The following is a 72089-nucleotide window of genomic DNA, read 5'->3' on the forward strand; positions in this document are numbered from 1 at the left end:
CGAAAGTGAACAAAATTCGTATTTTAACCATTTATATGTGTAAGACACTTGAACTTGAGCGTTTCCTTACAGATTCGTCGAAAAACATCGAAAGAAACAAAGGTTTTTCACATAGTCATTCGGGTGCCTCCACGATGGTCTTTTCGTAAGGGTTGAGGTTGTGAAGTCTTTTCGACACGAGTAAATGTTTTTTTTCTTCCATATTTTAAGCTTAGGACAATCTGTAGTGGATATGGTATGATACTAAGACGAGAAAACAACTTTTCAGATCGAGTTAACGACCCTGTCTCAATGGGCAAAAAAGTTCCTATGTTAACACCTATGGATTTTGAGTGCAAAATGGCCCCGAAGCGAAAGTGAACAAAATTCGTATTTTAACCATTTATATGTGTAAGACACTTGAGCTTGAGCGTTTCCTTACAGATTCGTCGAAAAACATCGAAAGAAACAAAGGTTTTTCACATAGTCATTCGGGTGCCTCCACGAGGGTCTTTTCGTAAGGGTTGAGGTTGTGAAGTCTTTTCGACACGAGTAAATGTTTTTTTTCTTCCATATTTTAAGCTTAGGACAATCTTTAGTGGATATGGTATGATACTAAGACTAGAAAAAAACTTTTCAGTTCGAGTTAACGACCCTGTCTCAATGGGCAAAAAAGTTCCTATGTTAACACCTATGGATTTTGAGTGCAAAATTGCCCCGAAGCGAAAGTGAACAAAATTCGTATTTTAACCATTTATATGTGTAAGACACTTGAACTTGAGCGTTTCCTTACAGATTCGTCGAAAAACATCGAAAGAAACAAAGGTTTTTCACATAGTCATTCGGGTGCCTCCACGAGGGTCTTTTCGTAAGGGTTGAGGTTGTGAAGTCTTTTCGACACGAGTAAATGTTTTTTTTCTTCCATATTTTAAGCTTAGGACAATCTTTAGTGGATATGGTATGATACTAAGACTAGAAAAAAACTTTTCAGTTCGAGTTAACGACCCTGTCTCAATGGGCAAAAAAGTTCCTATGTTAACACCTATGGATTTTGAGTGCAAAATTGCCCCGAAGCGAAAGTGAACAAAATTCGTATTTTAACCATTTATATGTGTAAGACACTTGAGCTTGAGCGTTTCCTTACAGATTCGTCGAAAAACATCGAAAGAAACAAAGGTTTTTCACATAGTCATTCGGGTGCCTCCACGAGGGTCTTTTCGTAAGGGTTGAGGTTGTGAAGTCTTTTCGACACGAGTAAATGTTTTTTTTCTTCCATATTTTAAGCTTAGGACAATCTTTAGTGGATATGGTATGATACTAAGACGAGAAAACAAGTTTTCAGATCGAGTTAACGACCCTGTCTCAATGGGCAAAAAAGTTCCTATGTTAACACCTATGGATTTTGAGTGCAAAATTGCCCCGAAGCGAAAGTGAAGAAAATTCGTATTTTAACCATTTATATATGTAAGACACTTGAGCTTGAGCGTTTCCTTACAGATTCGTCGAAAAACATCGAAAGAAACAAAGGTTTTTCACATAGTCATTCGGGTGCCTCCACGAGGGTCTTTTCGTAAGGGTTGAGGTTGTGAAGTCTTTTCGACACGAGTAAATGTTTTTTTTCTTCCATATTTTAAGCTTAGGACAATCTTTAGTGGATATGGTATGATACTAAGACGAGAAAACAAGTTTTCAGATCGAGTTAACGACCCTGTCTCAATGGGCAAAAAAGTTCCTATGTTAACACCTATGGATTTTGAGTGCAAAATGGCCCCGAAGCGAAAGTGAACAAAATTCGTATTTTAACCATTTATATGTGTAAGACACTTGAACTTGAGCGTTTCCTTACAGATTCGTCGAAAAAAATCGAAAGAAACAAAGGTTTTTCACATAGTCATTCGGGTGCCTCCACGATGGTCTTTTCGTAAGGGTTGAGGTTGTGAAGTCTTTTCGACACGAGTAAATGTTTTTTTTCTTCCATATTTTAAGCTTAGGACAATCTGTAGTGGATATGGTATGATACTAAGACGAGAAAACAACTTTTCAGATCGAGTTAACGACCCTGTCCCAATGGGCAAAAAAGTTCCTATGTTAACACCTATGGATTTTGAGTGCAAAATTGCCCCGAAGCGAAAGTGAACAAAATTCGTATTTTAACCATTTATATGTGTAAGACACTTGAGCTTGAGCGTTTCCTTACAGATTCGTCGAAAAACATCGAAAGAAACAAAGGTTTTTCACATAGTCATTCGGGTGCCTCCACGAGGGTCTTTTCGTAAGGGTTGAGGTTGTGAAGTCTTTTCGACACGAGTAAATGTTTTTTTTCTTCCATATTTTAAGCTTAGGACAATCTTTAGTGGATATGGTATGATACTAAGACGAGAAAACAACTTTTCAGATCGAGTTAACGACCCTGTCTCAATGGGCAAAAAAGTTCCTATGTTAACACCTATGGATTTTGAGTGCAAAATAGCCCCGAAGCGAAAGTGAACAAAATTCGTATTTTAACCATTTATATATGTAAGACACTAGAGCTTGAGCGTTTCCTTACAGATTCGTCGAAAAACATCGAAAGAAACAAAGGTTTTTCACATAGTCATTCGGGTGCCTCCACGAGGGTCTTTTCGTAAGGGTTGAGGTTGTGAAGTCTTTTCGACACGAGTAAATGTTTTTTTTCTTCCATATTTTAAGCTTAGGACAATCTTTAGTGGATATGGTATGATACTAAGACGAGAAAACAACTTTTCAGATCGAGTTAACGACCCTGTCTCAATGGGCAAAAAAGTTCCTATGTTAACACCTATGGATTTTGAGTGCAAAATGGCCCCGAAGCGAAAGTGAACAAAATTCGTATTTTAACCATTTATATGTGTAAGACACTTGAGCTTGAGCGTTTCCTTACAGATTCGTCGAAAAACATCGAAAGAAACAAAGGTTTTTCACATAGTCATTCGGGTGCCTCCACGAGGGTCTTTTCGTAAGGGTTGAGGTTGTGAAGTCTTTTCGACACGAGTAAATGTTTTTTTTCTTCCATATTTTAAGCTTAGGACAATCTTTAGTGGATATGGTATGATACTAAGACGAGAAAACAAGTTTTCAGATCGAGTTAACGACCCTGTCTCAATGGGCAAAAAAGTTCCTATGTTAACACCTATGGATTTTGAGTGCAAAATGGCCCCGAAGCGAAAGTGAACAAAATTCGTATTTTAACCATTTATATATGTAAGACACTTGAGCTTGAGCGTTTCCTTACAGATTCGTCGAAAAACATCGAAAGAAACAAAGGTTTTTCACATAGTCATTCGGGTGCCTCCACGAGGGTCTTTTCGTAAGGGTTGAGGTTGTGAAGTCTTTTCGACACGAGTAAATGTTTTTTTTCTTCCATATTTTAAGCTTAGGACAATCTTTAGTGGATATGGTATGATACTAAGACGAGAAAACAACTTTTCAGATCGAGTTAACGACCCTGTCTCAATGGGCAAAAAAGTTCCTATGTTAACACCTATGGATTTTGAGTGCAAAATGGCCCCGAAGCGAAAGTGAACAAAATTCGTATTTTAACCATTTATATATGTAAGACACTTGAGCTTGAGCGTTTCCTTACAGATTCGTCGAAAAACATCGAAAGAAACAAAGGTTTTTCACATAGTCATTCGGGTGCCTCCACGAGGGTCTTTTCGTAAGGGTTGAGGTTGTGAAGTCTTTTCGACACGAGTAAATGTTTTTTTTCTTCCATATTTTAAGCTTAGGACAATCTTTAGTGGATATGGTATGATACTAAGACGAGAAAACAAGTTTTCAGATCGAGTTAACGACCCTGTGTCAATGGGCAAAAAAGTTCATATGTTAACACCTATGGATTTTGAGTGCAAAATGGCCCCGAAGCGAAAGTGAACAAAATTCGTATTTTAACCATTTATATGTGTAAGACACTTGAACTTGAGCGTTTCCTTACAGATTCGTCGAAAAACATCGAAAGAAACAAAGGTTTTTCACATAGTCATTCGGGTGCCTCCACGAGGGTCTTTTCGTAAGGGTTGAGGTTGTGAAGTCTTTTCGACACGAGTAAATGTTTTTTTTCTTCCATATTTTAAGCTTAGGACAATCTGTAGTGGATATGGTATGATACTAAGACGAGAAAACAACTTTTCAGATCGAGTTAACGACCCTGTCTCAATGGGCAAAAAAGTTCCTATGTTAACACCTATGGAATTTGAGTGCAAAATGGCCCCGAAGCGAAAGTGAACAAAATTCGTATTTTAACCATTTATATATGTAAGACACTTGAGCTTGAGCGTTTCCTTACAGATTCGTCGAAAAACATCGAAAGAAACAAAGGTTTTTCACATAGTCATTCGGGTGCCTCCACGAGGGTCTTTTCGTAAGGGTTGAGGTTGTGAAGTCTTTTCGACACGAGTAAATGTTTTTTTTCTTCCATATTTTAAGCTTAGGACAATCTTTAGTGGATATGGTATGATACTAAGACGAGAAAACAAGTTTTCAGATCGAGTTAACGACCCTGTCTCAATGGGCAAAAAAGTTCCTATGTTAACACCTATGGATTTTGAGTGCAAAATGGCCCCGAAGCGAAAGTGAACAAAATTCGTATTTTAACCATTTATATGTGTAAGACACTTGAACTTGAGCGTTTCCTTACAGATTCATCGAAAAACATCGAAAGAAACAAAGGTTTTTCACATAGTCATTCGGGTGCCTCCACGATGGTCTTTTCGTAAGGGTTGAGGTTGTGAAGTCTTTTCGACACGAGTAAATGTTTTTTTTCTTCCATATTTTAAGCTTAGGACAATCTGTAGTGGATATGGTATGATACTAAGACGAGAAAACAACTTTTCAGATCGAGTTAACGACCCTGTCTCAATGGGCAAAAAAGTTCCTATGTTAACACCTATGGATTTTGAGTGCAAAATTGCCCCGAAGCGAAAGTGAACAAAATTCGTATTTTAACCATTTATATGTGTAAGACACTTGAGCTTGAGCGTTTCCTTACAGATTCGTCGAAAAACATCGAAAGAAACAAAGGTTTTTCACATAGTCATTCGGGTGCCTCCACGAGGGTCTTTTCGTAAGGGTTGAGGTTGTGAAGTCTTTTCGACACGAGTAAATGTTTTTTTTCTTCCATATTTTAAGCTTAGGACAATCTTTAGTGGATATGGTATGATACTAAGACGAGAAAACAACTTTTCAGATCGAGTTAACGACCCTGTCTCAATGGGCAAAAAAGTTCCTATGTTAACACCTATGGATTTTGAGTGCAAAATGGCCCCGATGCGAAAGTGAACAAAATTCGTATTTTAACCATTAATATATGTAAGACACTTGAGCTTGAGCGTTTTCTTACAGATTCGTCGAAAAACATCGAAAGAAACAAAGGTTTTTCACATAGTCATTCGGGTGCCTCCACGAGGGTCTTTTCGTAAGGGTTGAGGTTGTGAAGTCTTTTCGACACGAGTAAATGTTTTTTTTCTTCCATATTTTAAGCTTAGGACAATCTTTAGTGGATATGGTATGATACTAAGACGAGAAAACAACTTTTCAGATCGAGTTAACGACCCTGTCTCAATGGGCAAAAAAGTTCCTATGTTAACACCTATGGATTTTGAGTGCAAAATGGCCCCGAAGCGAAAGTGAAAAAAATTCGTATTTTAACCATTTATATGTGTAAGACACTTGAACTTGAGCGTTTCCTTACAGATTCGTCGAAAAACATCGAAAGAAACAAAGGTTTTTCACATAGTCATTCGGGTGCCTCCACGAGGGTCTTTTCGTAAGGGTTGAGGTTGTGAAGTCTTTTCGACACGAGTAAATGTTTTTTTTCTTCCATATTTTAAGCTTAGGACAATCTTTAGTGGATATGGTATGATACTAAGACGAGAAAACAAGTTTTCAGATCGAGTTAACGACCCTGTCTCAATGGGCAAAAAAGTTCCTATGTTAACACCTATGGATTTTGAGTGCAAAATGGCCCCGAAGCGAAAGTGAAAAAAATTCGTATTTTAACCATTTATATGTGTAAGACACTTGAACTTGAGCGTTTCCTTACAGATTCATCGAAAAACATCGAAAGAAACAAAGGTTTTTCACATAGTCATTCGGGTGCCTCCACGATGGTCTTTTCGTAAGGGTTGAGGTTGTGAAGTCTTTTCGACACGAGTAAATGTTTTTTTTCTTCCATATTTTAAGCTTAGGACAATCTGTAGTGGATATGGTATGATACTAAGACGAGAAAACAACTTTTCAGATCGAGTTAACGACCCTGTCTCAATGGGCAAAAAAGTTCCTATGTTAACACCTATGGATTTTGAGTGCAAAATGGCCCCGAAGCGAAAGTGAACAAAATTCGTATTTTAACCATTTATATGTGTAAGACACTTGAGCTTGAGCGTTTCCTTACAGATTCGTCGAAAAACATCGAAAGAAACAAAGGTTTTTCACATAGTCATTCGGGTGCCTCCACGAGGGTCTTTTCGTAAGGGTTGAGGTTGTGAAGTCTTTTCGACACGAGTAAATGTTTTTTTTCTTCCATATTTTAAGCTTAGGACAATCTGTAGTGGATATGGTATGATACTAAGACGAGAAAACAACTTTTCAGATCGAGTTAACGACCCTGTCTCAATGGGCAAAAAAGTTCCTATGTTAACACCTATGAATTTTGAGTGCAAAATGGCCCCGAAGCGAAAGTGAAAAAAATTCGTATTTTAACCATTTATATGTGTAAGACACTTGAACTTGAGCGTTTCCTTACAGATTCGTCGAAAAACATCGAAAGAAACAAAGGTTTTTCACATAGTCATTCGGGTGCCTCCACGAGGGTCTTTTCGTAAGGGTTGAGGTTGTGAAGTCTTTTCGACACGAGTAAATGTTTTTTTTCTTCCATATTTTAAGCTTAGGACAATCTTTAGTGGATATGGTATGATACTAAGACGAGAAAACAACTTTTCAGATCGAGTTAACGACCCTGTCTCAATGGGCAAAAAAGTTCCTATGTTAACACCTATGGATTTTGAGTGCAAAATGGCCCCGAAGCGAAAGTGAACAAAATTCGTATTTTAACCATTTATATGTGTAAGACACTTGAACTTGAGCGTTTCCTTACAGATTCATCGAAAAACATCGAAAGAAACAAAGGTTTTTCACATAGTCATTCGGGTGCCTCCACGATGGTCTTTTCGTAAGGGTTGAGGTTGTGAAGTCTTTTCGACACGAGTAAATGTTTTTTTTCTTCCATATTTTAAGCTTAGGACAATCTGTAGTGGATATGGTATGATACTAAGACGAGAAAACAACTTTTCAGATCGAGTTAACGACCCTGTCTCAATGGGCAAAAAAGTTCCTATGTTAACACCTATGGATTTTGAGTGCAAAATTGCCCCGAAGCGAAAGTGAACAAAATTCGTATTTTAACCATTTATATGTGTAAGACACTTGAGCTTGAGCGTTTCCTTACAGATTCGTCCAAAAACATCGAAAGAAACAAAGGTTTTTCACATAGTCATTCGGGTGCCTCCACGAGGGTCTTTTCGTAAGGGTTGAGGTTGTGAAGTCTTTTCGACACGAGTAAATGTTTTTTTTCTTCCATATTTTAAGCTTAGGACAATCTTTAGTGGATATGGTATGATACTAAGACGAGAAAACAACTTTTCAGATCGAGTTAACGACCCTGTCTCAATGGGCAAAAAAGTTCCTATGTTAACACCTATGGATTTTGAGTGCAAAATGGCCCCGATGCGAAAGTGAAAAAAATTCGTATTTTAACCATTTATATATGTAAGACACTTGAGCTTGAGCGTTTTCTTACAGATTCGTCGAAAAACATCGAAAGAAACAAAGGTTTTTCACATAGTCATTCGGGTGCCTCCACGAGGGTCTTTTCGTAAGGGTTGAGGTTGTGAAGTCTTTTCGACACGAGTAAATGTTTTTTTTCTTCCATATTTTAAGCTTAGGACAATCTTTAGTGGATATGGTATGATACTAAGACGAGAAAACAACTTTTCAGATCGAGTTAACGACCCTGTCTCAATGGGCAAAAAAGTTCCTATGTTAACACCTATGGATTTTGAGTGCAAAATTGCCCCGAAGCGAAAGTGAACAAAATTCGTATTTTAACCATTTATATGTGTAAGACACTTGAGCTTGAGCGTTTCCTTACAGATTCGTCGAAAAACATCGAAAGAAACAAAGGTTTTTCACATAGTCATTCGGGTGCCTCCACGAGGGTCTTTTCGTAAGGGTTGAGGTTGTGAAGTCTTTTCGACACGAGTAAATGTTTTTTTTCTTCCATATTTTAAGCTTAGGACAATCTTTAGTGGATATGGTATGATACTAAGACGAGAAAACAACTTTTCAGATCGAGTTAACGACCCTGTCTCAATGGGCAAAAAAGTTCCTATGTTAACACCTATGGATTTTGAGTGCAAAATGGCCCCGATGCGAAAGTGAAAAAAATTCGTATTTTAACCATTTATATATGTAAGACACTTGAGCTTGAGCGTTTTCTTACAGATTCGTCGAAAAACATCGAAAGAAACAAAGGTTTTTCACATAGTCATTCGGGTGCCTCCACGAGGGTCTTTTCGTAAGGGTTGAGGTTGTGAAGTCTTTTCGACACGAGTAAATGTTTTTTTTCTTCCATATTTTAAGCTTAGGACAATCTTTAGTGGATATGGTATGATACTAAGACGAGAAAACAACTTTTCAGATCGAGTTAACGACCCTGTCTCAATGGGCAAAAAAGTTCCTATGTTAACACCTATGGATTTTGAGTGCAAAATGGCCCCGAAGCGAAAGTGAAAAAAATTCGTATTTTAACCATTTATATGTGTAAGACACTTGAACTTGAGCGTTTCCTTACAGATTCGTCGAAAAACATCGAAAGAAACAAAGGTTTTTCACATAGTCATTCGGGTGCCTCCACGAGGGTCTTTTCGTAAGGGTTGAGGTTGTGAAGTCTTTTCGACACGAGTAAATGTTTTTTTTCTTCCATATTTTAAGCTTAGGACAATCTTTAGTGGATATGGTATGATACTAAGACGAGAAAACAAGTTTTCAGATCGAGTTAACGACCCTGTCTCAATGGGCAAAAAAGTTCCTATGTTAACACCTATGGATTTTGAGTGCAAAATGGCCCCGAAGCGAAAGTAACAAAATTCGTATTTTAACCATTTATATGTGTAAGACACTTGAACTTGAGCGTTTCCTTACAGATTCATCGAAAAACATCGAAAGAAACAAAGGTTTTTCACATAGTCATTCGGGTGCCTCCACGATGGTCTTTTCGTAAGGGTTGAGGTTGTGAAGTCTTTTCGACACGAGTAAATGTGTTTTTTCTTCCATATTTTAATCTTAGGACAATCTTTAGTGGATATGGTATGATACTAAGACGAGAAAACAACTTTTCAGATCGAGTTAACGACCCTGTCTCAATGGGCAAAAAAGTTCCTATGTTAACACCTATGGATTTTGAGTGCAAAATGGCCCCGAAGCGAAAGTGAACAAAATTCGTATTTTAACCATTTATATGTGTAAGACCCTTGAACTTGAGCGTTTCCTTACAGATTCATCGAAAAACATCGAAAGAAACAAAGGTTTTTCACATAGTCATTCGGGTGCCTCCACGATGGTCTTTTCGTAAGGGTTGAGGTTGTGAAGTCTTTTCGACACGAGTAAATGTTTTTTTTCTTCCATATTTTAAGCTTAGGACAATCTGTAGTGGATATGGTATGATACTAAGACGAGAAAACAACTTTTCAGATCGAGTTAACGACCCTGTCTCAATGGGCAAAAAAGTTCCTATGTTAACACCTATGGATTTTGAGTGCAAAATGGCCCCGAAGCGAAAGTGAAAAAAATTCGTATTTTAACCATTTATATGTGTAAGACACTTGAACTTGAGCGTTTCCTTACAGATTCGTCGAAAAACATCGAAAGAAACAAAGGTTTTTCACATAGTCATTCGGGTGCCTCCACGAGGGTCTTTTCGTAAGGGTTGAGGTTGTGAAGTCTTTTCGACACGAGTAAATGTTTTTTTTCTTCCATATTTTAAGCTTAGGACAATCTTTAGTGGATATGGTATGATACTAAGACGAGAAAACAAGTTTTCAGATCGAGTTAACGACCCTGTCTCAATGGGCAAAAAAGTTCCTATGTTAACACCTATGGATTTTGAGTGCAAAATGGCCCCGAAGCGAAAGTAACAAAATTCGTATTTTAACCATTTATATGTGTAAGACACTTGAACTTGAGCGTTTCCTTACAGATTCATCGAAAAACATCGAAAGAAACAAAGGTTTTTCACATAGTCATTCGGGTGCCTCCACGATGGTCTTTTCGTAAGGGTTGAGGTTGTGAAGTCTTTTCGACACGAGTAAATGTGTTTTTTCTTCCATATTTTAATCTTAGGACAATCTTTAGTGGATATGGTATGATACTAAGACGAGAAAACAACTTTTCAGATCGAGTTAACGACCCTGTCTCAATGGGCAAAAAAGTTCCTATGTTAACACCTATGGATTTTGAGTGCAAAATGGCCCCGAAGCGAAAGTGAACAAAATTCGTATTTTAACCATTTATATGTGTAAGACCCTTGAACTTGAGCGTTTCCTTACAGATTCATCGAAAAACATCGAAAGAAACAAAGGTTTTTCACATAGTCATTCGGGTGCCTCCACGATGGTCTTTTCGTAAGGGTTGAGGTTGTGAAGTCTTTTCGACACGAGTAAATGTTTTTTTTCTTCCATATTTTAAGCTTAGGACAATCTGTAGTGGATATGGTATGATACTAAGACGAGAAAACAACTTTTCAGATCGAGTTAACGACCCTGTCTCAATGGGCAAAAAAGTTCCTATGTTAACACCTATGGATTTTGAGTGCAAAATGGCCCCGAAGCGAAAGTGAAAAAAATTCGTATTTTAACCATTTATATGTGTAAGACACTTGAACTTGAGCGTTTCCTTACAGATTCGTCGAAAAACATCGAAAGAAACAAAGGTTTTTCACATAGTCATTCGGGTGCCTCCACGAGGGTCTTTTCGTAAGGGTTGAGGTTGTGAAGTCTTTTCGACACGAGTAAATGTTTTTTTTCTTCCATATTTTAAGCTTAGGACAATCTTTAGTGGATATGGTATGATACTAAGACGAGAAAACAAGTTTTCAGATCGAGTTAACGACCCTGTCTCAATGGGCAAAAAAGTTCCTATGTTAACACCTATGGATTTTGAGTGCAAAATGGCCCCGAAGCGAAAGTGAACAAAATTCGTATTTTAACCATTTATATGTGTAAGACACTTGAACTTGAGCGTTTCCTTACAGATTCATCGAAAAACATCGAAAGAAACAAAGGTTTTTCACATAGTCATTCGGGTGCCTCCACGATGGTCTTTTCGTAAGGGTTGAGGTTGTGAAGTCTTTTCGACACGAGTAAATGTTTTTTTTCTTCCATATTTTAAGCTTAGGACAATCTGTAGTGGATATGGTATGATACTAAGACGAGAAAACAACTTTTCAGATCGAGTTAACGACCCTGTCTCAATGGGCAAAAAAGTTCCTATGTTAACACCTATGGATTTTGAGTGCAAAATGGCCCCGAAGCGAAAGTGAACAAAATTCGTATTTTAACCATTTATATGTGTAAGACCCTTGAACTTGAGCGTTTCCTTACAGATTCATCGAAAAACATCGAAAGAAACAAAGGTTTTTCACATAGTCATTCGGGTGCCTCCACGATGGTCTTTTCGTAAGGGTTGAGGTTGTGAAGTCTTTTCGACACGAGTAAATGTTTTTTTTCTTCCATATTTTAAGCTTAGGACAATCTGTAGTGGATATGGTATGATACTAAGACGAGAAAACAACTTTTCAGATCGAGTTAACGACCCTGTCTCAATGGGCAAAAAAGTTCCTATGTTAACACCTATGGATTTTGAGTGCAAAATGGCCCCGAAGCGAAAGTGAAAAAAATTCGTATTTTAACCATTTATATGTGTAAGACACTTGAACTTGAGCGTTTCCTTACAGATTCGTCGAAAAACATCGAAAGAAACAAAGGTTTTTCACATAGTCATTCGGGTGCCTCCACGAGGGTCTTTTCGTAAGGGTTGAGGTTGTGAAGTCTTTTCGACACGAGTAAATGTTTTTTTTCTTCCATATTTTAAGCTTAGGACAATCTTTAGTGGATATGGTATGATACTAAGACGAGAAAACAAGTTTTCAGATCGAGTTAACGACCCTGTCTCAATGGGCAAAAAAGTTCCTATGTTAACACCTATGGATTTTGAGTGCAAAATGGCCCCGAAGCGAAAGTGAACAAAATTCGTATTTTAACCATTTATATGTGTAAGACACTTGAACTTGAGCGTTTCCTTACAGATTCATCGAAAAACATCGAAAGAAACAAAGGTTTTTCACATAGTCATTCGGGTGCCTCCACGATGGTCTTTTCGTAAGGGTTGAGGTTGTGAAGTCTTTTCGACACGAGTAAATGTTTTTTTTCTTCCATATTTTAAGCTTAGGACAATCTGTAGTGGATATGGTATGATACTAAGACGAGAAAACAACTTTTCAGATCGAGTTAACGACCCTGTCTCAATGGGCAAAAAAGTTCCTATGTTAACACCTATGGATTTTGAGTGCAAAATTGCCCCGAAGCGAAAGTGAACAAAATTCGTATTTTAACCATTTATATGTGTAAGACACTTGAGCTTGAGCGTTTCCTTACAGATTCGTCGAAAAACATCGAAAGAAACAAAGGTTTTTCACATAGTCATTCGGGTGCCTCCACGAGGGTCTTTTCGTAAGGGTTGAGGTTGTGAAGTCTTTTCGACACGAGTAAATGTTTTTTTTCTTCCATATTTTAAGCTTAGGACAATCTTTAGTGGATATGGTATGATACTAAGACGAGAAAACAACTTTTCAGATCGAGTTAACGACCCTGTCTCAATGGGCAAAAAAGTTCCTATGTTAACACCTATGGATTTTGAGTGCAAAATGGCCCCGAAGCGAAAGTGAACAAAATTCGTATTTTAACCATTTATATGTGTAAGACACTTGAACTTGAGCGTTTCCTTACAGATTCATCGAAAAACATCGAAAGAAACAAAGGTTTTTCACATAGTCATTCGGGTGCCTCCACGATGGTCTTTTCGTAAGGGTTGAGGTTGTGAAGTCTTTTCGACACGAGTAAATGTTTTTTTTCTTCCATATTTTAAGCTTAGGACAATCTGTAGTGGATATGGTATGATACTAAGACGAGAAAACAACTTTTCAGATCGAGTTAACGACCCTGTCTCAATGGGCAAAAAAGTTCCTATGTTAACACCTATGGATTTTGAGTGCAAAATGGCCCCGAAGCGAAAGTGAAAAAAATTCGTATTTTAACCATTTATATGTGTAAGACACTTGAACTTGAGCGTTTCCTTACAGATTCGTCGAAAAACATCGAAAGAAACAAAGGTTTTTCACATAGTCATTCGGGTGCCTCCACGAGGGTCTTTTCGTAAGGGTTGAGGTTGTGAAGTCTTTTCGACACGAGTAAATGTTTTTTTTCTTCCATATTTTAAGCTTAGGACAATCTTTAGTGGATATGGTATGATACTAAGACGAGAAAACAAGTTTTCAGATCGAGTTAACGACCCTGTCTCAATGGGCAAAAAAGTTCCTATGTTAACACCTATGGATTTTGAGTGCAAAATGGCCCCGAAGCGAAAGTGAACAAAATTCGTATTTTAACCATTTATATGTGTAAGACACTTGAACTTGAGCGTTTCCTTACAGATTCATCGAAAAACATCGAAAGAAACAAAGGTTTTTCACATAGTCATTCGGGTGCCTCCACGATGGTCTTTTCGTAAGGGTTGAGGTTGTGAAGTCTTTTCGACACGAGTAAATGTTTTTTTTCTTCCATATTTTAAGCTTAGGACAATCTGTAGTGGATATGGTATGATACTAAGACGAGAAAACAACTTTTCAGATCGAGTTAACGACCCTGTCTCAATGGGCAAAAAAGTTCCTATGTTAACACCTATGGATTTTGAGTGCAAAATTGCCCCGAAGCGAAAGTGAACAAAATTCGTATTTTAACCATTTATATGTGTAAGACACTTGAGCTTGAGCGTTTCCTTACAGATTCGTCGAAAAACATCGAAAGAAACAAAGGTTTTTCACATAGTCATTCGGGTGCCTCCACGAGGGTCTTTTCGTAAGGGTTGAGGTTGTGAAGTCTTTTCGACACGAGTAAATGTTTTTTTTCTTCCATATTTTAAGCTTAGGACAATCTTTAGTAGATATGGTATGATACTAAGACGAGAAAACAACTTTTCAGATCGAGTTAACGACCCTGTCTCAATGGGCAAAAAAGTTCCTATGTTAACACCTATGGATTTTGAGTGCAAAATTGCCCCGAAGCGAAAGTGAACAAAATTCGTATTTTAACCATTTATATGTGTAAGACACTTGAGCTTGAGCGTTTCCTTACAGATTCGTCGAAAAACATCGAAAGAAACAAAGGTTTTTCACATAGTCATTCGGGTGCCTCCACGAGGGTCTTTTCGTAAGGGTTGAGGTTGTGAAGTCTTTTCGACACGAGTAAATGTTTTTTTCTTCCATATTTTAAGCTTAGGACAATCTTTAGTGGATATGGTATGATACTAAGACGAGAAAACAACTTTTCAGATCGAGTTAACGACCCTGTCTCAATGGGCAAAAGAGTTCCTATGTTAACACCTATGGATTTTGAGTGCAAAATGGCCCCGAAGCGAAAGTGAACAAAATTCGTATTTTAACCATTTATATATGTAAGACACTTGAGCTTGAGCGTTTCCTTACAGATTCGTCAAAAAACATCGAAAGAAACAAAGGTTTTTCACATAGTCATTCGGGTGCCTCCACGAGGGTCTTTTCGTAAGGGTTGAGGTTGTGAAGTCTTTTCGACACGAGTAAATGTTTTTTTTCTTCCATATTTTAAGCTTAGGACAATCTTTAGTGGATATGGTATGATACTAAGACGAGAAAACAACTTTTCAGATCGAGTTAACGACCCTGTCTCAATGGGCAAAAAAGTTCCTATGTTAACACCTATGGATTTTGAGTGCAAAATGGCCCCGATGCGAAAGTGAACAAAATTCGTATTTTAACCATTTATATATGTAAGACACTTGAGCTTGAGCGTTTTCTTACAGATTCGTCGAAAAACATCGAAAGAAACAAAGGTTTTTCACATAGTCATTCGGGTGCCTCCACGAGGGTCTTTTCGTAAGGGTTGAGGTTGTGAAGTCTTTTCGACACGAGTAAATGTTTTTTTTCTTCCATATTTTAAGCTTAGGACAATCTTTAGTGGATATGGTATGATACTAAGATGAGAAAACAACTTTTCAGATCGAGTTAACGACCCTGTCTCAATGGGCAAAAAAGTTCCTATGTTAACACCTATGGATTTTGAGTGCAAAATGGCCCCGAAGCGAAAGTGAAAAAAATTCGTATTTTAACCATTTATATGTGTAAGACACTTGAACTTGAGCGTTTCCTTACAGATTCGTCGAAAAACATCGAAAGAAACAAAGGTTTTTCACATAGTCATTCGGGTGCCTCCACGAGGGTCTTTTCGTAAGGGTTGAGGTTGTGAAGTCTTTTCGACACGAGTAAATGTTTTTTTTCTTCCATATTTTAAGCTTAGGACAATCTTTAGTGGATATGGTATGATACTAAGACGAGAAAACAAGTTTTCAGATCGAGTTAACGACCCTGTCTCAATGGGCAAAAAAGTTCCTATGTTAACACCTATGGATTTTGAGTGCAAAATTGCCCCGAAGCGAAAGTGAACAAAATTCGTATTTTAACCATTTATATGTGTAAGACACTTGAACTTGAGCGTTTCCTTACAGATTCGTCGAAAAACATCGAAAGAAACAAAGGTTTTTCACATAGTCATTCGGGTGCCTCCACGATGGTCTTTTCGTAAGGGTTGAGGTTGTGAAGTCTTTTCGACACGAGTAAATGTTTTTTTTCTTCCATATTTTAAGCTTAGGACAATCTGTAGTGGATATGGTATGATACTAAGACGAGAAAACAACTTTTCAGATCGAGTTAACGACCCTGTCTCAATGGGCAAAAAAGTTCCTATGTTAACACCTATGGATTTTGAGTGCAAAATTGCCCCGAAGCGAAAGTGAACAAAATTCGTATTTTAACCATTTATATGTGTAAGACACTTGAGCTTGAGCGTTTCCTTACAGATTCGTCGAAAAACATCGAAAGAAACAAAGGTTTTTCACATAGTCATTCGGGTGCCTCCACGAGGGTCTTTTCGTAAGGGTTGAGGTTGTGAAGTCTTTTCGACACGAGTAAATGTTTTTTTTCTTCCATATTTTAAGCTTAGGACAATCTTTATTGGATATGGTATGATACTAAGACGAGAAAACAACTTTTCAGATCGAGTTAACGACCCTGTCTCAATGGGCAAAAGAGTTCCTATGTTAACACCTATGGATTTTGAGTGCAAAATGGCCCCGAAGCGAAAGTGAACAAAATTCGTATTTTAACCATTTATATGTGTAAGACACTTGAGCTTGAGCGTTTCCTTACAGATTCGTCGAAAAACATCGAAAGAAACAAAGGTTTTTCACATAGTCATTCGGGTGCCTCCACGAGGGTCTTTTCGTAAGGGTTGAGGTTGTGAAGTCTTTTCGACACGAGTAAATGTTTTTTTTCTTCCATATTTTAAGCTTAGGACAATCTTTAGTGGATATGGTATGATACTAAGACGAGAAAACAAGTTTTCAGATCGAGTTAACGACCCTGTCTCAATGGGCAAAAAAGTTCCTATGTTAACACCTATGGATTTTGAGTACAAAATGGCCCCGAAGCGAAAGTGAACAAAATTCGTATTTTAACCATTTATATGTGTAAGACACTTGAACTTGAGCGTTTCCTTACAGATTCATCGAAAAACATCGAAAGAAACAAAGGTTTTTCACATAGTCATTCGGGTGCCTCCACGAGGGTCTTTTCGTAAGGGTTGAGGTTGTGAAGTCTTTTCGACACGAGTAAATGTTTTTTTTCTTCCATATTTTAAGCTTAGGACAATCTTTAGTGGATATGGTATGATACTAAGACGAGAAAAAAACTTTTCAGATCGAGTTAACGACCCTGTCTCAATGGGCAAAAAAGTTCCTATGTTAACACCTATGGATTTTGAGTGCAAAATGGCCCCGAAGCGAAAGTGAAAAAAATTCGTATTTTAACAATTTATATGTGTAAGACACTTGAACTTGAGCGTTTCCTTACAGATTCGTCGAAAAACATCGAAAGAAACAAAGGTTTTTCACATAGTCATTCGGGTGCCTCCACGAGGGTCTTTTCGTAAGGGTTGAGGTTGTGAAGTCTTTTCGACACGAGTAAATGTTTTTTTTCTTCCATATTTTAAGCTTAGGACAATCTTTAGTGGATATGGTATGATACTAAGACGAGAAAACAAGTTTTCAGATCGAGTTAACGACCCTGTCTCAATGGGCAAAAAAGTTCCTATGTTAACACCTATGGATTTTGAGTGCAAAATTGCCCCGAAGCGAAAGTGAACAAAATTCGTATTTTAACCATTTATATATGTAAGACACTTGAGCTTGAGCGTTTCCTTACAGATTCGTCGAAAAACATCGAAAGAAACAAAGGTTTTTCACATAGTCATTCGGGTGCCTCCACGAGGGTCTTTTCGTAAGGGTTGAGGTTGTGAAGTCTTTTCGACACGAGTAAATGTTTTTTTTCTTCCATATTTTAAGCTTAGGACAATCTTTAGTGGATATGGTATGATACTAAGACGAGAAAACAAGTTTTCAGATCGAGTTAACGACCCTGTCTCAATGGGCAAAAAAGTTCCTATGTTAACACCTATGGATTTTGAGTGCAAAATGGCCCCGAAGCGAAAGTGAACAAAATTCGTATTTTAACCATTTATATGTGTAAGACACTTGAACTTGAGCGTTTCCTTACAGATTCGTCGAAAAACATCGAAAGAAACAAAGGTTTTTCACATAGTCATTCGGGTGCCTCCACGATGGTCTTTTCGTAAGGGTTGAGGTTGTGAAGTCTTTTCGACACGAGTAAATGTTTTTTTTCTTCCATATTTTAAGCTTAGGACAATCTTTAGTGGATATGGTATGATACTAAGACGAGAAAACAAGTTTTCAGATCGAGTTAACGACCCTGTCTCAATGGGCAAAAAAGTTCCTATGTTAACACCTATGGATTTTGAGTGCAAAATGGCCCCGAAGCGAAAGTGAACAAAATTCGTATTTTAACCATTTATATGTGTAAGACACTTGAGCTTGAGCGTTTCCTTACAGATTCATCGAAAAACATCGAAAGAAACAAAGGTTTTTCACATAGTCATTCGGGTGCCTCCACGAGGGTCTTTTCGTAAGGGTTGAGGTTGTGAAGTCTTTTCGACACGAGTAAATGTTTTTTTTCTTCCATATTTTAAGCTTAGGACAATCTTTAGTGGATATGGTATGATACTAAGACGAGAAAACAACTTTTCAGATCGAGTTAACGACCCTGTCTCAATGGGCAAAAAAGTTCCTATGTTAACACCTATGGATTTTGAGTGCAAAATGGCCCCGAAGCGAAAGTGAACAAAATTCGTATTTTAACCATTTATATGTGTAAGACACTTGAACTTGAGCGTTTCCTTACAGATTCGTCGAAAAACATCGAAAGAAACAAAGGTTTTTCACATAGTCATTCGGGTGCCTCCACGAGGGTCTTTTCGTAAGGGTTGAGGTTGTGAAGTCTTTTCGACACGAGTAAATGTTTTTTTTCTTCCATATTTTAAGCTTAGGACAATCTTTAGTGGATATGGTATGATACTAAGACGAGAAAAAAACTTTTCAGATCGAGTTAACGACCCTGTCTCAATGGGCAAAAAAGTTCCTATGTTAACACCTATGGATTTTGAGTGCAAAATTGCCCCGAAGCGAAAGTGAACAAAATTCGTATTTTAACCATTTATATGTGTAAGACACTTGAGCTTGAGCGTTTCCTTACAGATTCGTCGAAAAACATCGAAAGAAACAAAGGTTTTTCACATAGTCATTCGGGTGCCTCCACGAGGGTCTTTTCGTAAGGGTTGAGGTTGTGAAGTCTTTTCGACACGAGTAAATGTTTTTTTTCTTCCATATTTTAAGCTTAGGACAATCTTTAGTGGATATGGTATGATACTAAGACGAGAAAACAAGTTTTCAGATCGAGTTAACGACCCTGTCTCAATGGGCAAAAAAGTTCCTATGTTAACACCTATGGATTTTGAGTGAAAAATGGCCCCGAAGCGAAAGTGAACAAAATTCGTATTTTAACCATTTATATGTGTAAGACACTTGAACTTGAGCGTTTCCTTACAGATTCGTCGAAAAACATCGAAAGAAACAAAGGTTTTTCACATAGTCATTCGGGTGCCTCCACGATGGTCTTTTCGTAAGGGTTGAGGTTGTGAAGTCTTTTCGACACGAGTAAATGTTTTTTTTCTTCCATATTTTAAGCTTAGGACAATCTGTAGTGGATATGGTATGATACTAAGACGAGAAAACAACTTTTCAGATCGAGTTAACGACCCTGTCTCAATGGGCAAAAAAGTTCCTATGTTAACACCTATGGATTTTGAGTGCAAAATGGCCCCGAAGCGAAAGTGAACAAAATTCGTATTTTAACCATTTATATGTGTAAGACACTTGAGCTTGAGCGTTTCCTTACAGATTCGTCGAAAAACATCGAAAGAAACAAAGGTTTTTCACATAGTCATTCGGGTGCCTCCACGAGGGTCTTTTCGTAAGGGTTGAGGTTGTGAAGTCTTTTCGACACGAGTAAATGTTTTTTTTCTTCCATATTTTAAGCTTAGGACAATCTTTAGTGGATATGGTATGATACTAAGACTAGAAAAAAACTTTTCAGTTCGAGTTAACGACCCTGTCTCAATGGGCAAAAAAGTTCCTATGTTAACACCTATGGATTTTGAGTGCAAAATTGCCCCGAAGCGAAAGTGAACAAAATTCGTATTTTAACCATTTATATGTGTAAGACACTTGAACTTGAGCGTTTCCTTACAGATTCGTCGAAAAACATCGAAAGAAACAAAGGTTTTTCACATAGTCATTCGGGTGCCTCCACGAGGGTCTTTTCGTAAGGGTTGAGGTTGTGAAGTCTTTTCGACACGAGTAAATGTTTTTTTTCTTCCATATTTTAAGCTTAGGACAATCTTTAGTGGATATGGTATGATACTAAGACTAGAAAAAAACTTTTCAGTTCGAGTTAACGACCCTGTCTCAATGGGCAAAAAAGTTCCTATGTTAACACCTATGGATTTTGAGTGCAAAATTGCCCCGAAGCGAAAGTGAACAAAATTCGTATTTTAACCATTTATATGTGTAAGACACTTGAGCTTGAGCGTTTCCTTACAGATTCGTCGAAAAACATCGAAAGAAACAAAGGTTTTTCACATAGTCATTCGGGTGCCTCCACGAGGGTCTTTTCGTAAGGGTTGAGGTTGTGAAGTCTTTTCGACACGAGTAAATGTTTTTTTTCTTCCATATTTTAAGCTTAGGACAATCTTTAGTGGATATGGTATGATACTAAGACGAGAAAACAAGTTTTCAGATCGAGTTAACGACCCTGTCTCAATGGGCAAAAAAGTTCCTATGTTAACACCTATGGATTTTGAGTGCAAAATTGCCCCGAAGCGAAAGTGAAGAAAATTCGTATTTTAACCATTTATATATGTAAGACACTTGAGCTTGAGCGTTTCCTTACAGATTCGTCGAAAAACATCGAAAGAAACAAAGGTTTTTCACATAGTCATTCGGGTGCCTCCACGAGGGTCTTTTCGTAAGGGTTGAGGTTGTGAAGTCTTTTCGACACGAGTAAATGTTTTTTTTCTTCCATATTTTAAGCTTAGGACAATCTTTAGTGGATATGGTATGATACTAAGACGAGAAAACAAGTTTTCAGATCGAGTTAACGACCCTGTCTCAATGGGCAAAAAAGTTCCTATGTTAACACCTATGGATTTTGAGTGCAAAATGGCCCCGAAGCGAAAGTGAACAAAATTCGTATTTTAACCATTTATATGTGTAAGACACTTGAACTTGAGCGTTTCCTTACAGATTCGTCGAAAAAAATCGAAAGAAACAAAGGTTTTTCACATAGTCATTCGGGTGCCTCCACGATGGTCTTTTCGTAAGGGTTGAGGTTGTGAAGTCTTTTCGACACGAGTAAATGTTTTTTTTCTTCCATATTTTAAGCTTAGGACAATCTGTAGTGGATATGGTATGATACTAAGACGAGAAAACAACTTTTCAGATCGAGTTAACGACCCTGTCCCAATGGGCAAAAAAGTTCCTATGTTAACACCTATGGATTTTGAGTGCAAAATTGCCCCGAAGCGAAAGTGAACAAAATTCGTATTTTAACCATTTATATGTGTAAGACACTTGAGCTTGAGCGTTTCCTTACAGATTCGTCGAAAAACATCGAAAGAAACAAAGGTTTTTCACATAGTCATTCGGGTGCCTCCACGAGGGTCTTTTCGTAAGGGTTGAGGTTGTGAAGTCTTTTCGACACGAGTAAATGTTTTTTTTCTTCCATATTTTAAGCTTAGGACAATCTTTAGTGGATATGGTATGATACTAAGACGAGAAAACAACTTTTCAGATCGAGTTAACGACCCTGTCTCAATGGGCAAAAAAGTTCCTATGTTAACACCTATGGATTTTGAGTGCAAAATAGCCCCGAAGCGAAAGTGAACAAAATTCGTATTTTAACCATTTATATATGTAAGACACTAGAGCTTGAGCGTTTCCTTACAGATTCGTCGAAAAACATCGAAAGAAACAAAGGTTTTTCACATAGTCATTCGGGTGCCTCCACGAGGGTCTTTTCGTAAGGGTTGAGGTTGTGAAGTCTTTTCGACACGAGTAAATGTTTTTTTTCTTCCATATTTTAAGCTTAGGACAATCTTTAGTGGATATGGTATGATACTAAGACGAGAAAACAACTTTTCAGATCGAGTTAACGACCCTGTCTCAATGGGCAAAAAAGTTCCTATGTTAACACCTATGGATTTTGAGTGCAAAATGGCCCCGAAGCGAAAGTGAACAAAATTCGTATTTTAACCATTTATATGTGTAAGACACTTGAGCTTGAGCGTTTCCTTACAGATTCGTCGAAAAACATCGAAAGAAACAAAGGTTTTTCACATAGTCATTCGGGTGCCTCCACGAGGGTCTTTTCGTAAGGGTTGAGGTTGTGAAGTCTTTTCGACACGAGTAAATGTTTTTTTTCTTCCATATTTTAAGCTTAGGACAATCTTTAGTGGATATGGTATGATACTAAGACGAGAAAACAAGTTTTCAGATCGAGTTAACGACCCTGTCTCAATGGGCAAAAAAGTTCCTATGTTAACACCTATGGATTTTGAGTGCAAAATGGCCCCGAAGCGAAAGTGAACAAAATTCGTATTTTAACCATTTATATATGTAAGACACTTGAGCTTGAGCGTTTCCTTACAGATTCGTCGAAAAACATCGAAAGAAACAAAGGTTTTTCACATAGTCATTCGGGTGCCTCCACGAGGGTCTTTTCGTAAGGGTTGAGGTTGTGAAGTCTTTTCGACACGAGTAAATGTTTTTTTTCTTCCATATTTTAAGCTTAGGACAATCTTTAGTGGATATGGTATGATACTAAGACGAGAAAACAACTTTTCAGATCGAGTTAACGACCCTGTCTCAATGGGCAAAAAAGTTCCTATGTTAACACCTATGGATTTTGAGTGCAAAATGGCCCCGAAGCGAAAGTGAACAAAATTCGTATTTTAACCATTTATATATGTAAGACACTTGAGCTTGAGCGTTTCCTTACAGATTCGTCGAAAAACATCGAAAGAAACAAAGGTTTTTCACATAGTCATTCGGGTGCCTCCACGAGGGTCTTTTCGTAAGGGTTGAGGTTGTGAAGTCTTTTCGACACGAGTAAATGTTTTTTTTCTTCCATATTTTAAGCTTAGGACAATCTTTAGTGGATATGGTATGATACTAAGACGAGAAAACAAGTTTTCAGATCGAGTTAACGACCCTGTGTCAATGGGCAAAAAAGTTCATATGTTAACACCTATGGATTTTGAGTGCAAAATGGCCCCGAAGCGAAAGTGAACAAAATTCGTATTTTAACCATTTATATGTGTAAGACACTTGAACTTGAGCGTTTCCTTACAGATTCGTCGAAAAACATCGAAAGAAACAAAGGTTTTTCACATAGTCATTCGGGTGCCTCCACGAGGGTCTTTTCGTAAGGGTTGAGGTTGTGAAGTCTTTTCGACAGGAGTAAATGTTTTTTTTCTTCCATATTTTAAGCTTAGGACAATCTTTAGTGGATATGGTATGATACTAAGACGAGAAAACAACTTTTCAGATCGAGTTAACGACCCTGTCTCAATAGGCAAAAAAGTTCCTATGTTAACACCTATGGATTTTGAGTGCAAAATTGCCCCGAAGCGAAAGTGAACAAAATTCGTATTTTAACCATTTATATGTGTAAGACACTTGAGCTTGAGCGTTTCCTTACAGATTCGTCGAAAAACATCGAAAGAAACAAAGGTTTTTCACATAGTCATTCGGGTGCCTCCACGAGGGTCTTTTCGTAAGGGTTGAGGTTGTGAAGTCTTTTCGACAGGAGTAAATGTTTTTTTTCTTCCATATTTTAAGCTTAGGACAATCTTTAGTGGATATGGTATGATACTAAGACGAGAAAACAACTTTTCAGATCGAGTTAACGACCCTGTCTCAATGGGCAAAAAAGTTCCTATGTTAACACCTATGGATTTTGAGTGCAAAATGGCCCCGAAGCGAAAGTGAACAAAATTCGTATTTTAACCATTTATATGTGTAAGATACTTGAACTTGAGCGTTTCCTTACAGATTCGTCGAAAAACATCGAAAGAAACAAAGGTTTTTCACATAGTCATTCGGGTGCCTCCACGAGGGTCTTTTCGTAAGGGTTGAGGTTGTGAAGTCTTTTCGACAGGAGTAAATGTTTTTTTTCTTCCATATTTTAAGCTTAGGACAATCTTTAGTGGATATGGTATGATACTAAGACGAGAAAACAACTTTTCAGATCGAGTTAACGACCCTGTCTCAATAGGCAAAAAAGTTCCTATGTTAACACCTATGGATTTTGAGTGCAAAATTGCCCCGAAGCGAAAGTGAACAAAATTCGTATTTTAACCATTTATATGTGTAAGACACTTGAGCTTGAGCGTTTCCTTACAGATTCGTCGAAAAACATCGAAAGAAACAAAGGTTTTTCACATAGTCATTCGGGTGCCTCCACGAGGGTCTTTTCGTAAGGGTTGAGGTTGTGAAGCCTTTTCGACACGAGTAAATGTTTTTTTTCTTCCATATTTTAAGCTTAGGACAATCTTTAGTGGATATGGTATGATACTAAGATGAGAAAACAACTTTTCAGATCGAGTTAACGACCCTGTCTCAATGGGCAAAAAAGTTCCTATGTTAACACCTATGGATTTTGAGTGCAAAATGGCCCCGAAGCGAAAGTGAACAAAATTCGTATTTTAACCATTTATATGTGTAAGATACTTGAACTTGAGCGTTTCCTTACAGATTCGTCGAAAAACATCGAAAGAAACAAAGGTTTTTCACATAGTCATTCGGGTGCCTCCACGAGGGTCTTTTCGTAAGGGTTGAGGTTGTGAAGTCTTTTCGACAGGAGTAAATGTTTTTTTTCTTCCATATTTTAAGCTTAGGACAATCTTTAGTGGATATGGTATGATACTAAGACGAGAAAACAACTTTTCAGATCGAGTTAACGACCCTGTCTCAATGGGCAAAAAAGTTTCTATGTTAACACCTATGGATTTTGAGTGCAAAATTGCCCCGAAGCGAAAGTGAACAAAATTCGTATTTTAACCATTTATATGTGTAAGACACTTGAGCTTGAGCGTTTCCTTACAGATTCGTCGAAAAACATCGAAAGAAACAAAGGTTTTTCACATAGTCATTCGGGTGCCTCCACGAGGGTCTTTTCGTAAGGGTTGAGGTTGTGAAGTCTTTTCGACAGGAGTAAATGTTTTTTTTCTTCCATATTTTAAGCTTAGGACAATCTTTAGTGGATATGGTATGATACTAAGACGAGAAAACAACTTTTCAGATCGAGTTAACGACCCTGTCTCAATGGGCAAAAAAGTTTCTATGTTAACACCTATGGATTTTGAGTGCAAAATTGCCCCGAAGCGAAAGTGAACAAAATTCGTATTTTAACCATTTATATGTGTAAGACACTTGAGCTTGAGCGTTTCCTTACAGATTCGTCGAAAAACATCGAAAGAAACAAAGGTTTTTCACATAGTCATTCGGGTGCCTCCACGAGGGTCTTTTCGTAAGGGTTGAGGTTGTGAAGTCTTTTCGACAGGAGTAAATGTTTTTTTTCTTCCATATTTTAAGCTTAGGACAATCTTTAGTGGATATGGTATGATACTAAGACGAGAAAACAACTTTTCAGATCGAGTTAACGACCCTGTCTCAATGGGCAAAAAAGTTCCTATGTTAACACCTATGGATTTTGAGTGCAAAATGGCCCCGAAGCGAAAGTGAACAAAATTCGTATTTTAACCATTTATATGTGTAAGATACTTGAACTTGAGCGTTTCCTTACAGATTCGTCGAAAAACATCGAAAGAAACAAAGGTTTTTCACATAGTCATTCGGGTGCCTCCACGAGGGTCTTTTCGTAAGGGTTGAGGTTGTGAAGTCTTTTCGACAGGAGTAAATGTTTTTTTTCTTCCATATTTTAAGCTTAGGACAATCTTTAGTGGATATGGTATGATACTAAGACGAGAAAACAACTTTTCAGATCGAGTTAACGACCCTGTCTCAATAGGCAAAAAAGTTCCTATGTTAACACCTATGGATTTTGAGTGCAAAATTGCCCCGAAGCGAAAGTGAACAAAATTCGTATTTTAACCATTTATATGTGTAAGACACTTGAGCTTGAGCGTTTCCTTACAGATTCGTCGAAAAACATCGAAAGAAACAAAGGTTTTTCACATAGTCATTCGGGTGCCTCCACGAGGGTCTTTTCGTAAGGGTTGAGGTTGTGAAGCCTTTTCGACACGAGTAAATGTTTTTTTTCTTCCATATTTTAAGCTTAGGACAATCTTTAGTGGATATGGTATGATACTAAGATGAGAAAACAACTTTTCAGATCGAGTTAACGACCCTGTCTCAATGGGCAAAAAAGTTCCTATGTTAACACCTATGGATTTTGAGTGCAAAATGGCCCCGAAGCGAAAGTGAACAAAATTCGTATTTTAACCATTTATATGTGTAAGATACTTGAACTTGAGCGTTTCCTTACAGATTCGTCGAAAAACATCGAAAGAAACAAAGGTTTTTCACATAGTCATTCGGGTGCCTCCACGAGGGTCTTTTCGTAAGGGTTGAGGTTGTGAAGTCTTTTCGACAGGAGTAAATGTTTTTTTTCTTCCATATTTTAAGCTTAGGACAATCTTTAGTGGATATGGTATGATACTAAGACGAGAAAACAACTTTTCAGATCGAGTTAACGACCCTGTCTCAATGGGCAAAAAAGTTTCTATGTTAACACCTATGGATTTTGAGTGCAAAATTGCCCCGAAGCGAAAGTGAACAAAATTCGTATTTTAACCATTTATATGTGTAAGACACTTGAGCTTGAGCGTTTCCTTACAGATTCGTCGAAAAACATCGAAAGAAACAAAGGTTTTTCACATAGTCATTCGGGTGCCTCCACGAGGGTCTTTTCGTAAGGGTTGAGGTTGTGAAGTCTTTTCGACACGAGTAAATGTTTTTTTTCTTCCATATTTTAAGCTTAGGACAATCTTTAGTGGATATGGTATGATACTAAGACGAGAAAACAACTTTTCAGATCGAGTTAACGACCCTGTCTCAATGGGCAAAAAAGTTCCTATGTTAACACCTATGGATTTTGAGTGCAAAATGGCCCCGAAGCGAAAGTGAACAAAATTCGTATTTTAACCATTTATATATGTAAGACACTTGAGCTTGAGCGTTTCCTTACAGATTCGTCGAAAAACATCGAAAGAAACAAAGGTTTTTCACATAGTCATTCGGGTGCCTCCACGAGGGTCTTTTCGTAAGGGTTGAGGTTGTGAAGCCTTTTCGACACGAGTAAATGTTTTTTTTCTTCCATATTTTAAGCTTAGGACAATCTTTAGTGGATATGGTATGATACTAAGATGAGAAAACAACTTTTCAGATCGAGTTAACGACCCTGTCTCAATGGGCAAAAAAGTTCCTATGTTAACACCTATGGATTTTGAGTGCAAAATGGCCCCGAAGCGAAAGTGAACAAAATTCGTATTTTAACCATTTATATGTGTAAGATACTTGAACTTGAGCGTTTCCTTACAGATTCGTCGAAAAACATCGAAAGAAACAAAGGTTTTTCACATAGTCATTCGGGTGCCTCCACGAGGGTCTTTTCGTAAGGGTTGAGGTTGTGAAGTCTTTTCGACAGGAGTAAATGTTTTTTTTCTTCCATATTTTAAGCTTAGGACAATCTTTAGTGGATATGGTATGATACTAAGACGAGAAAACAACTTTTCAGATCGAGTTAACGACCCTGTCTCAATGGGCAAAAAAGTTTCTATGTTAACACCTATGGATTTTGAGTGCAAAATTGCCCCGAAGCGAAAGTGAACAAAATTCGTATTTTAACCATTTATATGTGTAAGACACTTGAGCTTGAGCGTTTCCTTACAGATTCGTCGAAAAACATCGAAAGAAACAAAGGTTTTTCACATAGTCATTCGGGTGCCTCCACGAGGGTCTTTTCGTAAGGGTTGAGGTTGTGAAGTCTTTTCGACACGAGTAAATGTTTTTTTTCTTCCATATTTTAAGCTTAGGACAATCTTTAGTGGATATGGTATGATACTAAGACGAGAAAACAACTTTTCAGATCGAGTTAACGACCCTGTCTCAATGGGCAAAAAAGTTCCTATGTTAACACCTATGGATTTTGAGTGCAAAATGGCCCCGAAGCGAAAGTGAACAAAATTCGTATTTTAACCATTTATATATGTAAGACACTTGAGCTTGAGCGTTTCCTTACAGATTCGTCGAAAAACATCGAAAGAAACAAAGGTTTTTCACATAGTCATTCGGGTGCCTCCACGAGGGTCTTTTCGTAAGGGTTGAGGTTGTGAAGCCTTTTCGACACGAGTAAATGTTTTTTTTCTTCCATATTTTAAGCTTAGGACAATCTTTAGTGGATATGGTATGATACTAAGACGAGAAAACAACTTTTCAGATCGAGTTAACGACCCTGTCTCAATGGGCAAAAAAGTTCCTATGTTAACACCTATGGATTTTGAGTGCAAAATGGCCCCGAAGCGAAAGTGAACAAAATTCGTATTTTCACCATTTATATGTGTAAGACACTTGAGCTTGAGCGTTTCCTTACAGATTCGTCGAAAAACATCGAAAGAAACAAAGGTTTTTCACATAGTCATTCGGGTGCCTCCACGAGGGTCTTTTCGTAAGGGTTGAGGTTGTGAAGTCTTTTCGACACGAGTAAATGTTTTTTTTCTTCCATATTTTAAGCTTAGGACAATCTTTAGTGGATATGGTATGATACTAAGACGAGAAAACAACTTTTCAGATCGAGTTAACGACCCTGTCTCAATGGGCAAAAAAGTTCCTATGTTAACACCTATGGATTTTGAGTGCAAAATGGCCCCGAAGCGAAAGTGAACAAAATTCGTATTTTAACCATTTATATGTGTAAGACACTTGAACTTGAGCGTTTCCTTACAGATTCGTCGAAAAACATCGAAAGAAACAAAGGTTTTTCACATAGTCATTCGGGTGCCTCCACGAGGGTCTTTTCGTAAGGGTTGAGGTTGTGAAGTCTTTTCGACACGAGTAAATGTTTTTTTTTCTTCCATATTTTAAGCTTAGGACAATCTTTAGTGGATATGGTATGATACTAAGACGAGAAAACAACTTTTCAGATCGAGTTAACGACCCTGTCTCAATGGGCAAAAAAGTTCCTATGTTAACACCTATGGATTTTGAGTGCAAAATGGCCCCGAAGCGAAAGTGAACAAAATTCGTATTTTAACCATTTATATGTGTAAGACACTTGAACTTGAGCGTTTCCTTACAGATTCGTCGAAAAACATCGAAAGAAACAAAGGTTTTTCACATAGTCATTCGGGTGCCTCCACGAGGGTCTTTTCGTAAGGGTTGAGGTTGTGAAGTCTTTTCGACACGAGTAAATGTTTTTTTTTCTTCCATATTTTAAGCTTAGGACAATCTTTAGTGGATATGGTATGATACTAAGACGAGAAAACAACTTTTCAGATCGAGTTAACGACCCTGTCTCAATGGGCAAAAAAGTTCCTATGTTAACACCTATGGATTTTGAGTGCAAAATGGCCCCGAAGCGAAAGTGAACAAAATTCGTATTTTAACCATTTATATGTGTAAGACACTTGAGCTTGAGCGTTTCCTTACAGATTCGTCGAAAAACATCGAAAGAAACAAAGGTTTTTCACATAGTCATTCGGGTGCCTCCACGAGGGTCTTTTCGTAAGGGTTGAGGTTGTGAAGTCTTTTCGACACGAGTAAATGTTTTTTTTCTTCCATATTTTAAGCTTAGGACAATCTTTAGTGGATATGGTATGATACTAAGACGAGAAAACAACTTTTCAGATCGAGTTAACGACCCTGTCTCAATGGGCAAAAAAGTTCCTATGTTAACACCTATGGATTTTGAGTGCAAAATGGCCCCGAAGCGAAAGTGAAAAAAATTCATATTTTAACCATTTATATGTGTAAGACACTTGAACTTGAGCGTTTCCTTACAGATTCGTCGAAAAACATCGAAAGAAACAAAGGTTTTTCACATAGTCATTCGGGTTCCTCCACGAGGGTCTTTTCGTAAGGGTTGAGGTTGTGAAGTCTTTTCGACACGAGTAAATGTTTTTTTTCTTCCATATTTTAAGCTTAGGACAATCTTTAGTGGATATGGTATGATACTAAGACGAGAAAACAACTTTTCAGATCGAGTTAACGACCCTGTCTCAATGGGCAAAAAAGTTCCTATGTTAACACCTATGGATTTTGTGTGCAAAATGGCCCCGAAGCGAAAGTGAACAAAATTCGTATTTTAACAATTTATATATGTAAGACACTTGAACTTGAGCGTTTCCTTAAAGATTCGTCGAAAAACATCGAAAGAAACAAAGGTTTTTCACATAGTCATTCGGGTGCCTCCACGAGGGTCTTTCCGTAAGGGTTGAGGTTGTGAAGTCTTTTCGACACGAGTAAATGTTTTTTTTCTTCCATATTTTAAGCTTAGGACAATCTTTAGTGGATATGGTATGATACTAAGACGAGAAAACAACTTTTCAGATCGAGTTAACGACCCTGTCTCAATGGGCAAAAAAGTTCCTATGTTAACACCTATGGATTTTGAGTGCAAAATGGCCCCGAAGCGAAAGTGAACAAAATTCGTATTTTAACAATTTATATATGTAAGACACTTGAACTTGAGCGTTTCCTTAAAGATTCGTCGAAAAACATCGAAAGAAACAAAGGTTTTTCACATAGTCATTCGGGTGCCTCCACGAGGGTCTTTCCGTAAGGGTTGAGGTTGTGAAGTCTTTTCGACACGAGTAAATGTTTTTTTTCTTCCATATTTTAAGCTTAGGACAATCTTTAGTGGATATGGTATGATACTAAGACGAGAAAACAACTTTTCAGATCGAGTTAACGACCCTGTCTCAATGGGCAAAAAAGTTCCTATGTTAACACCTATGGATTTTGAGTGCAAAATTGCCCCGAAGCGAAAGTGAACAAAATTCGTATTTTAACAATTTATATATGTAAGACACTTGAACTTGAGCGTTTCCTTAAAGATTCGTCGAAAAACATCGAAAGAAACAAAGGTTTTTCACATAGTCATTCGGGTGCCTCCACGAGGGTCTTTCCGTAAGGGTTGAGGTTGTGAAGTCTTTTCGACACGAGTAAATGTTTTTTTTCTTCCATATTTTAAGCTTAGGACAATCTTTAGTGGATATGGTATGATACTAAGACGAGAAAACAACTTTTCAGATCGAGTTAACGACCCTGTCTCAATGGGCAAAAAAGTTCCTATGTTAACACCTATGGATTTTGAGTGCAAAATTGCCCCGAAGCGAAAGTGAACAAAATTCGTATTTTAACCATTTATATGTGTAAGACACTTGAGCTTGAGCGTTTCCTTACAGATTCGTCGAAAAACATCGAAAGAAACAAAGGTTTTTCACATAGTCATTCGGGTGCCTCCACGAGGGTCTTTTCGTAAGGGTTGAGGTTGTGAAGTCTTTTCGACACGAGTAAATGTTTTTTTTCTTCCATATTTTAAGCTTAGGACAATCTTTAGTGGATATGGTATGATACTAAGACGAGAAAACAACTTTTCAGATCGAGTTAACGACCCTGTCTCAATGGGCAAAAAAGTTCCTATGTTAACACCTATGGATTTTGAGTGCAAAATGGCCCCGAAGCGAAAGTGAACAAAATTCGTATTTTAACAATTTATATATGTAAGACACTTGAACTTGAGCGTTTCCTTAAAGATTCGTCGAAAAACATCGAAAGAAACAAAGGTTTTTCACATAGTCATTCGGGTGCCTCCACGAGGGTCTTTCCGTAAGGGTTGAGGTTGTGAAGTCTTTTCGACACGAGTAAATGTTTTTTTTCTTCCATATTTTAAGCTTAGGACAATCTTTAGTGGATATGGTATGATACTAAGACGAGAAAACAACTTTTCAGATCGAGTTAACGACCCTGTCTCAATGGGCAAAAAAGTTCCTATGTTAACACCTATGGATTTTGAGTGCAAAATTGCCCCGAAGCGAAAGTGAACAAAATTCGTATTTTAACAATTTATATATGTAAGACACTTGAACTTGAGCGTTTCCTTAAAGATTCGTCGAAAAACATCGAAAGAAACAAAGGTTTTTCACATAGTCATTCGGGTGCCTCCACGAGGGTCTTTCCGTAAGGGTTGAGGTTGTGAAGTCTTTTCGACACGAGTAAATGTTTTTTTTCTTCCATATTTTAAGCTTAGGACAATCTTTAGTGGATATGGTATGATACTAAGACGAGAAAACAACTTTTCAGATCGAGTTAACGACCCTGTCTCAATGGGCAAAAAAGTTCCTATGTTAACACCTATGGATTTTGAGTGCAAAATTGCCCCGAAGCGAAAGTGAACAAAATTCGTATTTTAACCATTTATATGTGTAAGACACTTGAGCTTGAGCGTTTCCTTACAGATTCGTCGAAAAACATCGAAAGAAACAAAGGTTTTTCACATAGTCATTCGGGTGCCTCCACGAGGGTCTTTTCGTAAGGGTTGAGGTTGTGAAGTCTTTTCGACACGAGTAAATGTTTTTTTTCTTCCATATTTTAAGCTTAGGACAATCTTTAGTGGATATGGTATGATACTAAGACGAGAAAACAACTTTTCAGATCGAGTTAACGACCCTGTCTCAATGGGCAAAAAAGTTCCTATGTTAACACCTATGGATTTTGAGTGCAAAATGGCCCCGAAGCGAAAGTGAAAAAAATTCATATTTTAACCATTTATATGTGTAAGACACTTGAACTTGAGCGTTTCCTTACAGATTCGTCGAAAAACATCGAAAGAAACAAAGGTTTTTCACATAGTCATTCGGGTTCCTCCACGAGGGTCTTTTCGTAAGGGTTGAGGTTGTGAAGTCTTTTCGACACGAGTAAATGTTTTTTTTCTTCCATATTTTAAGCTTAGGACAATCTTTAGTGGATATGGTATGATACTAAGACGAGAAAACAACTTTTCAGATCGAGTTAACGACCCTGTCTCAATGGGCAAAAAAGTTCCTATGTTAACACCTATGGATTTTGTGTGCAAAATGGCCCCGAAGCGAAAGTGAACAAAATTCGTATTTTAACAATTTATATATGTAAGACACTTGAACTTGAGCGTTTCCTTAAAGATTCGTCGAAAAACATCGAAAGAAACAAAGGTTTTTCACATAGTCATTCGGGTGCCTCCACGAGGGTCTTTCCGTAAGGGTTGAGGTTGTGAAGTCTTTTCGACACGAGTAAATGTTTTTTTTCTTCCATATTTTAAGCTTAGGACAATCTTTAGTGGATATGGTATGATACTAAGACGAGAAAACAACTTTTCAGATCGAGTTAACGACCCTGTCTCAATGGGCAAAAAAGTTCCTATGTTAACACCTATGGATTTTGAGTGCAAAATGGCCCCGAAGCGAAAGTGAACAAAATTCGTATTTTAACAATTTATATATGTAAGACACTTGAACTTGAGCGTTTCCTTAAAGATTCGTCGAAAAACATCGAAAGAAACAAAGGTTTTTCACATAGTCATTCGGGTGCCTCCACGAGGGTCTTTCCGTAAGGGTTGAGGTTGTGAAGTCTTTTCGACACGAGTAAATGTTTTTTTTCTTCCATATTTTAAGCTTAGGACAATCTTTAGTGGATATGGTATGATACTAAGACGAGAAAACAACTTTTCAGATCGAGTTAACGACCCTGTCTCAATGGGCAAAAAAGTTCCTATGTTAACACCTATGGATTTTGAGTGCAAAATTGCCCCGAAGCGAAAGTGAACAAAATTCGTATTTTAACAATTTATATATGTAAGACACTTGAACTTGAGCGTTTCCTTAAAGATTCGTCGAAAAACATCGAAAGAAACAAAGGTTTTTCACATAGTCATTCGGGTGCCTCCACGAGGGTCTTTCCGTAAGGGTTGAGGTTGTGAAGTCTTTTCGACACGAGTAAATGTTTTTTTTCTTCCATATTTTAAGCTTAGGACAATCTTTAGTGGATATGGTATGATACTAAGACGAGAAAACAACTTTTCAGATCGAGTTAACGACCCTGTCTCAATGGGCAAAAAAGTTCCTATGTTAACACCTATGGATTTTGAGTGCAAAATGGCCCCGAAGCGAAAGTGAAAAAAATTCGTATTTTAACCATTTATATGTGTAAGACACTTGAACTTGAGCGTTTCCTTACAGATTCGTCGAAAAACATCGAAAGAAACAAAGGTTTTTCACATAGTCATTCGGGTGCCTCCACGAGGGTCTTTTCGTAAGGGTTGAGGTTGTGAAGTCTTTTCGACACGAGTAAATGTTTTTTTTCTTCCATATTTTAAGCTTAGGACAATCTTTAGTGGATATGGTATGATACTAAGACGAGAAAACAACTTTTCAGATCGAGTTAACGACCCTGTCTCAATGGGCAAAAAAGTTCCTATGTTAACACCTATGGATTTTGAGTGCAAAATGGCCCCGAAGCGAAAGTGAACAAAATTCGTATTTTAACAATTTATATATGTAAGACACTTGAACTTGAGCGTTTCCTTAAAGATTCGTCGAAAAACATCGAAAGAAAATTCGTATTTTAACAATTTATATATGTAAGACACTTGAACTTGAGCGTTTCCTTAAAGATTCGTCGAAAAACATCGAAAGAAACAAAGGTTTTTCACATAGTCATTCGGGTGCCTCCACGAGGGTCTTTCCGTAAGGGTTGAGGTTGTGAAGTCTTTTCGACACGAGTAAATGTTTTTTTTCTTCCATATTTTAAGCTTAGGACAATCTTTAGTGGATATGGTATGATACTAAGACGAGAAAACAACTTTTCAGATCGAGTTAACGACCCTGTCTCAATGGGCAAAAAAGTTCCTATGTTAACACCTATGGATTTTGAGTGCAAAATGGCCCCGAAGCGAAAGTGAACAAAATTCGTATTTTAACAATTTATATATGTAAGACACTTGAACTTGAGCGTTTCCTTAAAGATTCGTCGAAAAACATCGAAAGAAACAAAGGTTTTTCACATAGTCATTCGGGTGCCTCCACGAGGGTCTTTCCGTAAGGGTTGAGGTTGTGAAGTCTTTTCGACACGAGTAAATGTTTTTTTTCTTCCATATTTTAAGCTTAGGACAATCTTTAGTGGATATGGTATGATACTAAGACGAGAAAACAACTTTTCAGATCGAGTTAACGACCCTGTCTCAATGGGCAAAAAAGTTCCTATGTTAACACCTATGGATTTTGAGTGCAAAATTGCCCCGAAGCGAAAGTGAACAAAATTCGTATTTTAACCATTTATATGTGTAAGACACTTGAGCTTGAGCGTTTCCTTACAGATTCGTCGAAAAACATCGAAAGAAACAAAGGTTTTTCACATAGTCATTCGGGTGCCTCCACGAGGGTCTTTTCGTAAGGGTTGAGGTTGTGAAGTCTTTTCGACACGAGTAAATGTTTTTTTTCTTCCATATTTTAAGCTTAGGACAATCTTTAGTGGATATGGTATGATACTAAGACGAGAAAACAACTTTTCAGATCGAGTTAACGACCCTGTCTCAATGGGCAAAAAAGTTCCTATGTTAACACCTATGGATTTTGAGTGCAAAATGGCCCCGAAGCGAAAGTGAACAAAATTCGTATTTTAACCATTTATATGTGTAAGACACTTGAGCTTGAGCGTTTCCTTACAGATTCGTCGAAAAACATCGAAAGAAACAAAGGTTTTTCACATAGTCATTCGGGTGCCTCCACGAGGGTCTTTTCGTAAGGGTTGAGGTTGTGAAGTCTTTTCGACACGAGTAAATGTTTTTTTTCTTCCATATTTTAAGCTTAGGACAATCTTTAGTGGATATGGTATGATACTAAGACGAGAAAACAACTTTTCAGATCGAGTTAACGACCCTGTCTCAATGGGCAAAAAAGTTCCTATGTTAACACCTATGGATTTTGAGTGCAAAATGGCCCCGAAGCGAAAGTGAACAAAATTCGTATTTTAACCATTTATATATGTAAGACACTTGAGCTTGAGCGTTTCCTTACAGATTCGTCAAAAAACATCGAAAGAAACAAAGGTTTTTCACATAGTCATTCGGGTGCCTCCACGAGGGTCTTTTCGTAAGGGTTGAGGTTGTGAAGTCTTTTCGACACGAGTAAATGTTTTTTTTCTTCCATATTTTAAGCTTAGGACAATCTTTAGTGGATATGGTATGATACTAAGACGAGAAAACAACTTTTCAGATCGAGTTAACGACCCTGTCTCAATGGGCAAAAAAGTTCCTATGTTAACACCTATGGATTTTGAGTGCAAAATGGCCCCGAAGCGAAAGTGAACAAAATTCGTATTTTAACCATTTATATGTGTAAGACACTTGAGCTTGAGCGTTTCCTTACAGATTCGTCGAAAAACATCGAAAGAAACAAAGGTTTTTCACATAGTCATTCGGGTGCCTCCACGAGGGTCTTTTCGTAAGGGTTGAGGTTGTGAAGTCTTTTCGACACGAGTAAATGTTTTTTTTCTTCCATATTTTAAGCTTAGGACAATCTTTAGTGGATATGGTATGATACTAAGACGAGAAAACAACTTTTCAGATCGAGTTAACGACCCTGTCTCAATGGGCAAAAAAGTTCCTATGTTAACACCTATGGATTTTGAGTGCAAAATGGCCCCGAAGCGAAAGTGAACAAAATTCGTATTTTAACCATTTATATATGTAAGACACTTGAGCTTGAGCGTTTCCTTACAGATTCGTCGAAAAACATCGAAAGAAACAAAGGTTTTTCACATAGTCATTCGGGTGCCTCCACGAGGGTCTTTTCGTAAGGGTTGAGGTTGTGAAGTCTTTTCGACACGAGTAAATGTTTTTTTTCTTCCATATTTTAAGCTTAGGACAATCTTTAGTGGATATGGTATGATACTAAGACGAGAAAACAACTTTTCAGATCGAGTTAACGACCCTGTCTCAATGGGCAAAAAAGTTCCTATGTTAACACCTATGGATTTTGAGTGCAAAATGGCCCCGAAGCGAAAGTGAACAAAATTCGTATTTTAACCATTTATATGTGTAAGACACTTGAGCTTGAGCGTTTCCTTAAAGATTCGTCGAAAAACATCGAAAGAAACAAAGGTTTTTCACATAGTCATTCGGGTGCCTCCACGAGGGTCTTTTCGTAAGGGTTGAGGTTGTGAAGTCTTTTCGACACGAGTAAATGTTTTTTTTCTTCCATATTTTAAGCTTAGGACAATCTTTAGTGGATATGGTATGATACTAAGACGAGAAAACAACTTTTCAGATCGAGTTAACGACCCTGTCTCAATGGGCAAAAAAGTTCCTATGTTAACACCTATGGATTTTGAGTGCAAAATGGCCCCGAAGCGAAAGTGAAAAAAATTCGTATTTTAACCATTTATATGTGTAAGACACTTGAACTTGAGCGTTTCCTTACAGATTCGTCGAAAAACATCGAAAGAAACAAAGGTTTTTCACATAGTCATTCGGGTGCCTCCACGAGGGTCTTTTCGTAAGGGTTGAGGTTGTGAAGTCTTTTCGACACGAGTAAATGTTTTTTTTCTTCCATATTTTAAGCTTAGGACAATCTTTAGTGGATATGGTATGATACTAAGACGAGAAAACAACTTTTCAGATCGAGTTAACGACCCTGTCTCAATGGGCAAAAAAGTTCCTATGTTAACACCTATGGATTTTGAGTGCAAAATGGCCCCGAAGCGAAAGTGAACAAAATTCGTATTTTAACCATTTATATGTGTAAGACACTTGAGCTTGAGCGTTTCCTTACAGATTCGTCGAAAAACATCGAAAGAAACAAAGGTTTTTCACATAGTCATTCGGGTGCCTCCACGAGGGTCTTTTCGTAAGGGTTGAGGTTGTGAAGTCTTTTCGACACGAGTAAATGTTTTTTTTCTTCCATATTTTAAGCTTAGGACAATCTTTAGTGGATATGGTATGATACTAAGACGAGAAAACAACTTTTCAGATCGAGTTAACGACCCTGTCTCAATGGGCAAAAAAGTTCCTATGTTAACACCTATGGATTTTGATTGCAAAATTGCCCCGAAGCGAAAGTGAACAAAATTCGTATTTTAACCATTTATATGTGTAAGACACTTGAGCTTGAGCGTTTCCTTACAGATTCGTCGAAAAACATCGAAAGAAACAAAGGTTTTTCACATAGTCATTCGGGTGCCTCCACGAGGGTCTTTTCGTAAGGGTTGAGGTTGTGAAGTCTTTTCGACACGAGTAAATGTTTTTTTTCTTCCATATTTTAAGCTTAGGACAATCTTTAGTGGATATGGTATGATACCAAGACGAGAAAACAACTTTTCAGATCGAGTTAACGACCCTGTCTCAATGGGCAAAAAAGTTCCTATGTTAACACCTATGGATTTTGAGTGCAAAATGGCCCCGAAGCGAAAGTGAACAAAATTCGTATTTTAAACATTTATATGTGTAAGACACTTGAGCTTGAGCGTTTCCTTACAGATTCGTCGAAAAACATCGAAAGAAACAAAGGTTTTTCACAGTCATTCGGGTGCCTCCACGAGGGTCTTTTCGTAAGGGTTGAGGTTGTGAAGTCTTTTCGACACGAGTAAATGTGTTTTTTCTTCCATATTTTAATCTTAGGACAATCTTTAGTGGATATGGTATGATACTAAGACGAGAAAACAACTTTTCAGATCGAGTTAACGACCCTGTCTCAATGGGCAAAAAAGTTCCTATGTTAACACCTATGGATTTTGAGTGCAAAATGGCCCCGAAGCGAAAGTGAACAAAATTCGTATTTTAACCATTTATATGTGTAAGACACTTGAGCTTGAGCGTTTCCTTACAGATTCGTCGAAAAACATCGAAAGAAACAAAGGTTTTTCACATAGTCATTCGGGTGCCTCCACGAGGGTCTTTTCGTAAGGGTTGAGGTTGTGAAGTCTTTTCGACACGAGTAAATGTTTTTTTTCTTCCATATTTTAAGCTTAGGGCAATCTTTAGTGGATATGGTATGATACTAAGACGAGAAAACAACTTTTCAGATCGAGTTAACGACCCTGTCTCAATGGGCAAAAAAGTTCCTATGTTAACACCTATGGATTTTGAGTGCAAAATGGCCCCGAAGCGAAAGTGAACAAAATTCGTATTTTAACCATTTATATATGTAAGACACTTGAGCTTGAGCGTTTCCTTACAGATTCGTCGAAAAACATCGAAAGAAACAAAGGTTTTTCACATAGTCATTCGGGTGCCTCCACGAGGGTCTTTTCGTAAGGGTTGAGGTTGTGAAGTCTTTTCGACACGAGTAAATGTTTTTTTTCTTCCATATTTTAAGCTTAGGACAATCTTTAGTGGATATGGTATGATACTAAGACGAGAAAACAACTTTTCAGATCGAGTTAACGACCCTGTCTCAATGGGCAAAAAAGTTCCTATGTTAACACCTATGGATTTTGAGTGCAAAATGGCCCCGAAGCGAAAGTGAAAAAAATTCGTATTTTAACCATTTATATGTGTAAGACACTTGAGCTTGAGCGTTTCCTTAAAGATTCGTCGAAAAACATCGAAAGAAACAAAGGTTTTTCACATAGTCATTCGGGTGCCTCCACGAGGGTCTTTTCGTAAGGGTTGAGGTTGTGAAGTCTTTTCGACACGAGTAAATGTTTTTTTTCTTCCATATTTTAAGCTTAGGACAATCTTTAGTGGATATGGTATGATACTAAGACGAGAAAACAACTTTTCAGATCGAGTTAACGACCCTGTCTCAATGGGCAAAAAAGTTCCTATGTTAACACCTATGGATTTTGAGTGCAAAATGGCCCCGAAGCGAAAGTGAAAAAAATTCGTATTTTAACCATTTATATGTGTAAGACACTTGAACTTGAGCGTTTCCTTACAGATTCGTCGAAAAACATCGAAAGAAACAAAGGTTTTTCACATAGTCATTCGGGTGCCTCCACGAGGGTCTTTTCGTAAGGGTTGAGGTTGTGAAGTCTTTTCGACACGAGTAAATGTTTTTTTTCTTCCATATTTTAAGCTTAGGACAATCTTTAGTGGATATGGTATGATACTAAGACGAGAAAACAACTTTTCAGATCGAGTTAACGACCCTGTCTCAATGGGCAAAAAAGTTCCTATGTTAACACCTATGGATTTTGAGTGCAAAATGGCCCCGAAGCGAAAGTGAACAAAATTCGTATTTTAACCATTTATATGTGTAAGACACTTGAGCTTGAGCGTTTCCTTACAGATTCGTCGAAAAACATCGAAAGAAACAAAGGTTTTTCACATAGTCATTCGGGTGCCTCCACGAGGGTCTTTTCGTAAGGGTTGAGGTTGTGAAGTCTTTTCGACACGAGTAAATGTTTTTTTTCTTCCATATTTTAAGCTTAGGACAATCTTTAGTGGATATGGTATGATACTAAGACGAGAAAACAACTTTTCAGATCGAGTTAACGACCCTGTCTCAATGGGCAAAAAAGTTCCTATGTTAACACCTATGGATTTTGAGTGCAAAATGGCCCCGAAGCGAAAGTGAAAAAAATTCGTATTTTAACCATTTATATGTGTAAGACACTTGAACTTGAGCGTTTCCTTACAGATTCGTCGAAAAACATCGAAAGAAACAAAGGTTTTTCACATAGTCATTCGGGTGCCTCCACGAGGGTCTTTTCGTAAGGGTTGAGGTTGTGAAGTCTTTTCGACACGAGTAAATGTTTTTTTTCTTCCATATTTTAAGCTTAGGACAATCTTTAGTGGATATGGTATGATACTAAGACGAGAAAACAACTTTTCAGATCGAGTTAACGACCCTGTCTCAATGGGCAAAAAAGTTCCTATGTTAACACCTATGGATTTTGAGTGCAAAATGGCCCCGAAGCGAAAGTGAACAAAATTCGTATTTTAACAATTTATATATGTAAGACACTTGAACTTGAGCGTTTCCTTAAAGATTCGTCGAAAAACATCGAAAGAAACAAAGGTTTTTCACATAGTCATTCGGGTGCCTCCACGAGGGTCTTTCCGTAAGGGTTGAGGTTGTGAAGTCTTTTCGACACGAGTAAATGTTTTTTTTCTTCCATATTTTAAGCTTAGGACAATCTTTAGTGGATATGGTATGATACTAAGACGAGAAAACAACTTTTCAGATCGAGTTAACGACCCTGTCTCAATGGGCAAAAAAGTTCCTATGTTAACACCTATGGATTTTGAGTGCAAAATGGCCCCGAAGCGAAAGTGAACAAAATTCGTATTTTAACCATTTATATATGTAAGACACTTGAGCTTGAGCGTTTCCTTACAGATTCGTCGAAAAACATCGAAAGAAACAAAGGTTTTTCACATAGTCATTCGGGTGCCTCCACGAGGGTCTTTCCGTAAGGGTTGAGGTTGTGAAGTCTTTTCGACACGAGTAAATGTTTTTTTTCTTCCATATTTTAAGCTTAGGACAATCTTTAGTGGATATGGTATGATACTAAGACGAGAAAACAAGTTTTCAGATCGAGTTAACGACCCTGTCTCAATGGGCAAAAAAGTTCCTATGTTAACACCTATGGATTTTGAGTGCAAAATGGCCCCGAAGCGAAAGTGAACAAAATTCGTATTTTAACCATTTATATGTGTAAGACACTTGAGCTTGAGCGTTTCCTTACAGATTCGTCGAAAAACATCGAAAGAAACAAAGGTTTTTCACATAGTCATTCGGGTGCCTCCACGAGGGTCTTTTCGTAAGGGTTGAGGTTGTGAAGTCTTTTCGACACGAGTAAATGTTTTTTTTCTTCCATATTTTAAGCTTAGGACAATCTTTAGTGGATATGGTATGATACTAAGACGAGAAAACAACTTTTCAGATCGAGTTAACGACCCTGTCTCAATGGGCAAAAAAGTTCCTATGTTAACACCTATGGATTTTGAGTGCAAAATTGCCCCGAAGCGAAAGTGAACAAAATTCGTATTTTAACCATTTATATGTGTAAGACACTTGAGCTTGAGCGTTTCCTTACAGATTCGTCGAAAAACATCGAAAGAAACAAAGGTTTTTCACATAGTCATTCGGGTGCCTCCACGAGGGTCTTTCCGTAAGGGTTGAGGTTGTGAAGTCTTTTCGACACGAGTAAATGTTTTTTTTCTTCCATATTTTAAGCTTAGGACAATCTTTAGTGGATATGGTATGATACTAAGACGAGAAAACAACTTTTCAGATCGAGTAAACGACCCTGTCTCAATGGGCAAAAAAGTTCCTATGTTAACACCTATGGATTTTGAGTGCAAAATGGCCCCGAAGCGAAAGTGAACAAAATTCGTATTTTAACCATTTATATGTGTAAGACTCTTAAACTTGGGCGTTTCCTTACAGATTCGTCGAAAAACATCGAAAGAAACAAAGGTTTTCCACATAGTCATTCGGGTGCCTCCACGAGGGTCTTTTCGTAAGGGTTGAGGTTGTGAAGTCTTTTCGACACGAGTAAATGTTTTTTTTCTTCCATATTTTAAGCTTAGGACAATCTTTAGTGGATATGGTATGTTACTAAGACGAGAAAACAACTTTTCAGATCGAGTTAACGACCCTGTCTCAATGGGCAAAAAAGTTCCTATGTTAACACCTATGGATTTTGAGTGCAAAATGGCCCCGAAGCGAAAGTGAACAAAATTCGTATTTTAACCATTTATATGTGTAAGACACTTGAACTTGAGCGTTTTCTTACAGATTCGTCGAAAAACATCGAAAGAAACAAAGGTTTTTCACATAGTCATTCGGGTGCCTGCACGAGGGTCTTTTCATAAGGGTTGAGGTTGTGAAGTCCTTTCGACACGAGTAAATGTTTTTTTTCTTCCATATTTTAAGCTTAGGACAATCTTTAGTGGATATGGTATGATACTAAGACGAGAAAACAACTTTTCAGATCGAGTTAACGACCCTGTCTCAATGGGCAAAAAAGTTCCTATGTTAACACCTATGGATTTTGAGTGCAAAATGGCCCCGAAGCGAAAGTGAACAAAATTCGTATTTTAACCATTTATATGTGTAAGACACTTGAGCTTGAGCGTTTCCTTACAGATTCGTCGAAAAACATCGAAAGAAACAAAGGTTTTTCACATAGTCATTCGGGTGCCTCCACGAGGGTCTTTTCGTAAGGGTTGAGGTTGTGAAGTCTTTTCCACACGAGTAAATGTTTTTTTTCTTCCATATTTTAAGCTTAGGACAATCTTTAGTGGATATGGTATGATACTAAGATGAGAAAACAACTTTTCAGATCGAGTTAACGACCCTGTCTCAATGGGCAAAAAAGTTCCTATGTTAACACCTATGGATTTTGAGTGCAAAATGGCCCCGAAGCGAAAGTGAACAAAATTCGTATTTTAACCATTTATATGTGTAAGACACTTGAACTTGATCGTTTCCTTACAGATTCGTCGAAAAACATCGAAAGAAACAAAGGTTTTTCACATAGTCATTCGGGTGCCTCCACGAGGGTCTTTTCGTAAGGGTTGAGGTTGTGAAGTCTTTTCGACACGAGTAAATGTTTTTTTTCTTCCATATTTTAAGCTTAGGACAATCTTTAGTGGATATGGTATGATACTAAGACGAGAAAACAACTTTTCAGATCGAGTTAATGACCCTGTCTCAATGGGCAAAAAAGTTCCTATGTTAACACCTATGGATTTTGAGTGCAAAATGGCCCGGAAGCGAAAGTGAACAAAATTCGTATTTTAACCATTTATATGTGTAAGACACTTGAACTTGAGCGTTTCCTTACAGATTCGTCGAAAAACATCGAAAGAAACAAAGGTTTTTCACATAGTCATTCGGGTGCCTCCACGAGGGTCTTTTCGTAAGGGTTGAGGTTGTGAAGTCTTTTCGACACGAGTAAATGTTTTTTTTCTTCCATATTTTAAGCTTAGGACAATCTTTAGTGCATATGGTATGATACTAAGACGAGAAAATAACTTTTCAGATCGAGTTAACGACCCTGTCTCAATGGGCAAAAAAGTTCCTATGTTAACACCTATGGATTTTGAGTGCAAAATGGCCCGGAAGCGAAAGTGAACAAAATTCGTATTTTAACCATTTATATGTGTAAGACACTCTAACTTGAGCGTTTCCTTACAGATTCGTCGAAAAACATCGAAAGAAACAAAGGTTTTTCACATAGTCATTCGGGTGCCTCCACGAGGGTCTTTTCGTAAGGGTTGAGGTTGTGAAGTCTTTTCGACACGAGTAAATGTTTTTTTCCTTCCATATTTTAAGCTTAGGACAATATTTAGTGGATATGGTATGATACTAAGACGAGAAAATAACTTTTCAGATCGAGTTAACGACCCTGTCTCAATGGGAAAAAAAGTTCCTATGTTAACACCTATGGATTTTGAGTGCAAAATGGCCCCGAAGCGAAAGTGAACAAAATTCGTATTTTAACCATTTATATGTGTAAGACACTTGAGCTTGAGCGTTTCCTTACAGATTCGTCGAAAAACATCGAAAGAAACAAAGGTTTTTCACATAGTCATTCGGGTGCCTCCACGAGGGTCTTTTCGTAAGGGTTGAGGTTGTGAAGTCCTTTCGACACGAGTAAATGTTTTTTTTCTTCCATATTTTAAGCTTAGGACAATCTTTAGTGGATATGGTATGATACTAAGACGAGAAAACAACTTTTCAGATCGAGTTAACGACCCTGTCTCAATGGGCAAAAAAGTTCCTATGTTAACACCTATGGATTTTGATTGCAAAATGGCCCCGAAGCGAAAGTGAACAAAATTCGTATTTTAACCATTTATATGTGTAAGACACTTGAACTTGAGCGTTTCCTTACAGATTCGTCGAAAAACATCGAAAGAAACAAAGGTTTTTCACATAGTCATTCGGGTGCCTGCACGAGGGTCTTTTCGTAAGGGTTGAGGTTGTGAAGTCTTTTCGACACGAGTAAATGTGTTTTTTCTTCCATATTTTAATCTTAGGACAATCTTTAGTGGATATGGTATGATACTAAGACGAGAAAACAACTTTTCAGATCGAGTTAACGACCCTGTCTCAATGGGCAAAAAAGTTCCTATGTTAACACCTATGGATTTTGAGTGCAAAATGGCCCCGAAGCGAAAGTGAACAAAATTCGTATTTTAACCATTTATATGTGTAAGACACTTGAACTTGAGCGTTTCCTTACAGATTCGTCGAAAAACATCGAAAGAAACAAAGGTTTTTCACATAGTCATTCGGGTGCCTCCACGAGGGTCTTTTCGTAAGGGTTGAGGTTGTGAAGTCTTTTCGACACGAGTAAATGTGTTTTTTCTTCCATATTTTAAGCTTAGGACAATCTTTAGTGGATATGGTATGATACTAAGACGAGAAAACAACTTTTCAGATCGAGTTAATGACCCTGTCTCAATGGGCAAAAAAGTTCCTATGTTAACACCTATGGATTTTGAGTGCAAAATGGCCCCGAAGCGAAAGTGAACAAAATTCGTATTTTAACCATTTATATGTGTAAGACACTTGAACTTGAGCGTTTCCTTACAGATTCGTCGAAAAACATCGAAAGAAACAAAGGTTTTTCACATAGTCATTCGGGTGCCTCCACGAGGGTCTTTCCGTAAGGGTTGAGGTTGTGAAGTCTTTTCGACACGAGTAAATGTTTTTTTTCTTCCATATTTTAAGCTTAGGACAATCTTTAGTGGATATGGTATGATACTAAGACGAGAAAACAAGTTTTCAGATCGAGTTAACGACCCTGTCTCAATGGGCAAAAAAGTTCCTATGTTAACACCTATGGATTTTGAGTGCAAAATGGCCCCGAAGCGAAAGTGAACAAAATTCATATTTTAACCATTTATATGTGTAAGACTCTTAAACTTGGGCGTTTCCTTACAGATTCGTCGAAAAACATCGAAAGAAACAAAGGTTTTCCACATAGTCATTCGGGTGCCTCCACGAGGGTCTTTTCGTAAGGGTTGAGGTTGTGAAGTCTTTTCGACACGAGTAAATGTTTTTTTTCTTCCATATTTTAAGCTTAGGACAATCTTTAGTGGATATGGTATGATACTAAGACGAGAAAACAACTTTTCAGATCGAGTTAACGACCCTGTCTCAATGGGCAAAAAAGTTCCTATGTTAACACCTATGGATTTTGAGTGCAAAATGGCCCCGAAGCGAAAGTGAACAAAATTCGTATTTTAACCATTTATATATGTAAGACACTTGAGCTTGAGCGTTTCCTTACAGATTCGTCGAAAAACATCGAAAGAAACAAAGGTTTTTCACATAGTCATTCGGGTGCCTCCACGAGGGTCTTTTCGTAAGGGTTGAGGTTGTGAAGTCTTTTCGACACGAGTAAATGTTTTTTTTCTTCCATATTTTAAGCTTAGGACAATATTTAGTGGATATGGTATGATACTAAGACGAGAAAATAACTTTTCAGATCGAGTTAACGACCCTGTCTCAATGGGAAAAAAAGTTCCTATGTTAACACCTATGGATTTTGAGTGCAAAATGGCCCCGAAGCGAAAGTGAACAAAATTCGTATTTTAACCATTTATATGTGTAAGACACTTGAGCTTGAGCGTTTCCTTACAGATTCGTCGAAAAACATCGAAAGAAACAAAGGTTTTTCACATAGTCATTCGGGTGCCTCCACGAGGGTCTTTTCGTAAGGGTTGAGGTTGTGAAGTCCTTTCGACACGAGTAAATGTTTTTTTTCTTCCATATTTTAAGCTTAGGACAATCTTTAGTGGATATGGTATGATACTAAGACGAGAAAACAACTTTTCAGATCGAGTTAACGACCCTGTCTCAATGGGCAAAAAAGTTCCTATGTTAACACCTATGGATTTTGAGTGCAAAATGGCCCCGAAGCGAAAGTGAACAAAATTCGTATTTTAACCATTTATATGTGTAAGACACTTGAGCTTGAGCGTTTCCTTACAGATTCGTCGAAAAACATCGAAAGAAACAAAGGTTTTTCACATAGTCATTCGGGTGCCTCCACGAGGGTCTTTTCGTAAGGGTTGAGGTTGTGAAGTCTTTTCCACACGAGTAAATGTTTTTTTTCTTCCATATTTTAAGCTTAGGACAATCTTTAGTGGATATGGTATGATACTAAGATGAGAAAACAACTTTTCAGATCGAGTTAACGACCCTGTCTCAATGGGCAAAAAAGTTCCTATGTTAACACCTATGGATTTTGAGTGCAAAATGGCCCCGAAGCGAAAGTGAACAAAATTCGTATTTTAACCATTTATATGTGTAAGACACTTGAACTTGATCGTTTCCTTACAGATTCGTCGAAAAACATCGAAAGAAACAAAGGTTTTTCACATAGTCATTCGGGTGCCTCCACGAGGGTCTTTTCGTAAGGGTTGAGGTTGTGAAGTCTTTTCGACACGAGTAAATGTTTTTTTTCTTCCATATTTTAAGCTTAGGACAATCTTTAGTGGATATGGTATGATACTAAGACGAGAAAACAACTTTTCAGATCGAGTTAATGACCCTGTCTCAATGGGCAAAAAAGTTCCTATGTTAACACCTATGGATTTTGAGTGCAAAATGGCCCGGAAGCGAAAGTGAACAAAATTCGTATTTTAACCATTTATATGTGTAAGACACTTGAACTTGAGCGTTTCCTTACAGATTCGTCGAAAAACATCGAAAGAAACAAAGGTTTTTCACATAGTCATTCGGGTGCCTCCACGAGGGTCTTTTCGTAAGGGTTGAGGTTGTGAAGTCTTTTCGACACGAGTAAATGTTTTTTTTCTTCCATATTTTAAGCTTAGGACAATCTTTAGTGCATATGGTATGATACTAAGACGAGAAAATAACTTTTCAGATCGAGTTAACGACCCTGTCTCAATGGGCAAAAAAGTTCCTATGTTAACACCTATGGATTTTGAGTGCAAAATGGCCCGGAAGCGAAAGTGAACAAAATTCGTATTTTAACCATTTATATGTGTAAGACACTCTAACTTGAGCGTTTCCTTACAGATTCGTCGAAAAACATCGAAAGAAACAAAGGTTTTTCACATAGTCATTCGGGTGCCTCCACGAGGGTCTTTTCGTAAGGGTTGAGGTTGTGAAGTCTTTTCGACACGAGTAAATGTTTTTTTCCTTCCATATTTTAAGCTTAGGACAATATTTAGTGGATATGGTATGATACTAAGACGAGAAAATAACTTTTCAGATCGAGTTAACGACCCTGTCTCAATGGGAAAAAAAGTTCCTATGTTAACACCTATGGATTTTGAGTGCAAAATGGCCCCGAAGCGAAAGTGAACAAAATTCGTATTTTAACCATTTATATGTGTAAGACACTTGAGCTTGAGCGTTTCCTTACAGATTCGTCGAAAAACATCGAAAGAAACAAAGGTTTTTCACATAGTCATTCGGGTGCCTCCACGAGGGTCTTTTCGTAAGGGTTGAGGTTGTGAAGTCCTTTCGACACGAGTAAATGTTTTTTTTCTTCCATATTTTAAGCTTAGGACAATCTTTAGTGGATATGGTATGATACTAAGACGAGAAAACAACTTTTCAGATCGAGTTAACGACCCTGTCTCAATGGGCAAAAAAGTTCCTATGTTAACACCTATGGATTTTGATTGCAAAATGGCCCCGAAGCGAAAGTGAACAAAATTCGTATTTTAACCATTTATATGTGTAAGACACTTGAACTTGAGCGTTTCCTTACAGATTCGTCGAAAAACATCGAAAGAAACAAAGGTTTTTCACATAGTCATTCGGGTGCCTGCACGAGGGTCTTTTCGTAAGGGTTGAGGTTGTGAAGTCTTTTCGACACGAGTAAATGTGTTTTTTCTTCCATATTTTAATCTTAGGACAATCTTTAGTGGATATGGTATGATACTAAGACGAGAAAACAACTTTTCAGATCGAGTTAACGACCCTGTCTCAATGGGCAAAAAAGTTCCTATGTTAACACCTATGGATTTTGAGTGCAAAATGGCCCCGAAGCGAAAGTGAACAAAATTCGTATTTTAACCATTTATATGTGTAAGACACTTGAACTTGAGCGTTTCCTTACAGATTCGTCGAAAAACATCGAAAGAAACAAAGGTTTTTCACATAGTCATTCGGGTGCCTCCACGAGGGTCTTTTCGTAAGGGTTGAGGTTGTGAAGTCTTTTCGACACGAGTAAATGTGTTTTTTCTTCCATATTTTAAGCTTAGGACAATCTTTAGTGGATATGGTATGATACTAAGACGAGAAAACAACTTTTCAGATCGAGTTAATGACCCTGTCTCAATGGGCAAAAAAGTTCCTATGTTAACACCTATGGATTTTGAGTGCAAAATGGCCCCGAAGCGAAAGTGAACAAAATTCGTATTTTAACCATTTATATGTGTAAGACACTTGAACTTGAGCGTTTCCTTACAGATTCGTCGAAAAACATCGAAAGAAACAAAGGTTTATCACATAGTCATTCGGGTGCCTCCACGAGGGTCTTTCCGTAAGGGTTGAGGTTGTGAAGTCTTTTCGACACGAGTAAATGTTTTTTTTCTTCCATATTTTAAGCTTAGGACAATCTTTAGTTGATATGGTATGATACTAAGACGAGAAAACAAGTTTTCAGATCGAGTTAACGACCCTGTCTCAATGGGCAAAAAAGTTCCTATGTTAACACCTATGGATTTTGAGTGCAAAATGGCCCCGAAGCGAAAGTGAACAAAATTCATATTTTAACCATTTATATGTGTAAGACTCTTAAACTTGGGCGTTTCCTTACAGATTCGTCGAAAAACATCGAAAGAAACAAAGGTTTTCCACATAGTCATTCGGGTGCCTCCACGAGGGTCTTTTCGTAAGGGTTGAGGTTGTGAAGTCTTTTCGACACGAGTAAATGTTTTTTTTCTTCCATATTTTAAGCTTAGGACAATCTTTAGTGGATATGGTATGATACTAAGACGAGAAAACAACTTTTCAGATCGAGTTAACGACCCTGTCTCAATGGGCAAAAAAGTTCCTATGTTAACACCTATGGATTTTGAGTGCAAAATGGCCCCGAAGCGAAAGTGAACAAAATTCGTATTTTAACCATTTATATATGTAAGACACTTGAGCTTGAGCGTTTCCTTACAGATTCGTCGAAAAACATCGAAAGAAACAAAGGTTTTTCACATAGTCATTCGGGTGCCTCCACGAGGGTCTTTTCGTAAGGGTTGAGGTTGTGAAGTCTTTTCGACACGAGTAAATGTTTTTTTTCTTCCATATTTTAAGCTTAGGACAATATTTAGTGGATATGGTATGATACTAAGACGAGAAAATAACTTTTCAGATCGAGTTAACGACCCTGTCTCAATGGGAAAAAAAGTTCCTATGTTAACACCTATGGATTTTGAGTGCAAAATGGCCCCGAAGCGAAAGTGAACAAAATTCGTATTTTAACCATTTATATGTGTAAGACACTTGAGCTTGAGCGTTTCCTTACAGATTCGTCGAAAAACATCGAAAGAAACAAAGGTTTTTCACATAGTCATTCGGGTGCCTCCACGAGGGTCTTTTCGTAAGGGTTGAGGTTGTGAAGTCCTTTCGACACGAGTAAATGTTTTTTTTCTTCCATATTTTAAGCTTAGGACAATCTTTAGTGGATATGGTATGATACTAAGACGAGAAAACAACTTTTCAGATCGAGTTAACGACCCTGTCTCAATGGGCAAAAAAGTTCCTATGTTAACACCTATGGATTTTGATTGCAAAATGGCCCCGAAGCGAAAGTGAACAAAATTCGTATTTTAACCATTTATATGTGTAAGACACTTGAACTTGAGCGTTTCCTTACAGATTCGTCGAAAAACATCGAAAGAAACAAAGGTTTTTCACATAGTCATTCGGGTGCCTGCACGAGGGTCTTTTCGTAAGGGTTGAGGTTGTGAAGTCTTTTCGACACGAGTAAATGTGTTTTTTCTTCCATATTTTAATCTTAGGACAATCTTTAGTGGATATGGTATGATACTAAGACGAGAAAACAACTTTTCAGATCGAGTTAACGACCCTGTCTCAATGGGCAAAAAAGTTCCTATGTTAACACCTATGGATTTTGAGTGCAAAATGGCCCCGAAGCGAAAGTGAACAAAATTCGTATTTTAACCATTTATATGTGTAAGACACTTGAACTTGAGCGTTTCCTTACAGATTCGTCGAAAAACATCGAAAGAAACAAAGGTTTTTCACATAGTCATTCGGGTGCCTCCACGAGGGTCTTTTCGTAAGGGTTGAGGTTGTGAAGTCTTTTCGACACGAGTAAATGTGTTTTTTCTTCCATATTTTAAGCTTAGGACAATCTTTAGTGGATATGGTATGATACTAAGACGAGAAAACAACTTTTCAGATCGAGTTAATGACCCTGTCTCAATGGGCAAAAAAGTTCCTATGTTAACACCTATGGATTTTGAGTGCAAAATGGCCCGGAAGCGAAAGTGAACAAAATTCGTATTTTAACCATTTATATGTGTAAGACACTTGAACTTGAGCGTTTCCTTACAGATTCGTCGAAAAACATCGAAAGAAACAAAGGTTTTTCACATAGTCATTCGGGTGCCTCCACGAGGGTCTTTTCGTAAGGGTTGAGGTTGTGAAGTCTTTTCGACACGAGTAAATGTTTTTTTTCTTCCATATTTTAAGCTTAGGACAATCTTTAGTGCATATGGTATGATACTAAGACGAGAAAATAACTTTTCAGATCGAGTTAACGACCCTGTCTCAATGGGCAAAAAAGTTCCTATGTTAACACCTATGGATTTTGAGTGCAAAATGGCCCCGAAGCGAAAGTGAACAAAATTCGTATTTTAACCATTTATATGTGTAAGACACTTGAACTTGAGCGTTTCCTTACAGATTCGTCGAAAAACATCGAAAGAAACAAAGGTTTTTCACATAGTCATTCGGGTGCCTCCACGAGGGTCTTTCCGTAAGGGTTGAGGTTGTGAAGTCTTTTCGACACGAGTAAATGTTTTTTTTCTTCCATATTTTAAGCTTAGGACAATCTTTAGTGGATATGGTATGATACTAAGACGAGAAAACAAGTTTTCAGATCGAGTTAACGACCCTGTCTCAATGGGCAAAAAAGTTCCTATGTTAACACCTATGGATTTTGAGTGCAAAATGGCCCCGAAGCGAAAGTGAACAAAATTCATATTTTAACCATTTATATGTGTAAGACTCTTAAACTTGGGCGTTTCCTTACAGATTCGTCGAAAAACATCGAAAGAAACAAAGGTTTTCCACATAGTCATTCGGGTGCCTCCACGAGGGTCTTTTCGTAAGGGTTGAGGTTGTGAAGTCTTTTCGACACGAGTAAATGTTTTTTTTCTTCCATATTTTAAGCTTAGGACAATCTTTAGTGGATATGGTATGATACTAAGACGAGAAAACAACTTTTCAGATCGAGTTAACGACCCTGTCTCAATGGGCAAAAAAGTTCCTATGTTAACACCTATGGATTTTGAGTGCAAAATGGCCCCGAAGCGAAAGTGAACAAAATTCGTATTTTAACCATTTATATATGTAAGACACTTGAGCTTGAGCGTTTCCTTACAGATTCGTCGAAAAACATCGAAAGAAACAAAGGTTTTTCACATAGTCATTCGGGTGCCTCCACGAGGGTCTTTTCGTAAGGGTTGAGGTTGTGAAGTCTTTTCGACACGAGTAAATGTTTTTTTTCTTCCATATTTTAAGCTTAGGACAATATTTAGTGGATATGGTATGATACTAAGACGAGAAAATAACTTTTCAGATCGAGTTAACGACCCTGTCTCAATGGGAAAAAAAGTTCCTATGTTAACACCTATGGATTTTGAGTGCAAAATGGCCCCGAAGCGAAAGTGAACAAAATTCGTATTTTAACCATTTATATGTGTAAGACACTTGAGCTTGAGCGTTTCCTTACAGATTCGTCGAAAAACATCGAAAGAAACAAAGGTTTTTCACATAGTCATTCGGGTGCCTCCACGAGGGTCTTTTCGTAAGGGTTGAGGTTGTGAAGTCCTTTCGACACGAGTAAATGTTTTTTTTCTTCCATATTTTAAGCTTAGGACAATCTTTAGTGGATATGGTATGATACTAAGACGAGAAAACAACTTTTCAGATCGAGTTAACGACCCTGTCTCAATGGGCAAAAAAGTTCTATGTTAACACCTATGGATTTTGATTGCAAAATGGCCCCGAAGCGAAAGTGAACAAAATTCGTATTTTAACCATTTATATGTGTAAGACACTTGAACTTGAGCGTTTCCTTACAGATTCGTCGAAAAACATCGAAAGAAACAAAGGTTTTTCACATAGTCATTCGGGTGCCTGCACGAGGGTCTTTTCGTAAGGGTTGAGGTTGTGAAGTCTTTTCGACACGAGTAAATGTGTTTTTTCTTCCATATTTTAATCTTAGGACAATCTTTAGTGGATATGGTATGATACTAAGACGAGAAAACAACTTTTCAGATCGAGTTAACGACCCTGTCTCAATGGGCAAAAAAGTTCCTATGTTAACACCTATGGATTTTGAGTGCAAAATGGCCCCGAAGCGAAAGTGAACAAAATTCGTATTTTAACCATTTATATGTGTAAGACACTTGAACTTGAGCGTTTCCTTACAGATTCGTCGAAAAACATCGAAAGAAACAAAGGTTTTTCACATAGTCATTCGGGTGCCTCCACGAGGGTCTTTTCGTAAGGGTTGAGGTTGTGAAGTCTTTTCGACACGAGTAAATGTGTTTTTTCTTCCATATTTTAAGCTTAGGACAATCTTTAGTGGATATGGTATGATACTAAGACGAGAAAACAACTTTTCAGATCGAGTTAATGACCCTGTCTCAATGGGCAAAAAAGTTCCTATGTTAACACCTATGGATTTTGAGTGCAAAATGGCCCGGAAGCGAAAGTGAACAAAATTCGTATTTTAACCATTTATATGTGTAAGACACTTGAACTTGAGCGTTTCCTTACAGATTCGTCGAAAAACATCGAAAGAAACAAAGGTTTTTCACATAGTCATTCGGGTGCCTCCACGAGGGTCTTTTCGTAAGGGTTGAGGTTGTGAAGTCTTTTCGACACGAGTAAAAGTTTTTTTTCTTCTATATTTTAAGCTTAGGACAATCTTTAGTGGATATGGTATGATACTAAGACGAGAAAACAACTTTTCAGATCGAGTTAACGACCCTGTCTCAATGGGCAAAAAAGTTCCTATGTTAACACCTATGGATTTTGAGTGCAAAATGGCCCCGAAGCGAAAGTGAACAAAATTCATAACTTAACCATTTATATGTGTAAGACACTTGAACTTGAGCGTTTCCTTACAGATTCGTCGAAAAACATCGAAAGAAACAAAGGTTTTTCACATAGTCATTCGGGTGCCTCCACGAGGGTCTTTTCGTAAGGGTTGATGTTGTGAAGTCTTTTCGACACGAGTAAATGTTTTTTTTCTTCCATATTTTAAGCTTAGGACAATCTTTAGTGGATATGGTATGATACTAAGACGAGAAAACAACTTTTCAAATCGAGTTAACGACCCTGTCTCAATGGGCAAAAAAGTTCCTATGTTAACACCTATGGATTTTGATTGCAAAATTGCCCCGAAGCGAAAGTGAACAAAATTCGTATTTTAACAATTTATATGTGTAAGACACTTGAGCTTGAGCGTTTCCTTACAGATTCATCGAAAAACATCGAAAGAAACAAAGGTTTTTCACATAGTCATTCGGGTGCCTCCACGACGGTCTTTTCGTAAGGGTTGAGGTAGTGAAGTCTTTTCGACAGGAGTAAATGTTTTTTTTCTTCCATATTTTAAGCTTAGGACAATCTTTAGTGGATATGGTAAGATACTAAGACGAGAAAACAAGTTTTCAGATCGAGTTAACGACCCTGTCTCAATGGGCAAAAAAGTTCCTATGTTAACACCTATGGATTTTGAGTGCAAAATGGCCCCCGAAGCGAAAGTGAACAAAATTCGTATTTTAACCATTTATATGTGTAAGACACTTGAACTTGAGCGTTTCCTTACAGATTCGTCGAAAAACATTGAAAGAAACAAAGGTTTTTCATATAGTCATTCGGGTTCCTCCACGAGGGTCTTTTCGTAAGGGTTGAGGTTGTGAAGTCTTTTCGACACGAGTAAATATTTTTTTTCTTCCATATTTTAAGCTTAGGACAATCTTTAGTGGATATTGTATGATACTAAGACGAGAAAACAAGTTTTCAGATCGAGTTAACGACCCTGTCTCAATGGGCAAAAAAGTTCCTATGTTAACACCTATGGATTTTGAGTGCAAAATGGCCCCGAAGCGAAAGTGAACAAAATTCGTATTTTAACCATTTATATGTGTAAGACACTTGAGCTTGAGCGTTTCCTTACAGATTCGTCGAAAAACATCGAAAGAAACAAAGGTTTTTCAAATAGTCATTCGGGTGCCTCCACGAGGGTCTTTTCGTAAGGGTTGAGGTTGTGAAGTCTTTTCGACACGAGTAAATGTTATTTTTCTTCCATATTTTAAGCTTAGGACAATCTTTAGTGGATATGGTATGATACTAAGACGAGAAAACAACTTTTCAGATCGAGTTAACGACCCTGTCTCAATGGGCAAAAAAGTTCCTATGTTAACACCTATGGATTTTGATTGCAAAATTGCCCCGAAGCGAAAGTGAACAAAATTCGTATTTTAACCATTTATATGTGTAAGACACTTGAGCTTGAGCGTTTCCTTACAGATTCGTCGAAAAACATCGAAAGAAACAAAGGTTTTTCACATAGTCATTCGGGTGCCTCCACGAGGGTCTTTTCGTAAGGGTTGAGGTTGTGAAGTCTTTTCGACACGAGTAAATGTGTTTTTTCTTCCATATTTTAAAATTAGGACAATCTTTAGTGGATATGGTATGATACTAAGACGAGAAAACAACTTGTCAGATCGAGTTAACGACCCTGTCTCAATGGGAAAAAAAGTTCCTATGTTAACACCTACGGATTTTGAGTGCAAAATGGCCCCGAAGCGAAAGTGAACAAAATTCGTATTTTAACCATTTATATGTGTAAGACACTTGAACTTGAGCGTTTCCTTACAGATTCGTCAAAAAACATCGAAAGAAACAAAGGTTTTTCACATAGTCATTCGGGTGCCTCCACGAGGGTCTTTTCGTAAGGGTTGAGGTTGTGAAGTCTTTTCGACACGAGTAAATGTTTTTTTTCTTCCATATTTTAAGCTTAGGACAATCTTTAGTGGATATGGTATGATACTAAGACGAGAAAACAACTTTTCAGATCGAGTTAACGACCCTGTCTCAATGGGCAAAAAAGTTCCTATGTTAACACCTATGGATTTTGATTGCAAAATTGCCCCGAAGCGAAAGTGAACAAAATTCGTATTTTAACCATTTATATGTGTAAGACACTTGAGCTTGAGCGTTTCCTTACAGATTCGTCGAAAAACATCGAAAGAAACAAAGGTTTTTCACATAGTCATTCGGGTGCCTCCACGAGGGTCTTTTCGTAAGGGTTGAGGTAGTGAAGTCTTTTCGACAGGAGTAAATGTTTTTTTTCTTCCATATTTTAAGCTTAGGACAATCTTTAGTGGATATGGTAAGATACTAAGACGAGAAAACAAGTTTTCAGATCGAGTTAACGACCCTGTCTCAATGGGCAAAAAAGTTCCTATGTTAACACCTATGGATTTTGAGTGCAAAATGGCCCCCGAAGCGAAAGTGAACAAAATTCGTATTTTAACCATTTATATGTGTAAGACACTTGAACTTGAGCGTTTCCTTACAGATTCGTCGAAAAACATTGAAAGAAACAAAGGTTTTTCATATAGTCATTCGGGTTCCTCCACGAGGGTCTTTTCGTAAGGGTTGAGGTTGTGAAGTCTTTTCGACACGAGTAAATATTTTTTTTCTTCCATATTTTAAGCTTAGGACAATCTTTAGTGGATATTGTATGATACTAAGACGAGAAAACAAGTTTTCAGATCGAGTTAACGACCCTGTCTCAATGGGCAAAAAAGTTCCTATGTTAACACCTATGGATTTTGAGTGCAAAATGGCCCCGAAGCGAAAGTGAACAAAATTCGTATTTTAACCATTTATATGTGTAAGACACTTGAGCTTGAGCGTTTCCTTACAGATTCGTCGAAAAACATCGAAAGAAACAAAGGTTTTTCAAATAGTCATTCGGGTGCCTCCACGAGGGTCTTTTCGTAAGGGTTGAGGTTGTGAAGTCTTTTCGACACGAGTAAATGTTATTTTTCTTCCATATTTTAAGCTTAGGACAATCTTTAGTGGATATGGTATGATACTAAGACGAGAAAACAACTTTTCAGATCGAGTTAACGACCCTGTCTCAATGGGCAAAAAAGTTCCTATGTTAACACCTATGGATTTTGAGTGCAAAATGGCCCCCGAAGCGAAAGTGAATAAAATTCGTATTTTAACAATTTATATGTGTAAGACACTTGAACTTGAGCGTTTCCTTACAGATTCGTCGAAAAACATCGAAAGAAACAAAGGTTTTTCACATAGTCATTCGGGTGCCTCCACGAGGGTCTTTTCGTAAGGGTTGAGGTTGTGAAGTCTTTTCGACACGAGTAAATATTTTTTTTCTTCCATATTTTAAGCTTAGTACAATCTTTAGTGGATATTGTATAATACTAAGACGAGAAAACAAGTTTTCAGATCGAGTTAACGACCCTGTCTCAATGGGCAAAAAAGTTCCTATGTTAACACCTATGGATTTTGAGTGCAAAATGGCCCCGAAGCGAAAGTGAACAAAATTCGTATTTTAACCATTCATATGTGTAAGACACTTGAACTTGAGCGTTTCCTTACAGATTCGTCGAAAAACATCGAAAGAAACAAAGGTTTTTCACATAGTCATTCGGGTGCCTCCACGAGGGTCTTTTCGTAAGGGTTGAGGTTGTGAAGTCTTTTCGACACGAGTAAATGTTTTTTTTCTTCCATATTTTAAAATTAGGACAATCTTTAGTGGATATGGTATGATACTAAGACGAGAAAACAACTTGTCAGATCGAGTTAACGACCCTGTCTCAATGGGAAAAAAAGTTCCTATGTTAACACCTACGGATTTTGAGTGCAAAATGGCCCCGAAGCGAAAGTGAACAAAATTCGTATTTTAACCATTTATATGTGTAAGACACTTGAACTTGAGCGTTTCCTTACAGATTCGTCAAAAAACATCGAAAGAAACAAAGGTTTTTCACATAGTCATTCGGGTGCCTCCACGAGGGTCTTTTCGTAAGGGTTGAGGTTGTGAAGTCTTTTCGACACGAGTAAATGTTTTTTTTCTTCCATATTTTAAGCTTAGGACAATCTTTAGTGGATATGGTATGATACTAAGACGAGAAAACAACTTTTCAGATCGAGTTAACGACCCTGTCTCAATGGGCAAAAAAGTTCCTATGTTAACACCTATGGATTTTGATTGCAAAATTGCCCCGAAGCGAAAGTGAACAAAATTCGTATTTTAACCATTTATATGTGTAAGACACTTGAGCTTGAGCGTTTCCTTACAGATTCGTCGAAAAACATCGAAAGAAACAAAGGTTTTTCACATAGTCATTCGGGTGCCTCCACGAGGGTCTTTTCGTAAGGGTTGAGGTTGTGAAGTCTTTTCGACACGAGTAAATGTTTTTTTTCTTCCATATTTTAAGCTTAGGACAATCTTTAGTGGATATGGTATGATACCAAGACGAGAAAACAACTTTTCAGATCGAGTTAACGACCCTGTCTCAATGGGCAAAAAAGTTCCTATGTTAACACCTATGGATTTTGAGTGCAAAATGGCCCCGAAGCGAAAGTGAACAAAATTCGTATTTTAAACATTTATATGTGTAAGACACTTGAGCTTGAGCGTTTCCTTACAGATTCGTCGAAAAACATCGAAAGAAACAAAGGTTTTTCACAGTCATTCGGGTGCCTCCACGAGGGTCTTTTCGTAAGGGTTGAGGTTGTGAAGTCTTTTCGACACGAGTAAATGTGTTTTTTCTTCCATATTTTAATCTTAGGACAATCTTTAGTGGATATGGTATGATACTAAGACGAGAAAACAACTTTTCAGATCGAGTTAACGACCCTGTCTCAATGGGCAAAAAAGTTCCTATGTTAACACCTATGGATTTTGAGTGCAAAATGGCCCCGAAGCGAAAGTGAACAAAATTCGTATTTTAACCATTTTTATGTGTAAGACACTTGAGCTTGAGCGTTTCCTTACAGATTCGTCGAAAAACATCGAAAGAAACAAAGGTTTTTCACATAGTCATTCGGGTGCCTCCACGAGGGTCTTTTCGTAAGGGTTGAGGTTGTGAAGTCTTTTCGACACGAGTAAATGTTTTTTTTCTTCCATATTTTAAGCTTAGGGCAATCTTTAGTGGATATGGTATGATACTAAGACGAGAAAACAACTTTTCAGATCGAGTTAACGACCCTGTCTCAATGGGCAAAAAAGTTCCTATGTTAACACCTATGGATTTTGAGTGCAAAATGGCCCCGAAGCGAAAGTGAACAAAATTCGTATTTTAAACATTTATATGTGTAAGACACTTGAGCTTGAGCGTTTCCTTACAGATTCGTCGAAAAACATCGAAAGAAACAAAGGTTTTTCACAGTCATTCGGGTGCCTCCACGAGGGTCTTTTCGTAAGGGTTGAGGTTGTGAAGTCTTTTCGACACGAGTAAATGTGTTTTTTCTTCCATATTTTAATCTTAGGACAATCTTTAGTGGATATGGTATGATACTAAGACGAGAAAACAACTTTTCAGATCGAGTTAACGACCCTGTCTCAATGGGCAAAAAAGTTCCTATGTTAACACCTATGGATTTTGAGTGCAAAATGGCCCCGAAGCGAAAGTGAACAAAATTCGTATTTTAAACATTTATATGTGTAAGACACTTGAGCTTGAGCGTTTCCTTACAGATTCGTCGAAAAACATCGAAAGAAACAAAGGTTTTTCACAGTCATTCGGGTGCCTCCACGAGGGTCTTTTCGTAAGGGTTGAGGTTGTGAAGTCTTTTCGACACGAGTAAATGTGTTTTTTCTTCCATATTTTAATCTTAGGACAATCTTTAGTGGATATGGTATGATACTAAGACGAGAAAACAACTTTTCAGATCGAGTTAACGACCCTGTCTCAATGGGCAAAAAAGTTCCTATGTTAACACCTATGGATTTTGAGTGCAAAATGGCCCCGAAGCGAAAGTGAACAAAATTCGTATTTTAACCATTTATATGTGTAAGACACTTGAGCTTGAGCGTTTCCTTACAGATTCGTCGAAAAACATCGAAAGAAACAAAGGTTTTTCACATAGTCATTCGGGTGCCTCCACGAGGGTCTTTTCGTAAGGGTTGAGGTTGTGAAGTCCTTTCGACACGAGTAAATGTTTTTTTTCTTCCATATTTTAAGCTTAGGACAATCTTTAGTGGATATGGTATGATACTAAGACGAGAAAACAACTTTTCAGATCGAGTTAACGACCCTGTCTAAATGGGCAAAAAAGTTCCTATGTTAACACCTATGGATTTTGATTGCAAAATGGCCCCGAAGCGAAAGTGAACAAAATTCGTATTTTAACCATTTATATGTGTAAGACACTTGAACTTGAGCGTTTCCTTACAGATTCGTCGAAAAACATCGAAAGAAACAAAGGTTTTTCACATAGTCATTCGGGTGCCTCCACGAGGGTCTTTTCGTAAGGGTTGAGGTTGTGAAGTCTTTTCGACACGAGTAAATGTTTTTTTTCTTCCATATTTTAAGCTTAGGACAATCTTTAGTGGATATGGTATGATACCAAGACGAGAAAACAACTTTTCAGATCGAGTTAACGACCCTGTCTCAATGGGCAAAAAAGTTCCTATGTTAACACCTATGGATTTTGAGTGCAAAATGGCCCCGAAGCGAAAGTGAACAAAATTCGTATTTTAAACATTTATATGTGTAAGACACTTGAGCTTGAGCGTTTCCTTACAGATTCGTCGAAAAACATCGAAAGAAACAAAGGTTTTTCACAGTCATTCGGGTGCCTCCACGAGGGTCTTTTCGTAAGGGTTGAGGTTGTGAAGTCTTTTCGACACGAGTAAATGTGTTTTTTCTTCCATATTTTAATCTTAGGACAATCTTTAGTGGATATGGTATGATACTAAGACGAGAAAACAACTTTTCAGATCGAGTTAACGACCCTGTCTCAATGGGCAAAAAAGTTCCTATGTTAACACCTATGGATTTTGAGTGCAAAATGGCCCCGAAGCGAAAGTGAACAAAATTCGTATTTTAACCATTTATATGTGTAAGACACTTGAGCTTGAGCGTTTCCTTACAGATTCGTCGAAAAACATCGAAAGAAACAAAGGTTTTTCACATAGTCATTCGGGTGCCTCCACGAGGGTCTTTTCGTAAGGGTTGAGGTTGTGAAGTCCTTTCGACACGAGTAAATGTTTTTTTTCTTCCATATTTTAAGCTTAGGACAATCTTTAGTGGATATGGTATGATACTAAGACGAGAAAACAACTTTTCAGATCGAGTTAACGACCCTGTCTCAATGGGCAAAAAAGTTCCTATGTTAACACCTATGGATTTTGAGTGCAAAATGGCCCGGAAGCGAAAGTGAACAAAATTCGTATTTTAACCATTTATATGTGTAAGACACTTGAACTTGAGCGTTTCCTTACAGATTCGTCGAAAAACATCGAAAGAAACAAAGGTTTTTCACATAGTCATTCGGGTGCCTCCACGAGGGTCTTTTCGTAAGGGTTGAGGTTGTGAAGTCTTTTCGACACGAGTAAATGTTATTTTTCTTCCATATTTTAAGCTTAGGACAATCTTTAGTGGATATGGTATGATACTAAGACGAGAAAACAACTTTTCAGATCGAGTTAACGACCCTGTCTCAATGGGCAAAAAAGTTCCTATGTTAACACCTATGGATTTTGAGTGCAAAATGGCCCCGAAGCGAAAGTGAACAAAATTCGTATTTTAAACATTTATATGTGTAAGACACTTGAGCTTGAGCGTTTCCTTACAGATTCGTCGAAAAACATCGAAAGAAACAAAGGTTTTTCACAGTCATTCGGGTGCCTCCACGAGGGTCTTTTCGTAAGGGTTGAGGTTGTGAAGTCTTTTCGACACGAGTAAATGTGTTTTTTCTTCCATATTTTAATCTTAGGACAATCTTTAGTGGATATGGTATGATACTAAGACGAGAAAACAACTTTTCAGATCGAGTTAACGACCCTGTCTCAATGGGCAAAAAAGTTCCTATGTTAACACCTATGGATTTTGAGTGCAAAATGGCCCCGAAGCGAAAGTGAACAAAATTCGTATTTTAACCATTTATATGTGTAAGACACTTGAGCTTGAGCGTTTGCTTACAGATTCGTCGAAAAACATCGAAAGAAACAAAGGTTTTTCACATAGTCATTCGGGTGCCTCCACGAGGGTCTTTTCGTAAGGGTTGAGGTTGTGAAGTCTTTTCGACACGAGTAAATGTTTTTTTTCTTCCATATTTTAAGCTTAGGACAATCTTTAGTGCATATTGTATGATACTAAGACGAGAAAACCACTTTTCAGATCGAGTTAACGACCCTGTCTCAATGGGCAAAAAAGTTCCTATGTTAACACCTATGGATTTTGAGTGCAAAATGGCGCGAAAGCGAAAGTGAACAAAATTCGTATTTTAACCATTTATATGTGTAAGACACTTGAACTTGAGCATTTCCTTACAGGTTCGTCGAAAAACATCGAAAGAAACAAAGGTTTTTCACATAGTCATTCGGGTGCCTCCACGAGGGTCTTTTCGTAAGGGTTGAGGTTGTGAAGTCTTTTCGACACGAGTAAATGTTATTTTTCTTCCATATTTTAAGCTTAGGACAATCTTTAGTGGATATGGTATGATACTAAGACGAGAAAACAACTTTTCAGATCGAGTTAACGACCCTGTCTCAATGGGCAAAAAAGTTCCTATGTTAACACCTATGGATTTTGATTGCAAAATTGCCCCGAAGCGAAAGTGAACAAAATTCGTATTTTAACAATTTATATGTGTAAGACACTTGAGCTTGAGCGTTTCCTTACAGATTCGTCGAAAAACATCGAAAGAAACAAAGGTTTTTCACATAGTCATTCGGGTGCCTCCACGAGGGTCTTTTCGTAAGGGTTGAGGTTGTGAAGTCCTTTCGACACGAGTAAATGTTTTTTTTCTTCCATATTTTAAGCTTAGGACAATCTTTAGTGGATATGGTATGATACTAAGACGAGAAAACAACTTTTCAGATCGAGTTAACGACCCTGTCTAAATGGGCAAAAAAGTTCCTATGTTAACACCTATGGATTTTGATTGCAAAATGGCCCCGAAGCGAAAGTGAACAAAATTCGTATTTTAACCATTTATATGTGTAAGACACTTGAACTTGAGCGTTTCCTTACAGATTCGTCGAAAAACATCGAAAGAAACAAAGGTTTTTCACATAGTCATTCGGGTGCCTCCACGAGGGTCTTTTCGTAAGGGTTGAGGTTGTGAAGTCTTTTCGACACGAGTAAATGTTTTTTTTCTTCCATATTTTAAGCTTAGGACAATCTTTAGTGGATATGGTATGATACCAAGACGAGAAAACAACTTTTCAGATCGAGTTAACGACCCTGTCTCAATGGGCAAAAAAGTTCCTATGTTAACACCTATGGATTTTGAGTGCAAAATGGCCCCGAAGCGAAAGTGAACAAAATTCGTATTTTAAACATTTATATGTGTAAGACACTTGAGCTTGAGCGTTTCCTTACAGATTCGTCGAAAAACATCGAAAGAAACAAAGGTTTTTCACAGTCATTCGGGTGCCTCCACGAGGGTCTTTTCGTAAGGGTTGAGGTTGTGAAGTCTTTTCGACACGAGTAAATGTGTTTTTTCTTCCATATTTTAATCTTAGGACAATCTTTAGTGGATATGGTATGATACTAAGACGAGAAAACAACTTTTCAGATCGAGTTAACGACCCTGTCTCAATGGGCAAAAAAGTTCCTATGTTAACACCTATGGATTTTGAGTGCAAAATGGCCCCGAAGCGAAAGTGAACAAAATTCGTATTTTAACCATTTATATGTGTAAGACACTTGAGCTTGAGCGTTTCCTTACAGATTCGTCGAAAAACATCGAAAGAAACAAAGGTTTTTCACATAGTCATTCGGGTGCCTCCACGAGGGTCTTTTCGTAAGGGTTGAGGTTGTGAAGTCTTTTCGACACGAGTAAATGTTTTTTTTCTTCCATATTTTAAGCTTAGGGCAATCTTTAGTGGATATGGTATGATACTAAGACGAGAAAACAACTTTTCAGATCGAGTTAACGACCCTGTCTCAATGGGCAAAAAAGTTCCTATGTTAACACCTATGGATTTTGAGTGCAAAATGGCCCGGAAGCGAAAGTGAACAAAATTCGTATTTTAACCATTTATATGTGTAAGACACTTGAACTTGAGCGTTTCCTTATAGATTCGTCGAAAAACATCGAAAGAAACAAAGGTTTTTCACATAGTCATTCGGGTGCCTCCACGAGGGTCTTTTCGTAAGGGTTGAGGTTGTGAAGTCTTTTCGACACGAGTAAATGTTATTTTTCTTCCATATTTTAAGCTTAGGACAATCTTTAGTGGATATGGTATGATACTAAGACGAGAAAACAACTTTTCAGATCGAGTTAACGACCCTGTCTCAATGGGCAAAAAAGTTCCTATGTTAACACCTATGGATTTTGAGTGCAAAATGGCCCCCGAAGCGAAAGTGAACAAAATTCGTATTTTAACAATTTATATGTGTAAGACACTTGAACTTGAGCGTTTCCTTACAGATTCGTCGAAAAACATCGAAAGAAACAAAGGTTTTTCACATAGTCATTCGGGTGCCTCCACGAGGGTCTTTTCGTAAGGGTTGAGGTTGTGAAGTCTTTTCGACACGAGTAAATATTTTTTTTCTTCCATATTTTAAGCTTAGTACAATCTTTAGTGGATATTGTATAATACTAAGACGAGAAAACAAGTTTTCAGATCGAGTTAACGACCCTGTCTCAATGGGCAAAAAAGTTCCTATGTTAACACCTATGGATTTTGAGTGCAAAATGGCCCCGAAACGAAAGTGAACAAAATTCGTATTTTAACCATTCATATGTGTAAGACACTTGAACTTGAGCGTTTCCTTACAGATTCGTCGAAAAACATCGAAAGAAACAAAGGTTTTTCACATAGTCATTCGGGTGCCTCCACGAGGGTCTTTTCGTAAGGGTTGAGGTTGTGAAGTCTTTTCGACACGAGTAAATGTTATTTTTCTTCCATATTTTAAGCTTAGGACAATCTTTAGTGGATATGGTATGATACTAAGACGAGAAAACAACTTTTCAGATCGAGTTAACGACCCTGTCTCAATGGGCAAAAAAGTTCCTATGTTAACACCTATGGATTTTGATTGCAAAATTGCCCCGAAGCGAAAGTGAACAAAATTCGTATTTTAACAATTTATATGTGTAAGACACTTGAGCTTGAGCGTTTCCTTACAGATTCGTCGAAAAACATCGAAAGAAACAAAGGTTTTTCACATAGTCATTCGGGTGCCTCCACGAGGGTCTTTTCGTAAGGGTTGAGGTTGTGAAGTCCTTTCGACACGAGTAAATGTTTTTTTTCTTCCATATTTTAAGCTTAGGACAATCTTTAGTGGATATGGTATGATACTAAGACGAGAAAACAACTTTTCAGATCGAGTTAACGACCCTGTCTAAATGGGCAAAAAAGTTCCTATGTTAACACCTATGGATTTTGATTGCAAAATGGCCCCGAAGCGAAAGTGAACAAAATTCGTATTTTAACCATTTATATGTGTAAGACACTTGAACTTGAGCGTTTCCTTACAGATTCGTCGAAAAACATCGAAAGAAACAAAGGTTTTTCACATAGTCATTCGGGTGCCTCCACGAGGGTCTTTTCGTAAGGGTTGAGGTTGTGAAGTCTTTTCGACACGAGTAAATGTTTTTTTTCTTCCATATTTTAAGCTTAGGACAATCTTTAGTGGATATGGTATGATACCAAGACGAGAAAACAACTTTTCAGATCGAGTTAACGACCCTGTCTCAATGGGCAAAAAAGTTCCTATGTTAACACCTATGGATTTTGAGTGCAAAATGGCCCCGAAGCGAAAGTGAACAAAATTCGTATTTTAAACATTTATATGTGTAAGACACTTGAGCTTGAGCGTTTCCTTACAGATTCGTCGAAAAACATCGAAAGAAACAAAGGTTTTTCACAGTCATTCGGGTGCCTCCACGAGGGTCTTTTCGTAAGGGTTGAGGTTGTGAAGTCTTTTCGACACGAGTAAATGTGTTTTTTCTTCCATATTTTAATCTTAGGACAATCTTTAGTGGATATGGTATGATACTAAGACGAGAAAACAACTTTTCAGATCGAGTTAACGACCCTGTCTCAATGGGCAAAAAAGTTCCTATGTTAACACCTATGGATTTTGAGTGCAAAATGGCCCCGAAGCGAAAGTGAACAAAATTCGTATTTTAACCATTTATATGTGTAAGACACTTGAGCTTGAGCGTTTCCTTACAGATTCGTCGAAAAACATCGAAAGAAACAAAGGTTTTTCACATAGTCATTCGGGTGCCTCCACGAGGGTCTTTTCGTAAGGGTTGAGGTTGTGAAGTCTTTTCGACACGAGTAAATGTTTTTTTTCTTCCATATTTTAAGCTTAGGGCAATCTTTAGTGGATATGGTATGATACTAAGACGAGAAAACAACTTTTCAGATCGAGTTAACGACCCTGTCTCAATGGGCAAAAAAGTTCCTATGTTAACACCTATGGATTTTGAGTGCAAAATGGCCCGGAAGCGAAAGTGAACAAAATTCGTATTTTAACCATTTATATGTGTAAGACACTTGAACTTGAGCGTTTCCTTATAGATTCGTCGAAAAACATCGAAAGAAACAAAGGTTTTTCACATAGTCATTCGGGTGCCTCCACGAGGGTCTTTTCGTAAGGGTTGAGGTTGTGAAGTCTTTTCGACACGAGTAAATGTTATTTTTCTTCCATATTTTAAGCTTAGGACAATCTTTAGTGGATATGGTATGATACTAAGACGAGAAAACAACTTTTCAGATCGAGTTAACGACCCTGTCTCAATGGGCAAAAAAGTTCCTATGTTAACACCTATGGATTTTGAGTGCAAAATGGCCCCCGAAGCGAAAGTGAACAAAATTCGTATTTTAACAATTTATATGTGTAAGACACTTGAACTTGAGCGTTTCCTTACAGATTCGTCGAAAAACATCGAAAGAAACAAAGGTTTTTCACATAGTCATTCGGGTGCCTCCACGAGGGTCTTTTCGTAAGGGTTGAGGTTGTGAAGTCTTTTCGACACGAGTAAATATTTTTTTTCTTCCATATTTTAAGCTTAGTACAATCTTTAGTGGATATTGTATAATACTAAGACGAGAAAACAAGTTTTCAGATCGAGTTAACGACCCTGTCTCAATGGGCAAAAAAGTTCCTATGTTAACACCTATGGATTTTGAGTGCAAAATGGCCCCGAAACGAAAGTGAACAAAATTCGTATTTTAACCATTCATATGTGTAAGACACTTGAACTTGAGCGTTTCCTTACAGATTCGTCGAAAAACATCGAAAGAAACAAAGGTTTTTCACATAGTCATTCGGGTGCCTCCACGAGGGTCTTTTCGTAAGGGTTGAGGTTGTGAAGTCTTTTCGACACGAGTAAATGTTATTTTTCTTCCATATTTTAAGCTTAGGACAATCTTTAGTGGATATGGTATGATACTAAGACGAGAAAACAACTTTTCAGATCGAGTTAACGACCCTGTCTCAATGGGCAAAAAAGTTCCTATGTTAACACCTATGGATTTTGAGTGCAAAATGGCCCCCGAAGCGAAAGTGAACAAAATTCGTATTTTAACCATTTATATGTGTAAGACACTTGAACTTGAGCGTTTCCTTACAGATTCGTCGAAAAACATTGAAAGAAACAAAGGTTTTTCATATAGTCATTCGGGTTCCTCCACGAGGGTCTTTTCGTAAGGGTTGAGGTTGTGAAGTCTTTTCGACACGAGTAAATATTTTTTTTCTTCCATATTTTAAGCTTAGGACAATCTTTAGTGGATATTGTATGATACTAAGACGAGAAAACAAGTTTTCAGATCGAGTTAACGACCCTGTCTCAATGGGCAAAAAAGTTCCTATGTTAACACCTATGGATTTTGAGTGCAAAATGTCCCCGAAGCGAAAGTGAACAAAATTCGTATTTTAACCATTTATATGTGTAAGACACTTGAGCTTGAGCGTTTCCTTACAGATTCGTCGAAAAATATCGAAAGAAACAAAGGTTTTTCACATAGTCATTCGGGTGCCTCCACGAGGGTCTTTTCGTAAGGGTTGAGGTTGTGAAGTCTTTTCGACACGAGTAAATGTTTTTTTTCTTCCATATTTTAAGCTTAGGGCAATCTTTAGTGGATATGGTATGATACTAAGACGAGAAAACAACTTTTCAGATCGAGTTAACGACCCTGTCTCAATGGGCAAAAAAGTTCCTATGTTAACACCTATGGATTTTGAGTGCAAAATGGCCCGGAAGCGAAAGTGAACAAAATTCGTATTTTAACCATTTATATGTGTAAGACACTTGAACTTGAGCGTTTCCTTATAGATTCGTCGAAAAACATCGAAAGAAACAAAGGTTTTTCACATAGTCATTCGGGTGCCTCCACGAGGGTCTTTTCGTAAGGGTTGAGGTTGTGAAGTCTTTTCGACACGAGTAAATGTTATTTTTCTTCCATATTTTAAGCTTAGGACAATCTTTAGTGGATATGGTATGATACTAAGACGAGAAAACAACTTTTCAGATCGAGTTAACGACCCTGTCTCAATGGGCAAAAAAGTTCCTATGTTAACACCTATGGATTTTGAGTGCAAAATGGCCCCCGAAGCGAAAGTGAACAAAATTCGTATTTTAACAATTTATATGTGTAAGACACTTGAACTTGAGCGTTTCCTTACAGATTCGTCGAAAAACATCGAAAGAAACAAAGGTTTTTCACATAGTCATTCGGGTGCCTCCACGAGGGTCTTTTCGTAAGGGTTGAGGTTGTGAAGTCTTTTCGACACGAGTAAATATTTTTTTTCTTCCATATTTTAAGCTTAGTACAATCTTTAGTGGATATCGTATAATACTAAGACGAGAAAACAAGTTTTCAGATCGAGTTAACGACCCTGTCTCAATGGGCAAAAAAGTTCCTATGTTAACACCTATGGATTTTGAGTGCAAAATGGCCCCGAAACGAAAGTGAACAAAATTCGTATTTTAACCATTCATATGTGTAAGACACTTGAACTTGAGCGTTTCCTTACAGATTCGTCGAAAAACATCGAAAGAAACAAAGGTTTTTCACATAGTCATTCGGGTGCCTCCACGAGGGTCTTTTCGTAAGGGTTGAGGTTGTGAAGTCTTTTCGACACGAGTAAATGTTATTTTTCTTCCATATTTTAAGCTTAGGACAATCTTTAGTGGATATGGTATGATACTAAGACGAGAAAACAACTTTTCAGATCGAGTTAACGACCCTGTCTCAATGGGCAAAAAAGTTCCTATGTTAACACCTATGGATTTTGAGTGCAAAATGGCCCCCGAAGCGAAAGTGAACAAAATTCGTATTTTAACCATTTATATGTGTAAGACACTTGAACTTGAGCGTTTCCTTACAGATTCGTCGAAAAACATTGAAAGAAACAAAGGTTTTTCATATAGTCATTCGGGTTCCTCCACGAGGGTCTTTTCGTAAGGGTTGAGGTTGTGAAGTCTTTTCGACACGAGTAAATATTTTTTTTCTTCCATATTTTAAGCTTAGGACAATCTTTAGTGGATATTGTATGATACTAAGACGAGAAAACAAGTTTTCAGATCGAGTTAACGACCCTGTCTCAATGGGCAAAAAAGTTCCTATGTTAACACCTATGGATTTTGAGTGCAAAATGGCCCCGAAGCGAAAGTGAACAAAATTCGTATTTTAACCATTTATATGTGTAAGACACTTGAGCTTGAGCGTTTCCTTACAGATTCGTCGAAAAACATCGAAAGAAACAAAGGTTTTTCAAATAGTCATTCGGGTGCCTCCACGAGGGTCTTTTCGGAAGGGTTGAGGTTGTGAAGTCTTTTCGACACGAGTAAATGTTTTTTTTCTTCCATATTTTAAGCTTAGGACAATCTTTAGTGCATATTGTATGATACTAAGACGAGAAAACAACTTTTCAGATCGAGTTAACGACCCTGTCTCAATGGGCAAAAAAGTTCCTATGTCAACACCTATGGATTTTGAGTGCAAAATGGCCCCGAAGCGAAAGTGAACAAAATTCGTATTTTAACCATTTATATGTGTAAGACACTTGAACTTGAGCGTTTCCTTACAGATTCGTCGAAAAACATCGAAAGAAACAAAGGTTTTTCACATAGTCATTCGGGTGCCTCCACGAGGGTCTTTTCGTAAGGGTTGAGGTTGTGAAGTCTTTTCGACACGAGTAAATGTTTTTTTTCTTCCATATTTTAAAATTAGGACAATCTTTAGTGGATATGGTATGATACTAAGACGAGAAAACAACTTGTCAGATCGAGTTAACGACCCTGTCTCAATGGGAAAAAAAGTTCCTATGTTAACACCTACGGATTTTGAGTGCAAAATGGCCCCGAAGCGAAAGTGAACAAAATTCGTATTTTAACCATTTATATGTGTAAGACACTTGAACTTGAGCGTTTCCTTACAGATTCGTCGAAAAACATCGAAAGAAACAAAGGTTTTTCAAATAGTCATTCGGGTGCCTCCACGAGGGTCTTTTCGTAAGGGTTGAGGTTGTGAAGTCTTTTCGACACGAGTAAATGTTTTTTTTCTTCCATATTTTAAGCTTAGGACAATCTTTAGTGCATATTGTATGATACTAAGACGAGAAAACAACTTTTCAGATCGAGTTAACGACCCTGTCTCAATGGGCAAAAAAGTTCCTATGTCAACACCTATGGATTTTGAGTGCAAAATGGCCCCGAAGCGAAAGTGAACAAAATTCGTATTTTAACCATTTATATGTGTAAGACACTTGAACTTGAGCGTTTCCTTACAGATTCGTCGAAAAACATCGAAAGAAACAAAGGTTTTTCACATAGTCATTCGGGTGCCTCCACGAGGGTCTTTTCGTAAGGGTTGAGGTTGTGAAGTCTTTTCGACACGAGTAAATGTTTTTTTTCTTCCATATTTTAAAATTAGGACAATCTTTAGTGGATATGGTATGATACTAAGACGAGAAAACAACTTGTCAGATCGAGTTAACGACCCTGTCTCAATGGGAAAAAAAGTTCCTATGTTAACACCTATGGATTTTGAGTGCAAAATGGCCCCGAAGCGAAAGTGAACAAAATTCGTATTTTAACCATTTATATGTGTAAGACACTTGAGCTTGAGCGTTTCCTTACAGATTCGTCGAAAAACATCGAAAGAAACAAAGGTTTTTCACATAGTCATTCGGGTGCCTCCACGAGGGTCTTTTCGTAAGGGTTGAGGTTGTGAAGTCTTTTCGACACGAGTAAATGTTTTTTTTCTTCCATATTTTAAGCTTAGGACAATCTTTAGTGGATATGGTATGATACTAAGACGAGAAAACAACTTTTCAAATCGAGTTAACGACCCTGTCTCAATGGGCAAAAAAGTTCCTATGTTAACACCTATGGATTTTGATTGCAAAATTGCCCCGAAGCGAAAGTGAACAAAATTCGTATTTTAACAATTTATATGTGTAAGACACTTGAGCTTGAGCGTTTCCTTACAGATTAATCGAAAAACATCGAAAGAAACAAAGATTTTTCACATAGTCATTCGGGTGCCTCCACGAGGGTCTTTTCGTAAGGGTTGAGGTTGTGAAGTCTTTTCGACACTAGTAAATGTTTTTTTTCTTCCATATTTTAAGCTTAGGACAATCTTTAGTGGATATGGTATGATACTAAGACGAGAAAACAACTTTTCAGATCGAGTTAACGACCCTGTCTCAATGGGCAAAAAAGTTCCTATGTTAACACCTATGGATTTTGAGTGCAAAATTGCCCCGAAGCGCAAGTGAACAAAATTCGTATTTTAACCATTTATATGTGTAAGACACTTGAGCTTGAGCG

Source organism: Cucurbita pepo, chromosome 7 (assembly GCF_057944985.1).
Source record: "Cucurbita pepo subsp. pepo isolate OVF chromosome 7, ASM5794498v1, whole genome shotgun sequence".
Classification (NCBI taxonomy): domain Eukaryota; kingdom Viridiplantae; phylum Streptophyta; class Magnoliopsida; order Cucurbitales; family Cucurbitaceae; genus Cucurbita; species Cucurbita pepo.